This window comes from Hordeum vulgare, chromosome 4H, assembly GCF_904849725.1.
Source record: "Hordeum vulgare subsp. vulgare chromosome 4H, MorexV3_pseudomolecules_assembly, whole genome shotgun sequence".
NCBI lineage: Eukaryota > Viridiplantae > Streptophyta > Magnoliopsida > Poales > Poaceae > Hordeum > Hordeum vulgare.
In genome coordinates, this window is record NC_058521.1 from 345,080,035 (window position 1) to 345,152,123 (window position 72,089).

At 49.2% G+C, this 72,089-nt stretch overlaps 1 protein-coding gene across 1 annotated transcript; it reads right to left on the reverse strand.

Annotated features, from left to right (window-relative positions):
- Window positions 1-5,707: 5,707 nt before the first annotated feature.
- Window positions 5,708-48,096, reverse strand: LOC123448595 (receptor protein kinase TMK1-like). Its single transcript, XM_045125545.1, has 2 exons — window positions 45,770-48,096; window positions 5,708-6,817 (listed from the first exon to the last, which is right to left on the reverse strand). Exons 1-2 carry the CDS (start codon window positions 47,994-47,996, stop codon window positions 6,369-6,371), a joined length of 2,676 nt encoding a protein of 891 aa, XP_044981480.1. The 5' UTR covers window positions 47,997-48,096; the 3' UTR covers window positions 5,708-6,368.
- Between the last annotated feature and the right edge of the window lie 23,993 nt (window positions 48,097-72,089).

A 72,089-nucleotide genomic window follows, 5' to 3' on the forward strand; every position in this document is an offset into this window, starting at 1 on the left:
GTTATTTAATTTAACGCACCTATATACTTGGTAAAAGGTGGAAGGCTTGGCCTTCTAGCCTGGTGTTTTGTTCCACCTTTGTCGCCTTAGTTTCGGCTATCGGTGTTATGTTCCATAAATGGGCACTCCTAACATGCTTGGGGTTGTTATGGGGACCCCCTAGATTCTCGTTTTGGGATTAAGCTCATCTGTCAAGGCCCAACATTGGTACTATATTTGCCCAACATAATAATTCTGTTAATACTGAAAACATAGGGTGTCATGAACCCTAGGAGTAATTCGACATAATACAGGGGGGCGGTGCTGATTGTGTTGGTCCCAAACAGAGCAGCTTATTAACTCTACCCGGGGCAACTCGGTGTCTGGCGTGGTAACCATAGTTCATCTGGTGTACCCTGAGAACGAGATATGCGGATCCTATCGGGATTGTCGGCACGTCGGGCGGCCTTGCTGGACTTGTTTTACCTTTTTCGAGCGTCTTCTGAGAGGGATTCCGAGGATGCTTTGGGCTATCTCGAGGTTGAGGTTTTCCAACAGGAACCCGAGGAGATCACGGGTTTCCCTGATCGACGTTATTCCGTCACAGCGTGTGGTAGTTTGTGATGGACTAGTTGGAGCACCCCTGCAGGGTTAAATGTTTCGGAAAGTCGTGCCCGCGGTTATGTGGAAACTTTGTCGGAATGTGAGGATCCGCTCGACTACGTCGGTTCGTCTGCTTCATGGAGTCGTTCTTCTTCCAAGCGGGATCACAGGCAAGATGATCATTTCCCTAGATACCATTACTATCATTGTCATGCTAGTTGTTTCGTTTCTATCGTTATGTCTCGCTGCCTACCACCTTTAAATATCAGCCTCCCAACATTGCCATGAAAACCTTCAACCTTTCTACAACCTTGCAAACCACTGATTGGCTATGTTACTGCTTTGCTTAACCATGTGTTAAAGTTGCTAGTTGCAGGTGTAGTTGCCTCCATGTGTTAACATGGGTTCCTTTTTATATCACTTTATTAAATGCTACTTAATTTAATGCACATATATACTTGGTAAAAGGTGGAAGGCTTGGCCTTCTAGCCTGGTGTTTTGTTCCACCTTTGCCACCTTAGTTTCAGCTATCGGTGTTATGTTCCATAAATGAGCGCTCCTAACATGCTTGGAGTTATTATGGGGACCCCCTAGATTCTCGTTTTGGGATAAAGCTGGTCTGGCAAGGCCCAACATTGGTACTATATTTGCCGAACATAATAATTTTGTTAATACTGAAAACATAGGGCGTCATGAACCCGAGGAGTAATTCAACATAATACAGGGGGGCCAGTGCTAATGGTGTTGGTTCCAAACAGAGCAGCTTATTAACGCTACCCGGGGCAACTCGGCGTCTGGCGTGGTAACCATAGCTTATCTGGTGTGCCCTGAGAACGAGATACGCGGCTCCTATCGGGATTGTCGGCACGTCGGGTGGCCTTGCTGGACTTGTTTTACCTTTTTCGATCGTCTTGTGCGAGGGATTCCGAGGATGCTTTGGGATATCTCGAGGTTGATGTTTTCCAATAGGAACCTGAGGAGATCATGGGTTTCCCTGATCGAGGTTATTCCGTGCAGCGTGTGGTAGTTGTGATGGACTAGTTGGAGCACCCGTGCAGGGTTAAATCTTTCGGAAAGTCGTGCCCGCGATTATGTGGCAACTTGGAAACTTTGTTTAACATCCGGTTCTAGAAACCTTGAAGTAAACTTATTTAAAACTTGCCAACTGAGTGCGTACCGTGACTGTCTCTTTCATGAGCTCCTTCTCCGATCGAGGACACGGTGGGGTTATGTCTGATGTAAGTAGGTGTTCAGGATCATTCTTTTGATCATTATTAGTTCATGTCCGCTATGTGTAGATCATCCCCCTCTTTTATTCTTGTACTCGTAAGTTAGCCACCTCAAATAAATGCTTAGTCGCTTGTTGTAGCCTCACCACTTAACCATACCTCACCCATTAAGCTTTGCTAGTCTTGATACCTTTGGAAATGAGATTGTTGAGTCCCTGTGGCTAACAGATTATTACAACACGAGTTGCAGGTGCATCTAAAGAGTTACTTTGACGTGAGCGCGATGATTGTGCTTTTGGAGTTTCTTCTTCTTCATCGATCTAGGATGGGTTCCAGGCCGGCGGCCTGGGTTAGAAAGGATGGACGTCGTTCTTTTGTTGTTTGTTTTCGTTTGTAGTCGTACCTTGCTCTTCTTCATGATGATTGATTATGTTGTTGTATTGATGTGACTCTGATGTAGCTTGTGGCGAGTGTAAGCCAATTTCATATACTCATCTCTTCAGTACATGTACTTGTAATGATATCCATTCTTGCAAAACGACAAGATGCGCTTATATCCGTGTCGAGGCCCTCGTGCAAAAAATAAGAATAGGATCGCATCTTGGGCGTTACAGGATCCCTAATGAGGACCTAATCCTCCCTTTATATACCCACGAGAGGTGTAGGGCTTACAAATGGGGTAGGTAGGATCGATTTGGATGTCGCTCTTTGTCTTGGGGAACACGCTCATTGCCTTCGCCTCCGTAGGGTTCCCTGATATCCTTGAGCATGGTTGGCCCTAGTCAAGGTTGAGGCAGGTCTCCCTTATGTCAGGTGCCCTAGGTTTAGGACCACTTCGGGATGGGTTGTTTAAATAAAGAACGAGGACCTATTGAGGTCATGACTCATGATTAGACATGTACTATATTTTTCTCTCGTTGCAACGCACAGTCTTTTTTGCTAGTAGGTGTAAAAGAAGAATAAGAAAAATAAGGCAAAAGAAAGAGAGATGTCATTATCTTTTCTTTGTTGCACACTAAATTGCTTCAAAGTAACATTGATCTTCATGTTTTATTTAACATTGGGGACTCCATGGGCACGACATGATTTGGCCCCTAGGCGATCTAATGCCTAACAGCATCTCCAACCGTTTGGCTCCCAGGGTACCCCGGCGATAGCCTTTTTGGCGTTGCACCGGCGCTATTTTCGCCCTGGGGGCGAGCGAGTTTCCAGCCGCGCCCCCAGGTTTCGGCCCCTAGATGCCAATGTTTTCAAATTCTTCTTTCCTGCTGCCTAGGAGAGGCCACGAGTTCGGCAATCATCATGCCACAAGTCAGCGATCAGCATGCCATAGTTCGGCAACCAAACACACCAATAGTTTGGCGATCAAAAGGAAAGGATAAAAAGGATCAAACGGTCGGCTCGGCGTGGTGCGGCTCCTCTGCCGGGAGACTCGTCGGGCTCGTCGTCAACGTAGTCGGGCTCATCGTCGGAGTTGTCGGGTTGTTCGTCATTGGTGTAGTCAGGCTCGTGGTCGGCGTGGTTTCTGCGTTCGGGCTGGGCGCCGTTGTGGTCGCCGTCGGTGTTGGTACCTGGCTTAAGATGAGGTCGCACTGCACTATGTACCACGCCTTCACCTTCTCGTCCATCGTCGACGTGTCCCTCCCCATAAAGAACTCCAGGTCGGTGTTCCTCTTATTCGCAACGATGAAGAACTCCAGGTCGGTGTTCCTCTTCTTCGCAACGATGTTGATCATCAACGCCGACCACCACACGTCGGATTTCTCCTCTCTCCTGGTAGCGCTGATTTTGACGTCGGCGATGCATTGCTCGATCGAAGCCTGCAGCCATTGGGCAGCGGGCGCCACGTCCCTCATTGCCTTGGCTTTTTTGGTGCCATCTGGGCGCCCTTCTACCACAGTCACGGAAGGCGCGTCCGGGTTGTAGGTCTCCTTGGCCTTGTCGAGAGCGAGCCGAACTTCTCTCCACTTCTCGCACGAGTCGACCTGGAGAACGCGTGAAAGAAACTGCACTCTTTGTCCTCGTTATCGGTTCGATACATGGCGAACATCTGAATCATTTGCACAAAACCGCGGACAAAACATGTCAGCAAAGTACACGGCGACGTGACGAACTAGGGCCGATGAAATTTGGCCATACCTCACCCTCGACATTGGCACCGCTTTTCGGGCGAGTAGCGACCTCCTCAACGATGCCATGCCACTTGTTGTAGGCCGTTTGGATCGTCGACCAGGGGTTCACCGTGGCCTTCTCGCCGTTGTCCATGTGGATGTTGGCGAAGTCGGGGTCGACAAGCTTGCGTTCGTCGAACGACGTTTCGATTCTCCCCGAGTACGTGTCGGTGTTCTGATTCGCGCCAGTGATCGGGTCGATGCTCACGGTCTTCCACGCTTCCGCAAGGCACTCGTCTTGCTTTGATGTCTACTTGACGCGTGGTTCGGCTGGCTTGGCGTTTGCCGCCCGCTTTCTCTTCCTTCCCTTCTTCTGCGGCACTTGTTCCGTTCCACCTCCACCGCCTCTTCCTCCCCCTCCTCCTCCTCGGCGTCGTCGAGCTTATCGTCAATGTCGTCAGCGATGTCCATTATTTCATTGTGCACGCCGAACTCCGGGTGCGACGCGGCGGCGACGGAGCCACTCGTGATGATCTCGTCCATGCCGGCATCGGCGTAGTTAAACTGCAGCGACGAAGTGGGCACGAATGGAAGGACACCACGGCGCATGGACGGCGCAGGTGAGGCTGCTCACGAGTACGCCGACGGTGAGTAGCTATACTAGGTGTTGAGGCCGACGCTGAATGCGGGTGAGGGAGTGCGCGGGTCGTGGTCGAAACCGGTGGGTGAGGAACGTTGGGGCGTGCCATACGGGAAGGTGGTGTTGGGATTAAAGCCGCCATGCGCGTCGCCATCGTAGTAGCCAGGCGAGGGCACGTACCCCCAGGGCGGCATCGTCGGCGAGATGGTGGCCGAGGGAACACCCTGGCGACCCCTACATGCGGCCTGTGGGTTGCGGCCACGCATATTCATCATCCCCGCACGGGACACCTCTTCCTCATCAACCACGGCCGCCGCTGCCTCAGTCGCGTCCCTGGTCTTCTTGGCATCGAGCCTCCTCCGCCAGTCTGTTGTGACCGCCTCCCGGCGCTGGACATACGTCCCCCATTCGGCGTCCGAAACGCCCGTCGGCCTAGGCATCGGCTTCCTCGACTTCCTCTGCTTCGGCTGGCTGGAATCGACAACGTTGGCGGGGCGAGGGAAGGTGTACTTCTTTGGCGGCATGGCTGTCGAATGGCAGGAGGGGAGAAGAATGGCGGGAGGGGGCGGGGAAATGAAGGGAGAGGGAGGAGGAAGGGGGAGAAAACGACGGGAATGGCTCGGCCGCCGCTGACAGAGCGGGCCCGCCTGGCTTTTCGCTTCTACCGGCGCTCCCAGGCGCCCTCTAGGGGGGTGGGTTCGGCTCGGTTTCGCCGGCTGTTATTTTGACTCAAACCGACGCTAAACGAAGAGTTGAGAACACGAGTGGACCAATTTTGCACCGCCGCCGCTAAAAAAGGCGCCCCGAGAGGGCTGTTGGGGGGGGGGGGGGGGTGCTCTAACAAACAATATGATAGCCACCGACTCATCAAACCCAAGGCAGCGAGGGCAGGGTGCAAAAAAACTGCACGGGATGACGGAAGCACACAAATTTCAGCCGCGTACACACAATTACAAATGCCATGCAAGAGTAGTGCGTTTTGGAGGCCAAGCTCCATGAAGGTCTTAATTTAGAAAAAAATTCAAAATTTGAACTTTTCGGTTTCAAAAAACTCCGAGAAAAATACACATGTATAAAAGGATGTAATGTTATGTGTATAAAATTTCATGATAAAAAATACCTTGAATTCTAAGCTGCACAAAAAATAATAATGAACTTACATGTGCTAAAAAGGCACATAATTGGCTTTTTCTTTGTGTAGCTCTCATTTTAATGTATTTCATCTTGAAGACTAATACACATGTACATTTTGCCTCTAGGTATGTGCAATTTTTACAAAATCTGTGAAAAGAGTATTTTTAAAAATTAAGGCCTATATGTTGTTCGGCCTCCATTTTGCATTTTCGCACGCAAAAAGGATTCCTCGTGCTTGGTAGTTCACAAAACAACTGTTCTACATCCTAGAAAACGCCTCTGCCGTAAACTTATGCAAGCTTGCTTCATCTTTCTTCCCTTTTCCTTCTCTAGACAATCCAAGAACAAATGGATCGGCTGTTCAATGTTACTACACTACGCGCCATATAGAGTGAACAAGCTATAGACACATCAACAACTCGTAAAAGTACCAAACTTCAGAGCTATGCTTGGCTTTAGCGCTCACCAAAGCAGGCAGGGTGACACGCTGATATTCAAGCTACCGGGTTCTCAGTTGCTGCTCAATGGGCTAATTAGAGCATCTGGAATGTCGACCTCCGCTGCAGTCGGCGATTGCAAGAGCTAATGATAGCCCGTTTGATGCGGTAGTCTGTGTTTCCCCGTTTATACATGACATCATAGGGTAGGTTGCAAACTTTCAGTTTTACTTCCTTACATATTGAATGTGCTGAATGTATCTGAATCTGATATGGTAAAATCATCACACCTCCATTTCTCAAGTTGCTGGTTGAGATGCATCTCACTTGTCTCGCACTCGTCATCATCGTCAACTTCTGTAGGCTTCCACTCATCGAGCAAACTGGAAAGTCGGTTCACACAGTGACACATGTCGGGCCTCTGGTTTTGTTCTCGTGCTGTGCAATGCCGGGCAAGATCAGCTACCTCCAGCAGGCTCTTCCAAGCTTCAGCACCGAGTTCTAGTGTAGGGTCCACAAACTTTCTGAACTTTTCTTTGTCAAGCATATTTCTTCGGAAGATTGTTACAAGATGTGTTTCGTCATCAGGTAATGAGTCGTCAAGTACTTTCCTTCCAGTAATCATCTCCATTAGTATGACACCATATGCATAAACGTCAACTTTTGTAGTTACTTTCCCTGTAGCTGTAAACATATAAATTGCATGCTTATCACTACTACATCATGAAAACGGAAGACAAAATGTTATTGTTGTTATTATGGATACAACTTGTATATATTGCATAGACCAACGAGCGAATATATTCAACGGACTTACAAAGCAAAGAAATCTAGACCAGTAGGAACACACACCTCAAATGCAAAAGCTTATACAGTAGCATTGCATTTGAAGTATAACACTAAGGTTGAGAGTTGAGGATTTCATGATTGTGGAGGACATTAGACTGGGGCCTAAACAAAAATAGTGAAAATCCAAAATACACGTCCTCATAGTGTTGTCGTAGCATGAAGTCTTCAAAAACATGTTGAATCAAGCCAAAAGGGATATAAGAAGCATGTCTCAATGATCATTGCCCAAACTGGAAGCCAAAGTCGAGAGTTGAGGATTTCATGGTTGTGGGGGACATTAGATTGGGGCCTAAAACAAAAAATAGTGAAAATCCAAAATACACGTCTCGTATTGTAGCATGGAGTCTTCAGACTGACCACAGTGGGGTAACTTCAAAAGTAACATAGAGTCCAAGTCAGCAAATTTGCCTATGTGACAATGAGTTAATGAGAGGGGTACATTGAGTAACTTAGCTAGTTACTCATTCTATGAGTAACATCACACATACCAAGACAAAATGAGTCTATAACCTAAGAAATGAAGCTGTGCGTGACACTACACATATGTTCCTACCCACTATGGAGATAGTAACATAGTCTAGGATAACGTGTATGTTACTAGTATAAGTTACTCTCCATTGACTAGTCTCGGAAACATGTTGAATCAAGCCAAAAGGGATCTAAGAAACGTGTCTCAATGATCATTGCACAAGAAACCATGGCAAAAGAAGCTCAGCAGTCAGAAAACAAGTGTAGGTCCACAACAATGCAAAAGGAGGCCAAAGAAGCCATTTAGGACAGTAAAACTGAACCAAATTCCTGCCCTCTCACGACCTCACAGTTTTTGGCCGTCCATTGTTGTGATTGGGTCATTTAGGGTCGTCAAATCTTCTGTCCTAAAGAGCAGCTTCTCCACAGGAAAAATCTAAGCTCTCTCGTTAACTGGGCCTTTACACCCAGCCCAATAAAGTAGAAAGGCCGGGATCCGTCCGTCCTAAGAGACCACCGATCGATCGCTATTCCTCCAAAAGAAAAAAAATCACTCAGCGGCACGAGGAGTGGATCCGTCAATCGCTTCGAGAGAGCGGGTCGTCGCGGGAGAGATGGGATCTGGAAAGCCGATGCGGACTAGCCCTGCTAGAGAGAGAGGGAGAGAGGAGGGGATGCAGGGGCGGATCCACATGGGGTTATGGGTGTACAACTGTACACCCAAAACTTTTGGCAGGAAATTTTTATATATGATCTAGACTAAGTACATGTAAATAAAGTGGTGCACTTTGTGCAATAAACATAAAACATCATGTCCATTCATAAAATTGGTATCAAACCTTCCGTTCAACAACACAACCATTTTGTTTCGGCCATGACATATTTTATGATTGTGTAGAAAATAATTTTCACTTTTTGTTATTTTCTATAGGATACTGTCGCGGAAAAAATTTGAACACCCAAAATTCAAATCCTGGATCCGCCATTGAGGGGATGGATCCATCAGTGCACGAAGGGGAGAGGAGGGACCCAGTCGCTGCAGGCAATTCAGACCGAGGACATGGCTGCTCGTTCGAGTGAAACTGCTACGCTGAAATTTAATGGGCGCAATCATTCTTCATTTTCTCTGCGTAGATTCATGACGGGTGATGTTCCCATCGTTTCCGCTGCCTTAGGGTATTATAAGTAGTACCTCTATATATATGCTTCATCCCCTGTCACTCTTCGAGCCCCCGTGCGCTGTTCGCTGTTAATCGGTCGTCCCTGGAACCAGCTGCCGGTGAGCCACCCACTAATCTTGTGCATCATTTTTCGCCCCACATCCTCTTTTCTCTATGTTCATTTCCAGCTCTGATCATCTACAGGGACACGCCATCATCGTTCTCCGCCGTCCGCAGTCATGGTTTGTGGGTTCTATGTCATCTTGGATTCCATCTAACCATCCTGACTACCTAGGTGTGTGGTATAATCCCGCTACCCATGGCCTGATGGACATAAGGGCGCTGCAAGGTCGCGCTATTCATTCTGTTCGTTGGAGAAGTGGTCCTCCTCTGCTTGATAAGTTGTGGTGATTTTTCAGACAATTGGGTATGAAATGGTTATAGAAATGGGAGATGAAGTATTGGACATTTGCAGCAAGGAAGACACAAGGATGGAAAAGAAGTGGTCCACTTCTATCAGCTGAGAGTGGTAAAGTACAAGAATTCTCCACACTAATCTATTGAACTGTTTCTTTCTTAGAGACCATCGTTTGACAATATTGGTTGTAGCAGTTCTATTGTAGATGTTTGATTGGACAAGTACTCCTTCCAGGATACAGTAAACATTATTTGGGAGGCACTATACTATGATATAAAGAGAAGTCTGGCATTCCTTTTGTATTATGATTTGACTCAAATATGTTCGCAAAGGTGGCAGATGGTAGTTCTGTATTTTAGGCGACAATAGTTTCTCCATTTCATATAATAAGTTTTTTTAAATATTAATAGGAACCTATGAATTTTAATAGATGCTTTTATGTTATTCCTTCTGGAGTTAGAGATATGCATCTATCATGTTTATACCTGCAGATAAGAGAACTTGCTAAGTCTTTCATTGTTTTTCAGAAGTCCCTTTTACGAAATCTAACACAATGTCCTTCTGCTGTTTCCAGGATTAATATCATTACAACGCGGACTTGTTTTCCTTTCATTATGTTTGTTTGTGATGACTTTCAGGGATGTTATTTTGCATTCTACACACACCAGTTTGTTCAATCCAAATAAGCAGATAGTATAAACTGTTTGCCATATTTTGCAATTTTTTATGTGTTGTGGGCTTGTGGACTTCTTGATTCAGTTTAGCAACCGACATATTCGAATGCCATCCACATGTCCAACATTGAATTCGATGATTCTTGATCGCCGTCCAAATTATAATTGCCAATATAGTTCATGTCCGTGAATTTTGTCTACACGGAATATTCTCTGTACAGAGTGCTACCATCTATTTATTTTCAGAGGGATGCCAAGGTAGCAACTAAGTAGCCAATTCGTTCCAGCATAAGTACATGCCACATAAATATTTCATCTGACCTCTAAGTAGTATTTCCCATGTCCTTTCAATACTTGCCGTTTGCTCTTTTACTGTATTTTTCTTCCCCTCTACTACATATTAATTGACTAAAGGCGAACCAATGTCTATATACACAGGAGTCAGCAAAGTGTCAAAGTACAATATAATGGATACTGCCAACATCTTATTTATTTTTTTGCATTATATATTAGCATCCAGATTTTTTATTTTACTCATGTGAATTATCTCTCTGGATAATGTGGAGCAATTTCAGGTATTAATATTGTACTATTATACATAAAGTTAATACATTAGGTACTATATAATCAGCGTATATTTTTCTCAATGTGATGCCAAGCGAACTCGCAGCAATTGTGATTAAACCTGACAAGCTGTGAAACAACAAGACTACTGTCGAACAACCTAGATCGTGTGTATGACCAGATAAAGGAGCTCAAGTAAGCCCAAATGCATTTTAGGGGTACTGGTCCTTCCGTCAACAACATGGTAATGAGGCCAAACCAAGGTGAATTCCAGATGCGTGTCACATGAACAAGGCGGTGTCGGTGAAATTAGAAAAGCAATGACAGAGCTTCAGTTTTGTCAACAAAATACTCAATTTGTTGTAAACACGATGACAAGAGATGTATGCTCGGGTGTACTTCCTTTAAGATGGGATTGTAGAATCTTATCTGTTCAACATAAATGTAAGTTTTCTTGTGGGGCTTCAACAATCTTAGAAATACATAGAGATTGTTTAGATAATATGTTGTTCAATTTTTTTAGTATTTGTATGACCTATTTTTATTTTCCAAGTATTTCTATTGGTTTCATCATTATTTATATTTTTAGATGTCATGACACCAGCCTTTGTGAGAGAGGCAGGAGTCAAAAGACGATCAATTACAAAACATGCACCCATCAACCATCGTAATTCGAAACTCATTGTAAGAGCCAAAAATTAAGGAGACAAGCACAAGTTGCTAGAAGGCATGATACTTTAGAACATTGCAAACATTGAATTTAAATTACTTCACATCCTAAGAATTGTAAAAGTCAAAATAGACAGGCGCAGCAATGCACGCCATTAAAGATCTAGTATAGAATACAACCAGCACACACCAGACAATGTGAGAGTCTCTCCTCAAGAAACTCTTGGCTTGGGGTCAGTCGTTCTAACGCCCCGGCCAAGCCCACCGGTACATCCACCTGGTCGTTGCGCCTGGCTATCACCTAGGATCTAGAATGGCCCCACGAACCAACACCTAGTCTTTCATGCGCACTTTGTCCTCCGTGCACACCCGGCATCAACTTCCCAATTGGTCACCCATTCTCAAATTGCTCCAAGCCAAGCACGCTTAAATTTGAGGTTGCTTTCGGACGTGCTCTCAAAAAAGGAAGTGCACCATGTTGATATGAGTAGTCTATCATTCCTATTAAGTCGACATGTCATAGTGGTGGGAGGAGACAGAAGCCAAACTAGTAAGCTGGTTTGGAGTTCCAAACCCGACACACGGAACAAAGGAATCACGAGCTAGAGCTCTACAGGCGGGCAAGACAAGCAAGAAGCAGGCCAAGAAGGCATAGCCGGCACGTGGAGCAAGCTACCAAGAGAAGTGGGCATGCAAATGCAAGGGCCATCTTGTCTGCAGAGGAGGTTGTGGAGGAGTCCCTGTAGGTGAGAGCCGAGCAAGGAGCAATGACGGTGGAGAACAACCAGTGGAAAAGTAATAGTGCCTTTGTCTGGTCTGATGGAAGACAAAAATTGCAAGTCGATGTAGAGCGGACACCACCACCTGCGGAAGTCGTCGCAAGAGGCAATGGAGCAGACACGGAAGAACCAAGGGAAGACGCATGTGCAAGACAAAGTCGGTAGAGCTGATGACAACATTGTGCCTGTTTTATTTTTGTTCCTAACTGAACACGCGGCCAAAGAAGCAATTGCTGAGTATCATGATTAGTTAGGAAACAAGAGATAGACTAGGAATTATTCTGCTTGTCTCGTACTCCAAGTTAATCATGTACTCCTATATATCCCACGAGGCTCAATAAAAAAACAATCAATTACACCAATCCCTCTCTCTCCCTTCTAACATGGTATCAGAGGGAGGTCCCCGAGCATGCGCCCATCTTGGCCAAGCACGTCCCGAGCACGCGCCTATCTTGACCAAGCACGTCCCCGAGCACGCGCCTACCGTCGATCGAGCCACAGGATGTCGTCGCTTCCTCCCTTCAGACTTCTGCGTTGCCGCCCCAACCCACGCGCCGGTCCCGCTGACACCCCTTCGGGCCGTCGCGCTGCGGCACGCGGTCAACCCTGCCCGGAGATCCTCCCGACGGCTACCCACGTAGCCGTCGCGCCTTCGCGTCGCCCCTTCGGGTTGTCACGCGGTGACACACGGTCCATGTTGCCACCCGTTGGGTCGTTGCCTCTGGCCATTGGTTCTCCCCGCGGTTGCCCTGACCCACGAGCCACCGCTACACCGCCCCTTCGGGTTGTAGCGCCCGACACGCGGTCCACGTTGCCGCCTCGAGGTCTTCCCTGTGTCGCCCCTTCGGGCCGTAGCGCCGCGACCCACAGTCCACTATGCCATCTCCGTGCGTCAACTCCATGTGGTATGCATCGCGCTGCCTCCCTTGGCTCGGGAACGCCATCGTCCGCGCCGGTCTTCGTCACGCTGTTGGGTTCTCCACGCCTACTTCGAGCATCGTCGTTGCACTCCTAACCTAGGCGTCGGCGACGGCGTCAGGGCACCGCCACGGCTCTTTTTCGGTCGCCGCTGCCGCCCGTCCACCCCCTTCGTCTTCGTCCAGCACCTACCCGTCGCCATCATCTTCCCCGACCACTTTGTCTTCTCCGACCACCGTTGGCGACATCGGCCCCACACTGATTGGCGCCACAATCATCGTCGAGTCTCTTTCTCTGCTGGCCTCTAGGACTCCTCGACATGGCGCACAGCTTGTACAGGTCCCCCGTCTATGCATGCCCGGTGCTGGCAACACCACGCGTGCCTTCGTTCCCAATGTCTTCCCAGGCCTGGCAAGCCTTGAGCAGCGCATCGTCAACATCGACTTCGTCCGTCTACGCATGCCAGATGCTGGCAACACCGATGCGTGTCTTTGTCCATGATGTGTCCCGGAGCTTGGCAATCCCGGCGAGACGCATCGTCAACATCTTCCTCCCGGCTCAACACCATTGCGCCTATGACTAACTCGGCACCTCCTTGTGCCCGCGGCTTCACGGCGACTTCCTCGACACGGGCTACCCCGACTTGACATCGACCATGGCGTTCTTCGCACGGCTACCTCGACCATGGCTACACCACCCTACGCTCTCGGCTACCTCGACAATGGCACAAACGGCTACCGCCTTGCTTGAGCAACCTCGTCGGTTTCCATTCCAGCCACAACTTCGGCGATGCATCGACCGTTATGACTATGGGGAGATGTCCCTCGGCTTACCTTCGAATTCTTCTCTAGTCTCACCGTTTGCGTCGCTACCGTTGTGATTGTGGGGGGATGTTGAGTATCGTGATTTGTTAGGAAACAAAAGATAGACTACGAATTACTTTGGCTTGTCTTGTACTCCAAGTTGATCATATACTCCTATATATATGGCCACGAGGCTCAAGCAAAAAACAATCGATTCCACCAATCCCTCTCCCCCTTCTAATAGCAATGATGTCTCCGCTGTTTCAAGCGGCACACAAAGGGTGAGAGCCTGAAGCGCACAACCGGACAAGGGGAGTAGGAGGTAAGGCAGTGGCCTAGAGTCGGTTACGTGCCATATGAGGCAGCGGCAGCGGCCAGAGAGCAGTAGGTTAAGGGCGGAGCTCGGGCAGTAGGTGCAATGAGTGCTGGAGATCTGGTGCTTCAATATGGTTGAGAGTTTCGATTCGAAACAAAACCTGCACTTGCGTTGGCTGTGAGCAGATCAAAATTGTTCAGTGTGAGCAATTTCTAGGAGAACAGGAAGGAATAGCTCTAAGATCGAATTTGATGGAAAAGCAATGGGGTGGAGGCCCAGAGTGGGAGGAACTCAATTGGACGACATCGGAAAAATCTGATTAGGAAGAGACGAGTTGCAATGTCAAGAATCATTCGGGAGGATAATGATGAAAACCTAAGATAGGCTTTGATACCATATTATGGATACAACTTATCTGTATTGAATAGCCCACTAGGAGAATATATGTATTACAACAGACTTGGGAGTACTAGTAAGGAAATCTAGACCAATATGAATGCATGTAAGGAGACCTCGACAAATACTAAGACTCCTTCTAACACCTTTGATAGATAAAAACATAACTATATTTGAGATCAACAATATACAAAAATGGACGAAAACTTGACGTAAAAAAAAGAGAAATTAGGTCAACCCGATAACCACCTATAATTGTTCAGGAACCAGCTAGGGTCCAAAAGGAGTTCACAAAAAGTATAACAAATCTTCATTGAAGACCTTTGTCATTTGGTGGGAGATTCATGAAAGTTTGAAACTGTAGCATCATGAAGAAAAGCTTTTTTTAACCAAAAACTTTCAGAAAATTTTGTTTCTACCCTGAACTCCAAAACAGTCCAAGTTACAATCTCGGACTATTGAAATGAGTTATAGGATATTTGGGTCCTGAGCTGGTGGTTCAACTATGGACTTCGATTCTTTAGTTCCTTGGGAGCTGCTCAATTAAGCGTATGTACTATATGGTCAAAAGAAATTTTCATATTTAGGAGTGACTTGCGAAACATTTATTTGAATGGAACATTTCAATTAATCAACAATCTCTATGGATAAGCTCTTACAGCTTTGCTTTTATTTAACAACAAAAAGGTGTAGATGATCTCCAACAGGCATCTTGTCCAACAAATAGAAGACTAAAACAATGTAATATTGTTATGTTTATCACTCTTATGTTAAAACCAACTATATGTTCAGGTTATGAGCATGGGTCTTTTCTACGCCTCCACCTTCATGGTGGTAGGCGATGGTCACAAGGCGCTGTTCTGGAAAGACCGCTGGCTGCAGGGGCAGTCTATTCGCGAGCTAGCACCCCTGCTTTACCTTTGCATTCCCAAGAACAGGAGAAGAGCGCGGACGGTGGTGGAAGGCATCGCCGACAATGCCTGGGCACGAGACATTCGCGGTACAGTGGGGCTGCAAGAGATCGGCCAATACCTGACGACATGGCAGCTTGTGGCGCACACTATACTGTTCGCTGAGCCGGACAAGCTCGTCTGGAAATGGACGGCCAACGGTGTCTACTCGGCGAGGTCCTGCTACCAGGCTACCTTCCACGGATCTTTGACATGCCATTCTTGGCAGCTCATCTAGAAGGGATGGGCCCCGCCGAAGGTCAAGTTCTTTCACTGGCTTGCGAACCTGGACCGATGCTGGACCGCGGACAGACTCGCTCGCCGAGGCCTCCCCCATCACACTCGCTGCCTGCTTTGCGACCAAGAGTCGGAGACCATCCGACACCTGCTACTCACCTGCCCCTTCACGCGGCAAACCTGGCACGAGGCCCTTTCCTGGCTGCGCCTACCGGCCCCCACGCCGGAGCATGATGCCTCCATCCAGGACTGGTGGATGAGGGCGAGGGATGCCACACCACCATCGCTCCGCAAGGCGCTGAGGTCTGCCACGCTACTGGTGCCCTGGATGATCTGGAAACATAGAAATGTGTGTGTATTCGATCATATTACTCCGTCGCTCGCCGAGCTCTCGGATAGGATCAAAGATGAGATGAGGTGTTGGGCTAGAGCCAGGGACAAAGGGCTTAGGGTAGTCTTGCCCCCATCCTGGGATGTCCACTAAACCCCTAGTAACCTTGCTCTAATCGCCTCTTAGGAGGCTGTAATTCCCCTTCTTTTCAATACAAAGAAACCCAAGGCTCTTTGCGTTTTCTTCAAAAAAAAAAAAAAAAAGGGCTATCCCTGCTATCTTAGAGAGGCATTCATAGCCTCCAAAGTACACGATTAAAGTCCTTATAGCAAGCTTACAAAACAACCAAATCTTCTCCTGTTATGTGGGGAACCACGTATGGTTGGAGGGCCTCAGCCCTAGCCGCACCACCCCTGCTCCAGCCCAAAGTGGCTAGAATTCTTTACTGCTACAAGTTATTTATTAGGTTCAAATTAGTATTAGGTGCAGAGTCCAGATTGTATTTCCTTTGAGTCAGCTTGTCAGCCACGCTATTCTTCCTATATATTGAGCTTCTCCCACGATCAATATAGCATCAAAACTCAGAGTATTACTATCTATTAGGCCTAGAGTAATTAGAGTTTGTTCCATCTACGATGGCGGACAATGACAAAGTTGACGGCAGCAATATTAACCTCATGCTCAAGGAGTTAGCGACCCAGCAAAAGGAGGAGGTGGCGCAACGGACCACCGATCAAGCCTTCATGAAGGGCCTCGTCCTGCGCCTCGATACCCTGGAGCAGCGCCCCAGCGCTCCACCACCTCCCACCTTGGTCGACCCTCAGCATGGGCACTCAGCTCTACACACCCCCGCATGGTGTTTCAACCGGCAGCCAACGGCTCCTCCGTTGCAGCCTCCACGTTGGCCCATGCCTCCACGTCGGCCCATGCCTCCACCGCACTAGCCACTACCATCCCCACCCCCACCCTCGTGAGTGCAGGATCTAATTTGCACCTTCCCACTCCCACACCGCTGTCACTACCCCACTTTCCGACCTCCTAGTTCTCCCCAGAGCAAACTGGCCCTCCACCGCCCCATCATCAACCCCTTGTTTACCCTCCGTCCCAGCCTCATGTCCGCACGATCACAAGCGAGGACTCTAGCCCATTGGGTGACATGCTCGACAAGTTTGTGGACCCCTTCGCCACTCCGACCATGTTGCCTCCAGTGCACTCTCACGACCACCGCATTCGGCTTCTACTCGACACCGTGCTCGTTGCCATTCAGCCATACAGCTACAGGCAACTTCAGAAGGACAAGCTCGAGCCAGTCCACTGAGATGTTGGCCCAAGGCATCATTCTCCCAAGCAATTTGGCCTTCTCTCCGCCTGTCATCCTCGTCTGGATGTCTCATGGCGCCTATGTATCGAATACTGGATAGTGAACAACCATACCGTGAGGAACATGTTTCGCATTCCCGTCATCATGTTCTTCACGAAGCTTGACTTGCGGTCGAGCAATACAACCATCAAAGGTAGGAGTAGGGTCTTACCCAGGTTCGGGCCCTCTGAGAGGAGGTAAGACCCTACTCCTACCTTTGGTGGTTGTATTGCTCAAGTGCTCTGCTTCTTAGTTTACAAGCTCTCGGACTGACAGCAAAGACGGGGGGGTAGGTGGAAACCCTATCACTAAGATGATCTCCCCCCGCCGCCGTGAAGGTCCGTAGCTCGCCTTATATATGTGTTCGAGCTAGGGTTACATGGCTCGAGCCAGATTGATGATGAGCTCACGCCCTCAGTCCATTCGAGCCCCTGGGCACATTCCCAATGCCACTTCTTGTAAATATATGCCTCCCGGGCCTGACACTTCGGCTCGAGTGGTGGGTCGCGTCCCAAGTTCCCGTGGGAGGTGAGTGCCTTGTTTGCTCCTGGACCAGCATGTCATATCCTCGTCACTACCTCGGTCATGTCATCGACGTTGATGGGGTGGCCATGGATAAGGATAAGGTTTGCATCTAGACTAGCCTACTCCTCGTTCGGTCAGGGCCTTATGTGGCTTCTTGGGCTGGCCGGCTACTATCGCAAGTTTGCCAAGGACTTCAACATGCCCACTTTCATGCACGTACTCAGCGAGGGGTTTCTGTGGTGCATAGAAGCCGAGGATGTCTTCTAGGCGCTCAAGCATGCCCTCGGTCAAGGCTCGGGGCACCAGATGCCAAACTTCGACAACCACTCCATTCTTGAGTGTGATGGCACCAGCACTGGCTCTAACGCCGTTCTCCAGCAAGGTGTGGGCCTTTGGCCTTCTTCAGATGGCCCATGCTCCCCACCATGCCAATCTCGCTGCCTATGAGCAGGAACTCACCAGACTAGTTCAAGTTGTACATCACTACCAATCGTACCATTGGTGTCGTGCCTTCACTGCACGCACCAACCACCATATCTAAAGGTTCTCCTTGACCAGCGGCTATCAACAATCCCTCAACAATAATGGGTGAGTAGGTTGCTTGGGTTTGACTTCACAACATAGTTTCACTCATACCGCCTCAACGTCAACCTAATAATTGGATTCCTAATAATGGAATTAACTCTTTACTTACCACTTTGTGTACCTTTTAATTATTGATTGGTGCAGTTGCATCGCCACCGCCCTTTCCTGTCATGATGTTGATGCAGCAGCTACGCTTTGTGCTCTCTTAGTGACACTCTTCACCATCTTCGATGACCTATGGCGCGAGATCAATACTTCTCTTGAGTTGACCTCCATTTGTGACGGTGTTTATGTCGATGATAGCGGTCGCCTCTGGAGTTGTGTCGACAACTTGATTCTCCATGGCAGTCGGGAGCATGTGCTACCCACCTCTCCATCTGTACCAATGATTTTGCAACACGCTCATGCCGCTCACGAGGGCATTCAAAACACGTTATATTGACTCCGAACTGATTTCCATGTCCCTCGTGACCACCAATTGGTCTAGGACTTGGCACGTGGTTATTTACCGATTCCAACGTCCATGTGAAGTGATATCTCCATGGATTTCATCGAGGCCCTTCCAGGGATGCATGGAAAGCCTGGCGCTCTCTATCGTTGATCACTTCTCCAAATATGCGCATTTCATCCCATTGTCCCACCCATGCACGAATGGCAAAGGCGGTTTTGAGGGCACTCTAAGCCTCCATGGAGTTCCAAACGCATCGTCGGTGATCGCTATCCTATCTTCCACACAAATTTTGGCGCAAATTATTCAAGTTGTTCGGTGTTCAATTTCAAATAAGCTCAGCGTTTCACCCCCGGCTGATTGGCAGACTGAAGTCGATCGCCCCCGACGGGTGCTGGATTGAATGGTTGCCCTCGGCTGGGAACTGGTACAACATATCCCACCACTCCGATCTTTGTACCAATCCATTGGAGGTTGTTTCTAGTCGGCCACTACCACGCCTTCGCAACTATGTTCCCGGCGATGCCGGGATGGCAGCCATGGAGACCTTCCTCCAAGATCGCGTGATCCTTCGGGATTGGGTCCGACGCCATTCTTCACAAGGCATGTGCTCTTGGCCTTCTTCAGATGGCCCATCGCCCCTCGCCATGCCAAGCTCGCTGCCTACGAGCGGGAACTCATCAGACTAGTTCAAGTTGTACATCACTAGGGATCATATCTTCGATGGCATGCCTTCACTACACGCACCACTCATTATAGTCTAAAGTTTCACCATGACCAGCGGCTATTGGCAACCCCTCAGTAACAATGGGTGAGCAAGTTAAGGCTGTGTTTGGTTCAGCTTTTTTTACCAACCTCTCCTTTGAAAAGCTAAAAGATAACCAAAGGGGTAAATGTTCAAAGCAGCTTTTGAGAATCTGTAACTTTTTCCTAGTGTAAATTTCAAACCTGGGGTATCACAACTTTTCAGCTTCCAGCTTTTCCACAACAGCTTTTGTAGAATCTGCAGCTCAGCCAAACACAGTCGGGTTCAACTTCATAGCCGAGTTCCACCCATACCACCTACAGTGTTGACCTAATAACTGGATTCCTAATAATGGAATCAACTCTTTACTTACTAGTTTGTGTGTGTTCTAATTATTGCTTGGTGCAGGTGCAACGCTGACGCCATCTCCTATCATGATGCACCTCTGCTTTGTGCTCTCTCACTGACACTCTTCACCACCTTCGATGACCTACGGCGCGAGATCAATGCTTCTCCGGAGTTGACCTCCATTTTTGACGGTATTCGTACCAATGATTGCGCACCTCTAGAGCTGTGTCAATAACTTGATTCTCCACGGGTGTCGGGAGCATGTGTTACCCACCTTCCCATCTTTACCAATGATTTTGTAGCATGCTCATGCCGCTCGCGAGGGGGTCCAAAACGTGTTGCATGAACTCCGAGCTGATTTCCATGTCCCCGGCGAGAGCCAATGGGTTTCGGACTTCATACGTGGTTGTGTGGCCTGCCAGCGCAACAAGACAGAGACACTCTTGCCTGCCAAGTTACTTACGGTTCCCAACGTCTGTGCGAAGTGCTCCATGGATTTCATTGAGGCCCTGCCAAGGGTGCATGGAAAGTTTGTGATGCTTTCTATCGTTGATCACTTCTCCAAATATGTGCACTTCATTCCATTGTCCCACCCATACACAATTGCATGTATGGCAAAGACGTTTTTTGATGGCACTATACGCCTCCATGGAGTTCCGATCGCATCGTCAGGCATCACGATCCTATCTTCCCAACAATTTTTGGCGCGAATTATTCAAGTTTCTTGGCATTCAATTTCACACGAGCTCGGCATTTCAACCCCTGTCTGATGGGCAGACTAAAGTGGATTGCCCCCGGCGGGCTCTAGATTGAATGGTTGCCCTAGCAGAGAACTTGTAAAATGCATCATACCACTCCGCTCTTCAAGCCACTCCATTGGAGGTTCTTTCTGGTCAGCCATCACCACCTCTTTGCAACTATGTTTCGGGCGATGCCAGGATGTCAGCCATGGAGACGTCCCTTCAGGATCGTGCAATCTTCGTTTGTGAAGTTGGTGAGTGTGTCCATCAAGTGCAACACAAGGTAAAGCATTATTATGATGGCAAGCACCGTCAACGGATCATTTAACGTCGGAGATTGGGTGTGGCTTTGCCTTCACTATGGTGTGGCTGCATACCAAGCCACAAGCATGGCAAGTTGTATTTCGCTTCTATGGGCCTTTCCAAGTTACAGAACTCATTGGGTCTGTTGCACATAGACGCGTGTTGCCTCATGGTACTCGGCTCCATGATTTGTTCCATATCAGTCTCCTCAAAATGTTTCATAATGAGCCATCGGACACTCTTGCTATACTCCCCGCCATTGAGGATGGTGGTGTGGTGCCTACACCAATGAAGGTTCTTCGGTCCAGCCTTCGCCACCGAGTGAAGCATTTCCTTGTGCAGTGGGTTGGGGCTTCGGAAGATGATGCAACATGGGAGGCATTGGATGAGCTCATTGCTCGTTTTCCCTCGTTTCAGCTTGAGGAAGAGTTGTTTGTTCAGTGAGTAAGAGATGTTATGTTTTAGGAAATATGCAACTTGTATTCCCTGAGGGCCAATGGCCAATATATATACATGTACAGGTGGTAAATATGCAGGAAACCCCTCATACAACAGGGATAATATACAAGCTAGAATATAACTCTAACATCCCCCATCAAACTCATGGTGGATAAACAATACTGAGTTTGAAGAGATAGAAGCCATGTTGTGCTCTAGTCTGTTAGACCTTTCAGCCTGAGCATTGATAGTTGTGGATGACACTAGGAGAGTTGGGACAATTTTCGTTGGTTTACTTCTCACACAATGTCATGCCAACCTGAGGGGTTGGGGATACATATTTATAGGCTGCTAGCCAGTCAAGCATATGCTAAGATGCTAGTCTAAGATGCTAGTCTAAGATGCTGCTAAGATGCTAGTCTAAGATGCTATCCTAACTGCCAGTCCTTGATGGTCAAGGATTCTATCCTAACAGCCACAAGGACCATGTGTTGCAGCCCCACAAAGGACCATGTGCTGCAGCCCCGCAAAGACCCTAGTACATAGACTTATCCATCATTCTCCCCCTAAGTCTTGTACGTCGTCTTGTGGGAGAGTCGAATCATCCCGATCCTGGAGCAGAGTTCGAGGAACTTGATCCTCCCAAGAGGCTTGGTGAGCAGGTCTGCGAGCTGGTCCGTGGTGTTGATGCAGCTCGCCTCGATGCTCCCTTCTTCCAAACAGCTGCGGATGAAGTGATACCTCAGTCGGATGTGCTTGCTCCTTTCGTGAAAAACGGGGTTCTTTGCTAGGGCCAGGGCGGACTTGCTGTCCACTAGGAGCTGCACCGTTCTGGTGTCTCGGACGAGGAGATCACCAAGCAGTCGAGCGAGCCAGAGCGCCTGAGTGCAGGCGGTGGAGGCCGCTATGTACTCGGCCTCACAACTGGACAGGGCCACCACCTGCTGCTTGACCGATTGCCAGCTCACGAGACACTTGCCGAGGAAGAAGAGGATCCCGCTTGTGCTCTTGCTGGTGTCGATGTCGCCGGCGTGGTCGCTGTCGATGTACCCGACGAAGTGTGCCGCCCCCGGACACCTAGGGTAGTGGAGGCCGTGGTTGAGGGTCCCTGCCACGTAGCGGACGATCCTCTTCACTGCCTACTGGTGCTCCGACGTCGGCCGCTGCATGAACCGACTGACATAGCCGACGGAGAATGCCAAGTACGGCCGTGTGTGGGCGAGGTGGCGAAGGCTCCCCACAAGGCGTCGGTACTGCGTAGCGTCCACTTCCTCCGTCGTGCTGTCGCGGCTCAGTTTCAGCCTCTCCATCGGAGTGAGAGCTGGGTGGCAGTCGGTGAGCCCAGCTAGCTCAACGATGCGGTTGGCGTAAGCGGACTGTCGAAGCGCGATCCCGGAGTGATCCTGGTGCACCTCGATCCCTAGATAGAAGGAGAGGAGCCCTAGATCACTCATCTGGAAGGTGTCCTTCATGTCTTCCTTGAACGCTGCCACCTCTGCATCTTTGATGCCGGTGATCACCAAGTCGTCAACATAGACGCCCACCAGCAGGGCATTTCCTCCACTGCCCCGTCGGTAGACGGTCGCCTCATGCGGGCTTTGCTCGAAGCCCATCTTCTTTAGCGTGGAGTCCAGCCTGCCGTTCCACGCCCTAGGTGCCTGCCGTAGGCTGTAGAGAGCCTTACGCAGACGGAGTACCTTGCCCTCCTGGCCGGGGATCGCAAATCCCGGTGGCTGATGCACGTAGACTTCCTCCTTCAAGTCGCCGTTGAGGAATGCCGACTTGACATCCATGTGATGGACACGCCAGCCCTCCTGGGCAGCTAGCGCAAGGAGAAGTCGCACGGACTCCATTCGTGCCACGGGAGCGAAAGCGTCGTCGAAGTCGACTCCTTCCTGCTGCAAGAAGCCTCGGGCCACCAAGCGAGCCTTGTGCTTGATGATGGCGCTGGCTCCATCCCTCTTTAGCTTCAACACCCACTTAAGGTTGATTGCGCGGTGACCACGAGGGAGGTCAGCGAGCTCCCAGGTGCGGTTCTGCTCGACCGCATCCATATCCAACTGCATCGCGGCGCGCCATGCCGCGTCTCTCTCGGCCTATGCAAAGGACCAAGGTTCGCCGTCCTCACACGCGAGTTGTAGCTGCGCCTCCAGGTCGCATGGCACCAGCCCCGGCACCGGCTGGTCGCCGAGTAGATTATCCATCGTACGATACCGCAGCGGTTCGCCGCCATGATACGCGTCGATGCGCTCCTCGTCATGAGTGAGCGGGGAAGCGAACTTCATCGGGTTGTGCTCTGCGTGAGCTGGTGCTGATGAAGACGAGCCCGGAGTGATGACTGCCGGGCTGGAGTATGCGGTGTCGCTGGTTGTGGTGCCGTCGGCGTAGCAGACACCGGAGTCGATGTAGTTTCGGGGGTTGGGGTAGACGTGCTCGGCGAAGAGGAGCTGCTTGCTCCCCCAGCTTCCTTGAAGTGGACGTACTCGACAATGAAGTCGTCATACGTCGGCGTCGAGCCGTCGTCCACTGCCTTGTCCCATTTCCACCCTCGCCCTTCGTTGAACACGACGTCTCGCGTCGTGCGCACACGCTGTGTCTTTGGGTCGAGGATGCGGTAGGCCTTTGAGCCCTCCGCATAGCCGATGAAGACTCCCGGAGTACTCCTGTCGTCGAGCTTGCCGATGTGGCCGAGCTCTTTGGCGAACGCAAGGCAGCCAAAGACCCGCAAGTGGGAGACCGCCGGCTTCCGCCCATGCCAAGCCTCGTACGGCGTCCTGCCGTCGAGTGCCTTAGTAGGCGAGCGGTTGAGGATGTAGATGGCCGTTAGCACCGCCTCTCCCCAGAAAACAGCCGGCATCCCTCTCTGCTTGAGGAGAGCCCTAGCCATCCCCACAACCGTCTGGTTGCGCCGCTCGACGACGCCGTTTTGCTGCGGGCTGTACGGCGCGGAGTAGTGGCGCTGGATGCCCTCATCAGCGCAGTACGACGCGAATTCAGCCGCCGTGAATTCTCCGCCGTTGTCAGTGCGCAACACGCGCAGTTTGCGGCCGCTCTCCGCCTCTACAGCAACCTGCGCGCGCCTGATGGCGTCCGCCGCCTCTCACTCATTGCCGAGGACCATCACCCACATGTAGCGAGAGAGGTCGTCGACGAGCAGCAGGAAGTAGCGTCGACCTCCTGGTGTGGCTGGCGTCACCGGGCCGCACAGATCTCCGTGCACGAGCTCCAGCCTCTCCTTGGCCCGAAAACTCGCCTGCTGGGGAAAGGGGAGTCGTCAGCACACAGATGTCGCAGAACTACTCCACATGGTTGAGGCATGGCAGGCCTCGCACCATCTCCTTGGCACTTACACGCTTCAGGGCCTCAAAATGAAGGTGCCCAAAGCGCTCATGCCATTGCCACGCCTCGTCGTCCCGACGGACAGCGAGACAGACCGGTTGTGCCACCTACACATCAAGGACGTAGAGTCGATTTTCACCTCTGGGTACCTTGGCGAGAAGGCGACGCTGGCGACCCAGATGCGTAGGACCCCATGCTCAATCAGCACGCGTGGGTCGTTCTCATCCAGCTGTCCCAAGCTGATAATGGAGTTCCTTAGCGCTGGGATGTAGTAGACACCGGTGAGCAGCCGGTGCTCTCCCGTCTTGGTGGTGAAGATGACGGAGCGGACGCCCTTAATTTCCACAGCTGAGGCATCCCCAAACTTGGCGTAGCCTCGCGCGTCGGAGTCGAGCTCGGCGAAGAATTCCCTTCGACCGGTCATGTGGTGGGTGGCGCCGGTATCGAGGCACCACCCCGCAGTCTTGTCCTTCCCAGAGCCATCGCCGAGAAGAGCGTGTGCTTTTGGCTCGTCGAGGTGGAGGAGAGCCTTTGCGACTGGTGTCGCTGAAGGTAGCTCGATGCTTGCATGCGCCATGAACAGAGCCGTCTCCTCCTCCTCCGCCTGTGCGACGTGAGCCTGGCCCTGTCGTGGTTGTCGACACTCATTGGCCCAATGGCCAAGCCGGACACAGTTGTGGCAACTGTTGTCCTGTGCCGGCTTGGGCTTGCCAGCGGCGCCGTTCTTGGCGCCTCCGCGGGCGTCACCTTCGACACGTCCTTGTGCCTTGCCCGGGGGGCCTCTTCGCGCCTTGCGCTGCTTGCCGCGCTTGCGGTCGCCCGTCGTGGAAGAAGGCTCCCCCTTCTTCCTGTCACCAAGGCTGGCATCCCACTGCTCCCGAGTTAGGAGCAGCTTCCCGCCGGTGGTGATGGGCCCCGAGGGAGGTTGTGGCTCGTCGGTGTCGACGACCTTGAGGCGACATATCGCCTCCTCGATCGTCATCGTGGAGAGGTCCAGCAAAGACTCGATCGAGCGAGCCATCTGCTTGTACTTCTCGGGAATGCACCGGAAAAGCTTCTCGACAGCTCTCTCCTCGGTGTAGGTGGCATCGCCGAACTTCACCATCTTCTGCAGCAGAGTGTTGAGACGGAGAGCAAAGTCATCAACGTCCTCACCTGGCTTGAAGGCCAGGCTCTCCCACTCCTTACGAAGTGCCTGCAGTGTGGACTTGCGAGCACGGTCGCTGCCGATGCGTGCCGCGGCGATGGTGTCCCAAGCCTCCTTGGCAGTCCGCTTGTTGGAAAGCAAGAACTGCATCTCGGGCGGGACTGAGGCGATGAGGGCGTCCAGCACCAGTCGATCCTCTTGGTGGTCGACGTTGTTGTCCTGGACTGCCTCCCACAGCCGCCGCACCTGGAGCCTGATCTTCATGATCGCGGCCCACTCGACGTAGTTGGTTTTAGTGAGGGTAGGCCACCCAACACTGGAACCAACATCCCTGACCACAGTCCGGACCTCGTAGAGGCCGCGGTCCTGGTCGTTGTAGCCGCCGTCGCCGTGCGCACCTCCACCTGGAGCGCGGGCGTGCTCGGCTGCCCACTGCGCCGTCCGCTTTTGCGCCACTTTGGCGCGGTCTGCGTCGGCGCCGTCGTCCACAGGCGCGGAGCCGTTGGAGCTGCCGGAGCCGACGCGGAGTGCCTTGGCATCTGCCGTACCCTCACGTGTTGCCTCCGCTGCTGCTGCTGCTTCTACCTCCGCCCTGGCTGCTTCTACCTCAGCTCTGGCTGTTGCCAGCTCCGCTGCAGCCAGCCTCAACACCCTTGCTGCCGCAGCAGCTGCTGCTACAGCTGCTCGCTCACGCTCCTCTGCCACGGCGCGCCCGGCCTCCTGCCGGCGCCGTATGCTCGAGGTAGCCGTGTGCTGAGAGCGACCTGCAGACATGGCCCGCTGCAGGGGGGCTGTTGCGTGAAGAGGAGGTTGTTGCTGACGAGCTGCTGCTCGACAGTCCGGAGGGAGGGAGGTAACCAGGGGCAGTCGGAGCAGCTGCTGCTACCGGCTTAGGCTGCTCAGCTCCCGGTGAGAGAGGTGAGCAGGAAATGCTCAGGGTACAAGATAACGAGGCTCTGATACCACTTGTTAGACCTTTCAGCCTGAGCATTGATAGTTGTGGATGACATTAGAGAGTTGGGACAATTTTCGTTGGTTTACTTCTCACACAATGCCATGCCAACCTGAGGGGTTGGGGATACATATTTATAGGCTGCTAGCCAGCCAAGCATATGCTAAGATGCTAGTCTAAGATGCTGCTAAGATGCTAGTCTAAGATGCTATCCTAACTGCCAGTCCTTGATGTTCAAGGATTCTATCCTAACAGCCACAAGGACCATGTGCTGCAGCCCCACAAAGGACCATGTGTTGCAGCCCCACAAAGACCCTAGTACATAGACTTATCCATCATAGTCTGGGCCTTCGTAAAGAAATCCGCCAACTGTAACTCGGAAGGCACATCTCGAAGAGCAATAACCTGATCCTGCACACCAACGCGCACATAGAAAGCATCAACACCAATATGCTTGGTGAGCTCATGCTTCACAGGGTCGCGCACAATGCTAATAGCACATGTACTGTCATACGATAGCAGAGTAGGTGTAGTAACGGAAACGTCAAAGTCCTAAAGTAACCACCGTAACCAAGTCACTCTGCCGTCAACAGAGCCATAGCTCGCAACTCAGCCTCTGCACTCGAACGAGAAACTGCAGTCTGCTTCTTCGTCTTCCAGGCAATGAGAGAACCACTAAGAAAAACACACTAAGCAGAAAGTGAACGGCGATCCGAGGGATCACTAGCCCACGTAGCATCCAAATAGGCCTGAAGTTGTAATGAACTAGAGCGAGGAAAGAACAAGCGGCGAGAGATCGTACCCCAAAGATATCGAAGAAAACGAAGGAGGTGACTATAGTGGGAGCGGAGACAAACTCACTCGGAATATGGACCGGATAGGAGATATCCGGACAAGTCACAGCCAAATAGACAAGACTCCCAACAAGATGACAATAATGCGTCGGATCAGGCAAAGGGGTCACCATCAGTATCATGGAGGTGAACATTGAGCTCCATGGGAGTCTCAAGAGTGCGCTCATCAGTAAGAGCAACACGAACAAGAAGATCCTGGATATACTTTTCCTGGGAAATATAAAGCCATCAGAGGTAGAAGACACCTCAATCCCAAGAAAGTAGCAAAGAGGGCCAAGATCAAACATAAGAAACTGCTCACTAAGACGAGCCTTCACGAAGGCAATATACCCGGGGTCGTCACTAGTGATAATCATGGCATTAACGTATAGAAGAAGAGTCCGACCACGAGCAGAAAGGTGGACAAACAACGCTGGATCATGAGCACTCGCTGAAAAACCAGCGGCAATAACCACGAAGGCAAAACGCTCAAACCAGGCGCGAAGGGCTTGCTTAAAGACATACAGAGAGCGACGCAGACGGCAGACCATGCCATCAGGAACAAAATACCCAGGTGGGGGCTGCATGTAAACCTCCTCACGCAGATCACCATTAAGAAAGATATTCTTAACATCAAGCTGAGACACAGACGAGTGGTGAACAAATGCCACGGCAAGAAGTGTACGAACAATGGTCATATGGGCCACAGGAGCAAAAGTCTCATCATAATCACGACCATGCTCCTGCTGAAAGCCACGAACCACAAGACGAGCTTTGTAACGCTCAAGAGAACCATCAGAGTGAGTCTTAACCTTGTAGACCCACTTACAAGTGATGGAACGAACATCAGGAGGAAGAGAAACAAGATCCCCACGTGTCGATGCGTTCAAGAGCTGCAAGCTCCTCGGCCATCGCAAACTACCATTCGGGATGAACAACAGCTTGACGTCGGCTCAAGAACGACAGCACCAGCGCTTGGAAAACCAAGGCGGTCAACGGGCGGAAGCGGACGAGGACGCAAACCATAAGTAGGCTGAGACGAGGAAGATGGCACATCAGTAGACGCATCCACTACACGTGGACGACGAGTATAATACCAAGGAAAAGACAGAAGAATACGAGAAGGAATCTTCGGAATAGGTGAGGGTGAGGGAGACCACACCGGGGATGAAGGTGCGGAATCATGTGACAAGTGAGGTGAGGAAACCATGGGAGATGATGGCATCGAATCGGCAACAGTGGGAGAAGCAAGGGGCAATAGGACGGACAGGCAAGGGCTCAATGGGAGTGATAGGTGTGTCAGGAAAAGTGAGGAAAGATATATCCTCCACTGCAAAGGCTGAGGAAGATGGACGCGGTAGAAGGGACGAGACTCGTCAAAAGTCACATCCCTGGAAATATGCATCCGACGACTGACAGGATCCCAACAACGATAGCCCTTATGCTCATCGCTATAACCTAAGAAGACATACTCAATTGACTAAGCGGATAGTTTGGTGCGTACACGAGGGGCAGGAAGAACATAGCAAACAGAACCAAACAAACGAAGCGTCGAGTAATATGGAGAACGATCAAAGAGACGCTCAAAGGGAAGGCCACCCTGCAAAGCAGTGGACGGCTGAAGGTTGATGAGAGAGGTGGAAGTGGAGACAGCCTCAGCCCAAAAGTGAGGCGGAAGAGAGGCGGCGATCACCATCGCACGAGCCGTCTTAAGACGGTGACGATGCTTACGCTCAACCACGCCATTCTGAGCATGAGCACCAGGACAAAAGAACTAAGCAAGAGTACCCTGCTCAGCAAGAAATCCATGCAACATCTTGGAGATATACTCTCCAGCAGAGTCAACACGAAACACATGAATAGGCGTAGAGAACTAATTGTGAACCATGTCAGCAAAACGCTTATAGATAGATAAGACCTCTCTACGAGTAGACATGAAATATATCCATGTGTGTCGAGAGAAAACATCTACAAAGATAATATAGTAGCGATGGCCTCCCTTCGAGGCAAAGGGAGCTGGACCCCAGACATCAAAGTGAACAAGGTCAAAAGGAGGCTGAGACACAGTCTCGCTGTGAGGATAAGGTAATTGAACCTGTTTACCAAGCCGGCAACCCTGATAGTCTAAAGACACACCGCCAGAGACGGATCCAAGAAGACCACGTCGAACTAAGGATGAGAGACGAGAGCCACATAAGTGACCAAGGCCATGATGCCACTTCTGAAGATAACTGGTAGACAAGGCAACAGAGGTTGAGAGACTGCCTGCGGTGGTAGCGGATGGAAGGTGAAGCTAGTCAAGCTCCCAGAGACCTTGGGAGTCACGGTGCCGGGGGCCAGTACCAAGAAGAGCACCAGTGTGATGGCCCAGAACGAAACATGAGTCGAAGTCAAGAATGACCCTGCAACCAGAGTCAACAATCTGACCACCAGAAATGAGCTGCATGGTAAGCCGAGGAACATGAGCAACATCGGGAACATGAAAAGATGAAGTGCTAAGAGTGCCTCGGCCAGTAACCAGGAGAGAGGTACCAACAGCAGTAAGAACATGAACAGGAGAATCGAGAGGTCGAGTAGATGACAGAGTGGATGAATCATGAGTCATATGAAAAGATGCTCCAATATCAAGAATCCATGGAGATGTACCTGCTTGTGTAGAAGGTGGTCTCACAATGCCAGAAGAGTCCGTAGCAGAACCAGCAGAACCTGTTGATGAAGAGCCAGAAGATGGAGCTAGCAGGCACCGAAATCGCACAATCTCGTGCTTAGTCAGGGGCGCAACTGAAGATGTTGATGTAGATGCACCCGACAATAGAGTCGGAGGCAAGCAGCAGGGCGCAAAGTCGCGCAATCTCCTCCTAGGTGAAGTACACAGCTAAAGTAGGCAACATGGGGGCACCGGGAGAGAAGCGGCCACCACCGTGGAAGCTGCTAAATGTGGCGGTGTAGCATGACCAGTATCGTTCGCAAAGGCCGGTGGAGAAGACGAGACCGTATGTAGACAAGCACCAAGCGCCAAGGGAAGACATGTGTGCGAAGCGGCGGTAGATGGAGTCATATGCACTAGTACAACCGGTGAAAGTCACGAGAGGTGTTGGGGAAGAGCGACATGCACCGGTGAAAGTCACGAGAGGTGTTGGGGAAGAGCGACATGCACCGGTGAAAGTAGCGAGAGAAGTCGGTGTAGAGCGACAATCATCAGATATGGAGCGCGCAGGAGGAGTGGCAGAAGAGCTACCAGCACAGCCTGCGAAAGACGCCGTTACAGACGAACGAACATCAATCGCTGAGAAACGTCCCATATGCGAGACGGAAGTAGGGAAGAAAACACCGTCGGGAGTCAGCGGGCAACAAGGGACATGCGGACCCATCAAAAACATCTCTCCTTTTTTTAATCAACAGGCATCAACAGGGAGCAGAACCGCACGGGTATCAGGCAGCAATCGCATGCATCGGCAGGGAGGGCCGGCAGTTGGCAGCAGGGAGGGCCGGCAGTGGCGGAATCCGGCGAGATCCAACGCTGGCAACGGGATCCGGCAAGGATAGTGACTGGTGTCAAGGACGGCGATAGGATCCGGCAAGGACGGCTGTTGTGAGGATGGCGGCGGGATCCGGGCAGCAGGGTCGTGACTTCGGGATGGGCAGAGCCTTAGCTACGGCGAGGTTGTATGAGTTCATGCCCCTCTGCGGTGGAGGTAATAGTCCTACGTCTCAGTGCTCAGGGAGCTTGTTGTCGAGTGGAAATATGGAATACAATGAGTTGCTAACCCCTGCACCAGCGGGGGAGGGTGGCTTATATAGAGTGCGCTGCCCTCCACAACGGTTCCGGTACAGGGGTGGAGTAGTGGCGATTGAATGCGTACGTTACAGGTAACGTACGTCCTAAATGCTAATAAATGCACCGGGAAACGTACGACTGTTTCCCTCCAGGGGGGTTACGATGTTCCGAGTGGCATCCAGTCGGTTAGTTGGATGTTCTCCGAATGCTAGTCTTCGACTGGATGGTCGAGGACCTGTTACCGACTGGACGATGGGGACTCCTTAATTCAGTCGGAACAGACTAAGGGCCTTGTCCCTTATGAGGGTAGTCCTTGGGTAGGACTTACAGGGCAGGCCTATGACCCTACCCTAGGACTATAACCCCATCATTAGTCCCCGAATGGACTGGGGTTGGAACGACGAAGCGATGCTTGAAGTTTGGATCCGACTGGAACGGATGTGACTTTGGCGTTGCTTGCCTCGATCCATTTTATCTTCTCTGACCAACGATCCGAGTGGAAATCTTTGTGGAACAAACTGTTGGAAACCGAGTGCTTCCAGGGTATCTCTTGACGTGACCAGTCAACTGACAGCGGCAGATTTTCCGGGATCCTCAAATTTCGGTTTCCGCGCGCTCAGCGGGGATGACGCCAGCGCGCTCGAGTAGCGCCTGACGCCCCGATTCTCGCGCCTTCAACTTCTCCACTGATATCGCCGCGGTCGGTCGGGGGATAAGGTTTCGGGGCCACCTGCCAGCGACCCAGTCGGAACCTTACTTAAATCCCAGCGGCAAGGGTTTTTCGTTACGCCCGCCGGATCTTTTGCCTTTGCTTCGTCCTCCTCGCCGCCTCCAGCGCACCTAACCTCTCCACTCCTCCTTCCCCTCCGCGGATTCACAGCTTCCGCCATGACCAAGGGTCAGACCAGCAAGATGGAGGCGAGGAAGAAGAAGGGGAAGGCGGCGGCTCCTGCTCAGCGGCGGCAACGGCCGTTGCCGGTGGGGTGGATACAAGGCGACTTCCTCCCCTCCACGGTGACGGAGGGGGATCTGCTGCAGCTGGTGGAGCACGGGATGATCGTGCACAAGTCTTGGAGGCTGCCGGCGGAGAATGAGGTCGAGCCGGCGCCCCAGGAAGGGGAGCGCGTCCTGCTGCTCAGCCATGTCTATCGAGGTTTCTCTCTGCCCCCGCATCCTTTCTTCAAGGGCATTATGAACCACTTCGGGGCACAGCTTCACCACTTTCCCCCGAATGCTATTGCCCATCTCTCTGCTTTCATAGTTATGTGCGAGTGCTTCATCGGCTGCCCTCCCCATTGGGGGTTGTTCAAACATATATTCTCTGCTAGATCTCAAACTATCAAACGACTCAGCCAGTCGGATGATAAAACGCATCTTCTCCAACTCTGCGGAGGCTTAGGTTTCCAGAAAAAGAGTCGGAGTAGTTATCCTGCTCTTCAGCTGAGTGAGTCGGTTAGGAACTGGCAGTTGACGTGGTTCTACTGCCAAGACGTTGCCTGCCCGAATGCCTCAAAAGGGTTGCCTCCTTTTAGCTTAGATCGTCCCGCTCCACCTAAGCAGCTCGCGCTCACGAAGGCGGAGAAGATCGACATCCAGCCCCTGGTCGACGCACTCGTAGACGTCGTCAGAAGGGGAGTCACCGGCATGGATTTGCTGGAGACTTTCCTTGGTCGGCGCATACAACCACTGCAGGCTCGCGACCATGCCATGTGGCACTACACAGGGCCCGAAGACTCCACTCGGACCAACGTCTTGAGCGTGACCGAGGAGAAGGTGGCGTCGTGGGTGCTCCAGATCACAGGCGCCTGTGAGAACCCCAGAGGGTCTCGGCGAGTGAGGGCTTTCAGCGCGGACAATCCTCCTCCGAACCAGGTGAGTACCATTTGTCGAGTGCACGTATCTGTTTTAGTTTTACCGCTTTCTTGAATCTCTGCCTGTCGTTTGATGTCGCCGACTGTATTTCACACAGAAGTGGACCAACTGGTTTTCTCCTGTCTCGAACGGGAACCCGGACGAGGAGGAGGAAGAAGGCAGCCAGGAGGGCAGTGTGGAGAGCGGGAGTATGTCTCCGACTGTGGGGAGACGGAGGAGGAGTCTGGTGAAGAAGAGGAGGATGACGAAGAGCAGGACTCGCCGCCTCCGCTGCCAGAGCACCGGACCAAGCGCCGACATGAACCTGCGGTTCCCTCGGCTCCTCCGGCATCCTCGAGTGCTCCGCCTGCTGCTCCCGTGGTTCCGAGTGCTCGGAGCACCAAGAGGGCCAGGGACGTTACTGTCGAGTCCGTGGGTCAGCCTTCCAAGGTGGCCAAACCGAGTCGGTCTAAACCTCGGAAGGCTTTGCCGCGGATAAGGGTCGTCGTTCCCGTCACCTCGACGTAAGTGTACTGTTCCTCTAACTTCCTCTGATATCCGATTAGACTGCTGTTTTATTGGTCGAATGAATTTCACTCGACAGGGTTGCCACCTCTGCCACCTCTCCGGCGCGCCAGGAGGATGATCCCATGGACGCGGACAACGTCGTCTCGTCCCAGCCAGGTGCGTTGTAGCGATTCCGAGAGTTTTATATTATCGCATCACGGATTCTGTCTTTGGTCTTGCCCCTTTCTTTTTCTGAGATCCCGCGTCGTTCGGTCCGGCAGGGGCGATTTATGTGGATGAGGGTGACCAGGGGAGACCTGAGCAAGCTGCGGAGCCTGTCCTTGAAGCTAACCCGCCAGTTACTGCTCTCGCCGCGGTCATGCCGCCGACTGAGGCGATGCCGCCGACTGAGGAGGCGCTGGTGGCTGCTGAACCGACTGGAACGGGCCTTGGGATGCCCAAGGAGCCTCCAACGATGCCAGGCCCGTCAAATGTCGAGTTCAACATCGAACACCTCCCAGAGGATCAGGTGGGAGCGGCCAAGGGAGCCATGGTGCAGGCAGAGCTGATGGCGGGAGAAGCCAAGAAGGCGTACGACTCCATCGCCTCTCTGTACCAGCGCAGCTTGGAGCTGCGGGACGATATCCGAGTAAGTATTTGCTTTTCTCTTGTTTCTCTTGTAACCCACTGGGTGTGCTCGGATACCGTATGATGTTTGCAATGGGTTCACTCTGAGTGAACCCAGTGGGTGTAGTCCCCGAGACTTCTGTCGAGTGCTTGCACCGGCAGTTGTCTTTATGCATATTGTCTCTGACTTAGTCATATTCGTAACTAATATGGTCGACTGCTAACAGTTGGAGCACTCGGCGTGCACCTACTGTAAGAGTCTCCGAGAGTAATTTTACTCAGGTCGGGTGGTATTAGCCTTGTAGGCATAGGTGTTGTCATGAATTTCAATAGGGCGGACCTGTTTGAGTTGCATGCCAGTGGGGTCACTCTTAGTGAACCCACTGGGTGTAGTCCCCGAGACCGCTGTCGGCTGCTTGCGTCGGCAGGGGTCTGAAGAACTTAGACTTGGTATTGTTGGATTTGTCTGATCGTCTCTTGGCGCTGACTGGCAGAAAACTTGCGAGATGGGGACAGCATATGAGACTCTCAGGGCAGAAAAGGTGCAATTTGCTGGTGAGCTGGATGCGGCACTGATTGCAATGGCTGGAATGAAGGAAGTGCTGGCGAAACGTGAGAAGTCGTTGGAGCAAGCTCGTGAAGTGAACAAAGCGCTGACTGCTGAAGTTGAGAAGATGGGGAAGCAAAGGTCCACGCTGATGGGACAAATGGATGTGCTGAACAAACGGTGTATAGCGCAGGAGAAATACGTCAGTGACTGGGCTCGGCAGATGATGACGCGTCTGGGTGGTAAGTCTTGTGGTACGTGCGTTACACTCGGCGTTGATTGTTTGCTTGCCCTGTGTTTGCAGATTTTTGCGTGGACGCTGAAGCTGAAGCAGCTGACGTGGAGCGGTCGATTCGTGAGAACATTCCACTCGGCGAGGACGCCAATCGAGACCTGCTCGCAGCGCACATTCGCGTGGGCAAAGTTGGTCCTTTCATCGATCGACTGAGAGAAGTCGTCGGCCGGATCGACAAGGAGCTTTGGCCGGAAGATGAGTCGCGACAGGAGATGGAAAACTTGATGAGTCGACAGGAGGAGGTCCCCAACCGAGTGCAGTCATGAAAGAAATCTGCGGCTCGCTGTGGTGCATATGTTGCTCTGTCCTTGGTCCGAGTGCATTGCAAGGAGGTGCGCGAGGAGAAGCTGAAAGCGTTGAAGGTCGGCAACACGAAGAAACTTTGATTCGAAGACTTCATGGAAACCTTCCTTGAAAGTGCCACCCGCATCGCCGACGGATCGACCTGGACACCTTCGTGGAGCCCTCCAGTCCTGGCGCCAATCCAGACGACGCGTAAGAAAACTTTATCCTCGGTATGCCGAGTGTTGATTTGTAAGAAACTTTGGCCACTGCTGTTGGCCGTCACATTCTTGTTTCGGTGTGGGTAAGCTTGATCCACACCGAGCCACTATCTTTGTGTGGACTTTGAATCGAATCCTTTGCTCTTCTGTTGCAATTTTGACTCGAGTTTTTGTTTGGCGTTTCTTGGTGAAGCCAAAGGTAAACATTCGGAACATGTCAGTTGTCTTGACATCTGCATGAGCCTCATTGAGGGTCCGTGGAATTTCCGATTGGATCTGTATTATCACCGAGTGGATCGGTAGGACGTACTCGGAGGTCAAAGAGTACTTGGGCGATCCGGGATCGCAGCTAGGTTGTCAAGTGCGACTATCAGGTCGCACTCGGGGCGAGTTGGTACTGATGTAGTTGTCAGTTGTTTTGACATCCACATGAGCCTTAATGGGGGTCGGCAACTCATGTAGTTGTCAGTTGTTTTGACATCCACATGAGCCTCAATGAGGGTCTGCAACTCATGTAGTTGTCAGTTGTTTTGACATCCACATGAGCCTCAATGAGGGTCTGCAACTCATGTAGTTGTTAGTTGTTTTGACATCTATATGAGCCTCAATGAGGGTCTGCAACTCATGTAGTTGTCAGTTGTTTTGACATCCACATGAGCCTCAATGAGGGTCTGCAACTCATGTAGTTGTCAGTTGTTTTGACATCCACATGAGCCTCAATGAGGGTCTGTTGAGTTCCCGAGTGTACCTGTAGGATACAGTCGAAGGCATGTGGGTGCTTAGGCGATTCTGCATCGCATCTAAGTCCCCGAGTGTGGCGTTAAGTGCACACTCGAAGAAAGTTAATACTTAGGCAATTCGTGATCGCAGCTAAGTCCCCGAGTGTGACGTTGCGTGCACACTCAGAGAAAGTTAATACTTAGGCGATTCGGGATCGCATCTAAGTCCTCGAGTGTGACGTTAAGTGCACATTCGGAGAAAGTTAATACTTAGGCGATTCTGGATCGCAGCTAAGTCCCCGAGTGTGACGTTAAGTGCACACTCGGAGAAAGTTAATACTTAGGCGATTCTGGATCGCAGCTAAGTCCCCGAGTGTGACGTTAACTGCACACTCGGGGAAAGTTAATACTTAGACGATTCTGGATCGCAGCTAAGTCCCCGAGTATGACGTTAAGTGCACACTTGGAGAATGTTAATACTTAGGCGATTCTGGATCGCAGCTAAGCCCCCGAGTGTGACGTTAAGTGCACACTCGGAGAAAGTTAATACTTAGGCGATTCTGGATCGCAGCTAAGTCCCCGAGTGTGACGTTAAGTGCACACTCGGAGAAAGTTAATACTTAGGCGATTCTGGATCGCACGTAAGTCCCCGAGTGTGACGTTAAGTGCACACTCGGAGAAAGTTAATATTTAGGCGATTCTGGATCGCAGCTAAGCCCCCGAGTGTGACGTTAAGTGCACACTCGGAGAAAGTTAATACTTAGGCGATTCTGGATCGCAGCTAAGCTCCCGAGTGTGACGTTAAGTGCACACTCGGAGAAAGTTAATACTTAGGCGATTCTGGATCGCAGCTAAGCCCCCGAGTGTGACGTTAAGTGCACACTCGGAGAAAGTTAATACTTAGGCGATTCTGGATCGCAGCTAAGTCCCCGAGTGTGACGTTAAGTGCACACTCGGAGAAAGTTAATACTTAGGCGATTCTGGATCGCAGCTAAGTCCCCGAGTGTGACGTTAAGTGCACACTCGGAGAAAGTTACTACTTAGGCGATTCTGGATCGCAGCTAAGTTTTTTTTTTTTTTGAGACCGGAGTCTGCGACCGCGGAAGAACTTTGAACCTGCAAAAAACTCAATCTGCTTTATATTATTTCACCAATACTTGTTCTTTACATTGCTTCAGTCGACGGTTACGTGTAGAAGCGCTTCAGGAGATCTCCGTTCCATGCTCGCGGCTCGTCTGTCTCCCTGTCGACGTTGTAGAGTCTGTATGCTCCATTGTTCAGCACCTTGGAGATGATGAAGGGTCCTTCCGAGGCAGGAGCCAACTTGTGAGGTCTTTGCTGATCCACTCGGAGCACCAGGTCGCCTGCTTGAAACGTACGACTCCTGACGTGTCGCGCGTGAAAACGCCGCAGATCTTGTTGATAAATGGTTGAGCGAGTCAGTGCCATCTCGCGCTCCTCCTCTAGAAGGTCCACTCCGTCTTGCCTTGCTTGTTCTGCTTCAGCTTTGGAGAAGAGTTCGACTCGTGGAGCATTGTGAAGTAAGTCACTCGGAAGGACTGCTTCTGCTCCGTAGACGAGGAAGAACTGTGATCGCCCTGTAGATCTGTTCGGGGTTGTGCGAAGACCCCAAAGCACTGAAGGTAGCTCGGTGACCCATGCGCCAGCGGCATGTCCCACCTCTCGCAGGAGTCGGGCTTCAAACCTTGCAGAATAAGTCCGTTCGCCCGCTCTGCTTGTCCATTGGATTGAAGATGCGCCACGGAAGCAAAATCCACTCGGATACCTTGGCTTGTACAGAAACCTTTGAATCTGTCCGAGTCAAAGTTTGTCCCGTTGTCCGTGATTATGCTGTGAGGTACACCGAATCTGGAGATGATGTCCCTGACAAACTTGACGGTTGTTGAGGCGTCGAGCTTCTTGATGGGCTTGGCTTCGATCCATTTCGTGAACTTGTCGACTGCCACCAACAGATGTGTGTATCCCCCTTGGCCTGTCCTAAATGGACCGACTGTATCTAATCCCCACACTGCGAATGGCTAGACAAGAGGGATTGTCTTCAACGCAGATGTTGGCTTGTGTGACTTGTTGGAGTAGAACTGACAACCCTCACATCGGTCGACCATATCTTTAGCCATCTCGTTTGCCTGCAGCCAGAAGAAACCAGCCCTGAATGCCTTGGCGAGGATTGCTCTCGAAGAGGCGTGATGACCGCAGTTTCCTGAGATGCATCGTTGAAGAACGTCTGAAACGCTTTCCTTATACAATTGGCCATCAATGACAGTGAATGACTTCGACCTGCGGACTATCTGCCTGGCCTGGACTTCGTCTTCTGGTAGTTCCTGCCTCAGGATATATGCAATGATCGGCACAGTCCAATCGGGGATGACAGCAAGAATCTCCATGAACAGATCAACCACAGCAGGTACATCGACTTCAGTCGGATCTGTTGAACTCTTTGGTTGTACTGGTTCCTCTGTAAAAGGATCTTCTTTGACTGAGGGAAGGTGGAGGTGCTCGAGGCAGACGTCACTCGGGACTGGTCTCCGAGTGGATCCGAGTTTTGCCAACTCATCAGCTGCTTGGTTCTTCAGTCTCGGAACATGGTGAAGTTCTAGACCTTCAAACTTCTTCTCAAGTTTCCTCACTGCATTGCAGTATGTGGTCATGGTGGGGTTCCTGACGTCCCACTCTTTCATCACTTGATTGACCACCAAATCCGAATCGTTGTAGACCATCAGGCGACGGACGCCGAGTGAGATGGCCATGCGCAATCCGTAGAGGAGAGCTTCATACTCTTCCTCGTTGTTGGAGGAATCGAAGTGTATCTGTAGCACGTACTTGAGTTTGTCGCCTTTGACGATATGATCACAACGCCCGCGCCGGAGCCATTCAACATCTTGGACCCATCGAAGAACATTGTCCAATGGGCCGAGTAGATGTGGGTCGGTTGCTGTTGTTCTACCCATTCTGCTATGAAGTCAGCCAGAGCTTGAGACTTAATAGCTTTCTTGGCCTCGAACTTGATATCACAGTACAGCATCTCCATTGCCCACTTCGCCACTCGGCCTGACGCATCCCGATTATGGAGAATTTCCGACAATGGAGCATCAGAAACGACAGACACCGAATGGTCTTGGAAATAATGAGCCACCTTCTTCGCAGTCATGTAAATCTCGTAGATAAGTTTTTGATAGTAGGGATACCTCTGCTTGGAAGGAGTTAGGACCTCGGAGACGTAATACACTGGCCGCTGAACTTTATATGCTTTGCCTTCTTCTTCTCGTTCGACTGTAAGAACAGTACTGACGACTTGATTTGTAGCCGCGATATACAGAAGAAGGGGCTCTTTACTGAGCGGAGCAGTAAGAACCGGCTGGGTGGAAAGTAGGACTTTGAGGTCGTCGAATGCGACTTGGGCTTCGTCTGTCCACTCGAAAGTATCTGATTTCTTCATGAGTCGGTACAGAGGAAGTGCTTTCTCGCCGAGTCGACTGATGAACCTGCTCAAAGCCGCTAGGCAACCTGTGAGCCGTTGAACATCGTGTATTCTGACCGGCCTCTCCATTCGAACGATGGTCCCGGTCTTTTCGGGGTTGACATCGATCCCTCGTTCGGAAACGAAGAAACCGAGTAACTTTCCGCTGGGAACGCCGAATGAACATTTGGCGGGGTTGAGCTTGATATCGTACCTACGAAGGTTGGCGAATGTTTCTGTCAAGTCAGTCAGCAGGTCGGAACCTTTGCGTGACTTGACTACGATATCATCCATATATGCCTCCACATTCCGACCGATCTGGTCGAGAAGGCATTTTTGGATCATGCGCATAAAGGTAGCTCCTGCATTCTTCAAACCAAATGGCATAGTGATGTAGCAGAAGCACCCGAATGGGGTGATAAAGGTTGTCTTTAATTCATCGGGGCCATACAGACGGATATGATGATAGCCCGAGTAGGCATCAAGAAATGACAAACGCTCGCACCCCGCAGTCGAATCGACAAATTGATCTATGCGGGGGAGCGGAAAATGGTCCTTCGGGCAGACCTTATTGAGATGCTTGAAGTCGATGCACATTCGGAACGACTTGTCCTTCTTGGGCACCATGACAACATTGGCGAGCCACTCGGAGTGGTGAACCTCGCGAATGAAGTTGGCTGCCAGCAGCTTGGCCATCTCCTCCCCGATTGCTTTCCTCTTGTGCGCGGCGGACCGGCGCAAGCGCTCTCGGACGGGCCGAGCGACGGGGTCCACATGCAGTCGGTGCTCAGCCAACTCCCTGGGTACACCTGGCATGTCAGAGGGTTTCCATGCGAAGATGTCCCAGTTCTCACGGAGGAATTGGGTGAGCTCGGCTTCCTATTTAGGATCGAGGGTGGTGGAGATGTTCGTCGGGGCAGCAGTGTCGTCCGTCGGGTGAATGCTGACCTTCTTCGTCTCTCCTGCCGACTGGAATGCGGATTCAGAAGCTGGCTTCTTTGAGCGCATCAGGTCGGCGGGGTCGACTGTTTTCTTGTACTCGTCGAGCTCGAGGACGGCCATCTGCTGGTCGGCGATTCTTGATCCCTGCTGCAGGCACTCTTCGGCTCGCTGTCGATTGCCCGTGATGGTAATCACGCCTTTCGGGCCTGGCATCTTCAGCTTCAAGTATACATAACATGGACGGGCCATGAAACTCACATACGCTGGGCGGCCCAGAATTACGTGGTAAGCGCTCTGGAAATCCACCACCTCAAACGTGAGCTTTTTCTTGCGAAAGTTCTTGTCGGAGCCGAAAACGACGTCCAACGCGATCTGGCCGAGTGACTTGGCCTTCCGTCCAGGGACGACTCCATGGAACTGCATGCTGCTCTCGCTGAGTTTGGACATCGGAATGCCCATTCCCTTGAGAGTGTCGGCGTACATAATGTTCAAACCGCTGCCGCCGTCCATGAGGACTTTGCGCAGTCGGACTCCTTCTACCACCGGGTCGACGACCAGAGCTTGTCTTCCTGGGGTGGGTACATGTGCTGGATGATCCGACTGGTCAAAGGTGATCGCAGTCTGAGACCATTTGAGGAACTTGGGGCTGGCAGGGGTGGCCATGTTCACCTCCCTGTTCACCAGCTTCAGTCGACTCTTGCTCTCGACGTCAGCAAAAATCATGAGTGTCGCATGGACTTGGGGGAACGGATCCTCCTCTTCTTCGCCATTTGCGTAGCGAGCTGCTATCTCCATCATCTTGCTCATGGAGATGTCCCCTGTTCGGCCAAACTTTAGGTACAAACCCTGTACCGCACGCCTGCCTTGAAGGCGCAGACTGCTTGATGCTCGGTGACGTTCTACACCGTGTGGTAGAGAGTTGTCCAACGCTGAATGAAGTCACGCAAGGGCTCATTCTGCTTCTGGACGCAATGCTGGAGCTCCACGAGGCCTGCAGGGCGCTTGCACGTCCCTTCGAAGGTCTTGATGAACACTCGGGCCAGATCTGCCCAACTATAGATGCTTGAGGGGGCCAACTGATTCAGCCACGCTCGCACCGAGCCGTCGAGCATCAGAGGGAGGTGCTTCATGGCGACATGGTCGTCCCCTCCTCCGATCTGGACCGCCACTCGGTAGTCATCTAGCCATGTTTCCGGCTTGGACTCTCCTGTAAACTTGTTGATTCCCGTCGCCAATCGGAAGTTGGGCGGGATGTCAGCCGAGCGGATGGTTCGACTAAAACACTCGGGACCAGACACGACGGTCCTGCTTCCACTTGGACAGTCCATATCGTGACCATCGCGGTGGGCTCGGCCCCTGTCGACCCTTCGTTGGGCGATACGCCCTCTTGCGTCGGGCCTTGGGTCGTAAGTGTCGCCGACTGAACGCCGATCGTCATGATGTCGGGACCCATAGGGCCCACCCCGCGGAGGGGTGCGTGAACGGCGGCGATCTTCGTGATTCATGGAACGGCTGCCTCCCCTGTGCCGCTGATGGGAACCAGGGCTGTGAACCGACCGATGCGTATTCGCATGAACAGAACTATTATGGATCATGTTGTGCGACTGGGAGACCGTCGAATTCTGCTGCTGCGTCGTGTGCAACAGGGCTCGGATCTGCTCGATCCCTCTACCAGCCTCTGAATCAGTCGGCTGGAGGGAATCGGCTATCTTGACAGCCGCAGCCAAGTTGAGGAGGGGTGTGCGGAACAACTCCACGTTGCTCCGCCGAGTGTGCCGACTGACAGAACGGCGAGGTGGACGGCGCGCGCCGGACGTTTCGCCGACCTCGCGCCCGCTCCGGCCAGCTTGACGAGGATCTTCATGGGAGTTGGCCATGTGTACTTCTGCTGCGGGCCCGCGACCCGCATACTCGGAAGGAAACTCAGTCGGAACCGAGTCCGAGTGCTGGGACAGCGGGGCAACCACAACGGACTCTAGAACCGCCACTTGTGAAGACGCGTTCTGGCGCGCCTGGGCGTGTTGCACCCAACGCTGGAGCCGTGGACGGCGAGACCGCTTGCTGCGGCGCGTGACGGCGGTGCAGGTCGACACCGGAGCCGACTATTGGAGAAGAAGAATGTCGCGGACGCCGGCACGGAAGTGCGTAGCCCCACGACGAGGAAGCGCCTCGACGTCGAGAGGAGCATCCCGAAGCCACGCCGAATCGTCGATGATGAAGGAGAAAGCGCAGAAGAAGATCTGGTGACCCATGCTCGAACCTCCACCGGACGACATGACGAAAGGAAGTAGTCGCAAACTCGTCGGAAGTCGCTTAGACGCTTGCCCCACGGTGGGCGCCAACTGTCGTGGGTATAAGCCTGACAGTAGATGTGTAGGGTACGAAAAGGATGGACAGAACCTTAGCTACGGCGAGGTTGTATGAGTTCAGGCCCCTCTGCGGTGGAGGTAATAGCCCTACGTCTCAGTGCTCAGGGAGCTTGTTGTCGAGTGGAAATATGGAATACAATGAGTTGCTAACCCCTGCACCAGCGGGGGAGGGTGGCTTATATAGAGTGCGCTGCCCTCCACAACGGTTCCGGTACAGGGGTGGAGTAGTGGCGATTGAATGCGTACGTTACAGGTAACTTACGTCCTAAATGCTAATAAATGCACCGGGAAACGTACGACTGTTTCCCTCCAGTGGGGTTACGATGTTCCGAGTGGCATCCGGTCGGTTAGTTGGATGTTCTCCGAATGCTAGTCTCCAACTGGATGGTCAAGGACCTGTTACCGACTGGACGATGGGGACTCCTTAATTCAGTCGGAACTGAATAAGGGCCTTGTCCCTTATGAGGGGTAGTCCTTGGGTAGGACTTACAGGGCAGGCCTATGACCCTACCCTAGGACTATAACCCCATCAAATACTATGTTAGGAAATATGCAACTTGTATTCCCTGAGGGCCAATGGCTAATGTATATACATGTACATGTAGTAAATATGCAAGAAACCCCTCATATAACGGGGAAAATATACAGGCTAGAATATAACTCTAACATTATGCAGGGAACCACATATGGTTGCAAGGCCCCAGGCCGCACCACCCCCTGGTCCAGCCCAAAGTGACTAGGATTCCTTTACTGCTACAAGTTGTTAATTAGGTTCAGATTCGTATTCTATACAGAGTCCAGGTTGTATTTCCTTTGAGTCGGCTTGTCAACGAGGCTATTCTTCCTATATATTGGGCTTCTCCCACGATCAATGTAGCATCAAAATTCAGAGTATTACTATCTATTAGGCCTAGAGTAATTAGAGTTTGTTCTATCTCCCTGACAATAGTGAAAACTTATGTCCCGAACAACCTAATTGTTAGGAAAACAACTTATCTCTATTGAAGGCCCAAGGGGCATATATATATTACACAAGACTTGAGGTGCAAGGAAAGTAAACATAGACTAATAGGACTCGTAGACTAATACTAATACTTCCTAACCCCCCCCCCCTCAAATGCAAAGCGTTTGCAATAGCATTGCATTTGAAGTGTAATACCAAAAAAAATGATAATCCAAATCCGCATCTTGGGAGTGTCGTCGTAGCATGAAGAGTCTTTAAAACCTGTCGAGTCAAGCCAAAGGGGATAACGAAGAGATGGCACATCAGAGGTAGACACCACATCACTTGAAGATACAAGATAAATATCAAGAGAAGATGGGTTGCTAAAAGAAGATGGCACATCAAGAGAATAAAGCATTGCGCAGAAAATCATAGTCCACGACAACCGTTGGCGAAAGAAGCTCAGCGAATAAGGCACAATGGACGTAGATCGACAATGCAAAAGAAGTCCAGAAAATCCTATAGAAAACAACAAGGGCAAGTAGGCCACAAAAGTTGCATAGAAAGGATCAGGACAGGAGAAAGGCCGGCGGACAATGGTATGTGGACTCGCATGGCATGAGAAACACATAATATTGACGGATTTGATGGACGCAACGAAAATTATAGAAAACTTAGAATCTAAAAAGTACACATGAACTAGATGACTGACGGGAAAAACTATCAACGGTGACAACGGAGGTAGCTACGGGAAAGAGCTAACACATGAAGCAGCAAGCATGTAGGCAAGCAACACGTGGTAACAACAGGAGAGTAAAACGCCAATCACCACGCAGCTATGCAAGCAATGTGGAACATGAAAACAAGCAGGGGAGCAACATGCAGGAAATCATCAGACCAAGCCCACGGCGGCCTACCAGCAGCGACCAGGCAAGTAGCTTTGCACGGGCGGCGGCTGGATCCCACGAGCGGACGTACATGCACTGGCTTGGAGGCGCGCTGCGACATGACGACACGTCCGCGTAGATCGATTTGAGCGGCGGCCGGGAGGGAGTTGACCTGCAGCAAGATGAGAGCCAGGCCCACAGCAGAGGAGAGCGTCGGCCAGGAGGGTGACGAGACAGCCCAGCAGGACGATGCCACAGATGTGTGGGATGTCCAGCAGCGAGGTAGAAGGGGTAGCAACGGCTCGGAAAGAGCAACGTGGTAGGAAAGATAACGGCCAGCGAGAGAAGGCAACAGCGACAGAATAGAAGATTGGATCGGGAGGGCGAGTTGCGGCGCCCGAAAAAAATAACCTAAGCTCTAATACCATGTTAGGATAGCAACTTATCTCTATTGAAGGCCCAGGGGGCATATATATATTACACAAGACTTGAGGTGCAAGGAAAGTAAACATAGACTAATAGGACTCCTAGACTAATACTAATACTTCCTAACACTAACCTCATCTAATTTGGAAGATAAGGAAATAGCCCTACTTCTGACATATCCACTTCCAACTTGAGTTTGGTATTTAACTCAAAGAAAAAGCACATATCTGACTATTAAGACACCTATATTACAGTTCTAAGTGGTAAGGCACCTAGTAGGAAGTGCCAAGCATTTGTGTCTAATGCAAAGTAACAATCCTAATTCCATAATAACATGGTGCTGACTAGCAAAGAGAACAGAATGTTATTCGAACAAAAAAATTGAAGAGTGATGATACAAGAAACTTGTGCAAGACAAATACAGATTGGTACTTGAGAATGAAAGATAAGCAATGAGAAATGCACATACTAGCGTATTCAGGCGCAAGGTATCCAAATGTCCCTGCCACCCTTGTCATCATTGATTTGTCTGTGTCATTAGCAAGCTTGACCAACCCAAAGTCTGATACCTTGGCTCTTAAATCCTGGTCCAGCAGTATATTGGAAGGCTTCAGATCCCTATGGATGAAAGTCTCTTGTGCCAAGCCATGCAAATATTCTATCCCCCTCGCAACATCCAAAGCTATTGTCATTCTCTGTGTCCATGTAAGAGGAGTATAACCACTCCGCTGAAGATCACACAGGTGCTCACGCAATGTTCCACCAGACATATACTCGTAGACCAGGAGCCTCTCGTAGCCATGGGTACAGTACCCAAGTAGTCCAACCAAGTGTCGATGCCTTACTTTCGTAAGCACATCAATCTCAGCCATGAACTCTTGCTGCCCTTTAGTCCCCATAGTGCCACTGTCACACCTCTTCACAGCAACCAACCTCCCATTGAGCTTCCCCTTGAAGACCACCCCAAACCCCCCTTTACCTAAAATACAGTCCTCATTAAAGTTATCTGTGGCCTTTAGCAGCACTTCAATAGGCAATTGCATTCCTTGGGGCTCAAACAGATGAGTAATGTTTGCGCTACCAGCACTCACCTGGCTGTAATCAGCTGGAACTGCAGTATTCCCATTGACAATCCAATTTGTTCCAACCACCTGAATTTTCGTCATGTCAGATTCATCAGCAGACCCCTTTGATGTGACTGGCCTGAACTTCTCTGCATTCTTCTTCCTCCGATGATGTACCAAAAGCCCAACAATGATAACAAGGAGAACCACAGCTACAAGAATTCCAATAATCATGCCAGCATCCGGCTTCCATTTCAGTGCACCTGCAGAAACACTCTGGGAACCACTATCTGATTTCCCAAACTGGTTTCCGTCAGCCAGTACCTTGACTGAAGACTTAAACTTCGGCAGTTCACCATCGAGGCTATTATTTGAGACAATGAAAACTTTCAGGTTTGACATTGTCGTCAGAGTATCCGGTATCACCCCGGTGAGGTGATTATTTGAGAGATCTACCTTTCCAACACTAGTCAGGTTTGCAATAGCCGGCGATATCGTCCCTGAGAAACCACGATTGTGCAAATCAAAAATGCTAACATCCCCATTTGAGCATACAATACCAATCCAATTACCACATGGTGTGTTCCCATTCCACGTTTCCGCAAGTTCAGCTGGGTATCCAAACCCTGCGGCCACCGCAAGCAGAGTTGTAACCAGAGGATCACATGGCCCAGGCCTTGACTGACAGAACCTGCTCACCGTGTCAGCAGCGAGGTCTACATTTACACCACGAAAATCAGGCATCGGCCCCTGAAAAAGATTATTAGTCAGTGACACATTACGCAATGTCTTGATCTCATAGAGTGAGGCTGGCACCACACCAGTGAGCCTATTGTCCCTGACATTGAACGCCTCTAGCTGTGAGTTGCTAAAATCCGGGATTGGGCCCGTGAATTTGTTAGACTGGATCCACAGCAGCCTTAGGTTCTTCATTGCAGCAACAACATCAATAGACCCTGACAGCTTCCCATCCGACATCTGGTTGTTCAGCTGCAGACTCTCTAGGGCAATCAGCTCCGCCAGCCCGGCAGGGAGTCCACCAGTGAGGTTATTATATGACAGCCGTAGAGACCTTAATGACGACAGGTTGGCGAGAACCGTCGGGAAGGCACCCGCAATGGAGGCATTGGAGGCGGAGAAGGTTTCGAGGAAGGAGGAGCCGACAATGGCGTCAGGGACGGACCACGGCTTGAGTGGCAGGTCCTCCAGGCTGAGGTATTGCAGGGAGGGCAGGTCTTTGAGGAAGTCACTTGGGAGGGAGGTAAACCCATTGCCGTCGAGCACAAGGCGGGTGAGGTCGGTGCAGCCGGCGAGCGACGAGAAGTCGCCGTGTAGTGCGTTGCCCTGGAGATGCAACTCCTTGAGCGCAGTAAGGGAGGACAGGGAGGTGGGCAGGGTTCCGGTGAGGCCCATGTCCCCGAGGTCGATGGAGGTGACCCGGCCCGAGCCGCCGCGCTCGCAGGTGATGCCGTCGAAGACGCAGACGTCGCCGCTGGCACCCCAGGACGAGGGTGGGTTGGACAACAACTTGGCAAGGCCAAAGATGACGTCCTCATCGGCAGATTTTGCGGCGGCGACGAGGGAGGAGACGAGGAGGACGGCGAGAAGGATGAGGTGCAAATCCCTCCCCATGGCGGGTGGATTTTGTGGGGGGTGGGGGTGCTTTTTGGTTATGGTATTTTTGGCGACGAGGTGCTCCGTCCGCGTGCTTCTGTTTTCCTCTTCCCTCTTCCCTTCCTCTCTCGCCCTCTACCTTAGATCTCTCTATTTGTTTTGTTTTTCTGTGGCCGGCTCGACCGTCGTTGGATCCGTCCGCTGTTCACTGTTCGTTGGATCCATGTATTTTCTGCTCCTGAAGTATAATCTTCCTCCGTTCTTAAATATAAATATTTTTAAAATTTTATTTTTAAATATAAATATTGTTAAAGATTTCACTAAAAAAATATGTATTTTAAAATATGTCTACATACATCCTATGTAATTTGCTAGTGAAATTTTTAAAAAACTTATAATTAGAAGCGACGGAAGTAGAAGGACATGTGTGATGTTTATTCTCTGTCCTTTGTTTAGAGTAGAAATCAAACATCACATGAATAGAGCTTATGTATTTTCTCTAACACCTTCTAGAAAAAAGAATAATGGACCTTTTCATAATATCCTTCATTACTCATCATTTGCATATGAGATGAACAGATATTAACTATATTTGACATAAATGAAATAAAAGAAAATCTGCATGTGTGTAGTACGCATTGTGCATCCATAATAATTAAGGATGAATCCTTGCAAAAAAATATCAAAGATGAAGATATAACATCCATAAAAATGGCAAAAAGTTGTCGGCCTCGAACCCAACCTAGATCGATGAAGAAGAAGAAAAAGCACAATCATCGCGCTCACATCAAAGTTACTCTTTACCTGTATCTGCAACTGGTGTTGTAGTAATCTGCGAGCTACATGGACTTAGCGATCTCATTTTCAAAGGTATCAAGACTAGCAAAACTTAATGGGTGAGGTGTGGTTAAGTGGTGAGGCTGCAGCAAGCGACTAAGCATTTATTTGAAGTGGTTAACTTACGAGTACAAGAATAAGAGGGGGATGATCTACGCATAACGGACGTGAACTACTAATGATCAAATGAATGATCCTGACCACCTACTTACGTCAGACATAACCCACCGTGTCCTCAGTCGAAGAAAGGAACTCACGAGAGAGATAGTCACAGTTACACACACAATTGGCACATTTTAATTAAGTTTACTTCGGGTTTTCTAGAACCGGATGTTAAACAAAGTTTTCAAGTTTGCCACATAACCGCGGGCACGGCTTTCGAAAGATTTAACCCCGCAGGGGTGCTCCAACTAGTCCATCACAAATTACCACAAGCCGCATAGAAAGCCTCGATCACGAAACTCATGATCTCCTCGGATTCCTTAGTGGAAAACCTCAACTCTCAGATAGCCCAAAGCATCACCGGAATCCCGATGCACAAGATATTTCGTAAAAGGTAAAACAAGTCTAGCAAGGCCGCCCACGTGTTGACGAATCCGATAGGAGCCGCGTATCTCGTTGTGAGGACATGACCGGATGGGACTAGCTACAAGTAAAACAAAACCTCGAGTTTCCTCGTGGTGGCCCCGCGGGCAGCCCGTTTTGGACCAACACTCATGAGGAGCACTCGCCTTGGGGTCGATTAATTATCCACGGAGTGATCAAACCCTGTGCGGTTTGTTAGTTAATTAGGCAAATTTAGTACGTGTCGGATTTCGGGCTCCGCAAAACCCTAAAGATTCGAACTCAGGGATGTGTACGAAGATCTTTCACGGGCTCGCCTCACCTAACTCGCTGCTCGCTGGGATGGAAGAGAACTCACTCGATGGTGAGGAAGACACAGAACACAACAGTCTACCCAGGTTCGGGCCGCTGAGAAGCGTAATACCCTACTCCTGCTTTGGTGGATTGCCTCTCGTGGAGGTTGGTGGATGAACTAGTACAGTGTTCGAGGGCCTCCGGAGGCTAGGTGGCCTTTGTGTGGTGCCAGTGGGCGAATGAGTGGATCGGATCCCCCTATGAAGTAACCTACTCTCTCCATATATAGCGGCGGCCACGGTCCTCTTCCCTTATCGTTTTGGCGGGAAGGGGTCCCACAATGGCCAATTTTCAAGGGGGACATGGGGAACATGCTTCATTGTCCAAAAGTAGTATTCGCATGCAAAGTGGCTGTCGACGCAGCAGGGACGGGTCCAGGATGACGTTTGTCATGATGGCGGGCGGTGGTGGCCTTTTTGCACCAGAATGGAAACCTTTGGGAGATGCCTTGGAGACCTGCGTGCATCCTCGCCCCCTTTGCACTAAAGGAGGAACTGCACCGTCCTGCTTTCTGCTGCTCGCATGTCCTTCCCCCGCGTCATCCTGGACTCCTGAGGTCGGGCCTCGCCTCGGAATATCCGCCGCTCCGGAGGAGTCCTCGGGAGCCCCCCTGCAGGTCTTGATGTTCCTCCTCCTCGCGATGGCCTTGCCTTGAGTAGTGTCGGGCTTGTTGGTCTTTGGTTGATGAAGTGGGCCAACCCTGGGCCGGAGGAAGGCAGGTCTGGGTACCCCCATTCCCAGAATGCCGACAGTAGCCCCCGGGCCCAAGGCGCGCCTGGGCTGGCTTCTCGGCGAAGCCTTGAGGGAGGCATGAAGCGCCGCGGCCCCAAATGCATGCGGGCCAGGCGGCACACATGTCCAGCCGCCATGCGGCGACGCTCTCGCTCCCCGGGGCGTCCAGGGCGCACCAGACCACGAAAGCACGATCTCCAAGAAACGCGTCGGGCATCATTGTTACTCATTGAATGGCATCGGCGCGGCCGGCCTACGCCCAACGGCCCTCATGGACATGACTGATCGGTTGTCAGGTGAGGGGACGTGGGCGGCAATGCGCCTGCTGGCCCATCTTACGGCACCAGAGGGGCACGCAACGCTCGCGCTCCCAGGGCGCTTGGTGGTCGTGGTTTGCCTATAAATATGCCTGCCCATGGCAAGGGGGATGCACTGCGATCTTGAGCTTCCTCTTTGCTTCCTTTGCTTTGCCGAAAAGAACCTCTTATCCCCTTCATTTCTTCCTCTTCCATGGCATCTCCAGGAGGCGATCTTGGCAGGGGGAAACGCGCGGCTCCGTCCGCGCCCTCGTCCGCCCCGGGAGCAGCAGCGGAGGGCCCTCGGGGTCGTCGCGCGCCCCCCGCCGTTGGGCTCTGATTGATGAGTAAGTCCCTCATCTACACCCCCTTTCCTTGTTGCCCATCCGCTGCTTGGTGGTTGATCTTCCCTTTTCTCCAGAGCACCCGCAGCCAAGAAGCTCAAGCTCGGCGAGCTTCAGGAGGAGGCGGAGGGGCTGCGGGCTTAGCTCGAGAGTGCCGAGGCCGCCCTCCATGCCGCCCGCCAGGGAGAAGCGGAGTCCAAGGCGGAGTTGGTGTCGCTGTAGAGACAGGTCCAGGAGGCGGCCGACGCCGTTCAGGACACCCAGGACGAGGCGGCGTACGCCCGGATGATGGAGTCCCAGCGTGCCAAGCAGTTCGAGAGCATCGTGGGTCGGGCGGCACGCGTGACGCGTCGATTCGTGGGGAAATAAACTAAGTGGGTACTTGTCAAGACAGGTGAAAAGACCTCGATGACGCCTAGAGGGGGATGAATAGGCTATTTAAAAACTTCTTCAGATTTGGCTTGAACCTGATGCGAAAATAAACTAAGAGGGTACTTGTCAAGCACAAATCCTAAATGCACTAGGCACTGCAACATGTATCAACAACACGATCTACTAAGATGGACACGATGCAATTACTAACAAGCACAAGTAAGTTACACAAACTTACTTGAGCTATATCACACGACAAGTAGGTGAACAACACAAGATACTAGATCACACTATATCACACGATATATCAAGGGCTGCAAGTATGTACGTGTGAATATAGAGGGTATGCTTGAATGATTAATCTTGTACAAGAAATGGCCGACACAATATAATGAGCACAAGCAATATGCAATGTATGTATGCTCAAATAACACAAGTAAACCACAAGTAAGGAGTTAGGGTTAAGGATAACCAAGGTCACTGAGACGAAGATGTATCCCGATGTTCACTTCCTTGGAGGGAAGCTAGTCACCGTTAGAGAGGTGGATGTTACCACGAAGGCACACCAACGCCACGAAGGCTCACCCTATTCTCCCTTTGAGATAACACCACGAAGGCGTTTCTCAACCACTAGTGGTAAGCCTTTGAGGTGGCTTCCAAACCCTCACAAACTTTTCTGGGGGAAATCACACGGATTGATTCCTCTCCGAAGAACTCCTACCGCCTAGGAGTCTCCAACCTCCAAGAGTAACAAGATCACGGGGAATGCTCAAAACTTGCTCAAATCACAAATAGCTTGGGTTGAGAGAAGGAGAAGGAGAAGATCTATCTTTTGATTGGAACAACTCTCAAAGGGGCTCACAAATGCTCTTGGGATCTAAGATTTGGAGTGAGCAAATGTGTGTGAGGTGGAAATGTGTTCTTATGAGGATAAGGCTATGTTAGACCAACACTCTCACGAAGTGGGAGGGGGGTATTTATAGAGCGGAGAGAAAAAGAGTCGTTGGGGACACTTTAAGTCACACAGGGTCCGGACGTCCGACAGTTGTCGGAAGTCCGGGCGATCGCGAGGGGTCGGACGTCCGACAGGGGTCGGTCGTCCGGGGCCTGTAGATACGACTGAAACTATTTTGAATTAAACAGCGACCGGACGTCCGACAGGGGTCGGTCGTCCGAGGCCTGTAGGTGTGCCTGAACATATTTGAATTCATCAGTATACGGACGTCCGGAGTGGCCCGGAAGTCCGTGTTATACAACACAAGTTCTACTAGTGGTGGCTTCTGGATTTCCGATGAGTGTCGGACATCCGGTGGTCGGGCATCCGGAGGAAGCCGGATTTCCGAGATATAGTGCACACATTCTACTGGTGTTGAGTTCCGGATTTCCGGAGCCTGGCCGGACGTCCGGCCCTCGGGCGTCCGGAGGGAGTCGGATTACCGAGATATAGAACTCAACTTCTACTGGTGCAGGCTTCCGGATTTCCGGGACTTGGCCAGACATCCGGTCCTCGGACGTCCGGAGGGAGCCGGAAGTCCGAGTTAAATGGCTCTGATTTCTATGGTATAGGATTCCGGATTTCCGAGGTAGTCGGTCGTCCGGCCCTTGGACGTCCGGAGGAAGCCGGATGTCCGAGGCACTGGTTCTGTTTACAGATAACAGCAAAGCAGTGGAGATGTGGTCTGAGCAGAAAGTGATGATGTAATTTGAGCAAGTTCATCGCAAAACCTGTGATCCCCTCTTAATAGTGCGGGATCCCTAAGGACTCAAGAATCATAAAAGAGTACTGATGATCCATACTTGAGTGTATACTTTTATTCGCTCATCATCACTCCGTACAACTAACGTCAAAGGAACTGATACCTTTGAGTTAGCCCTTTCACCTGAGCTTGATGTTGTTGTTCCTTCTTGGCTCAAGTTGAAAGCAAGACATGATGAAGTCTTCAAGTAGCTTTCCCATACACAATGCGGAAAGCCTAGCTTATGTATTTATCTTCATCTGTCCACCATGTGTGAACATCCACAAGAATCAAGCATGTAGTGCTCAAGAATGCTTATCTTGATCTTGTCCTATCCACCATGTGAACATCCACAAGAATCAAGCATGTAGTGCTCAGGAATGCTTATCTTGATCTTGTCCTTGTTAGAACATGAGATTGTCCTTATCAACACATGATCATTGACAATAGTTTCAATGACATATTCGTGCTGATCCACTTGAACTTGCACACCACAATCTTGATGACGATCACCACTTGACGTCATCCTTCATGGGTTGTATGAGATCTTCCTTTTGACGCAAGCCCAATGGAAACACACCTAACCCCCACATAGGAGTCTCACAAAGACCATGGGTTAGTACACAAACACGTAATGGACAATGCTTACCATACCATGGGATCACTTGATCCCTCTCGGTACATCTTATACGCTTTGTGTGTTGATCATCTTGATTTACTCTTTGTCTGAGATCTTGATCAACCTAGTGTTTCTATGACCATTCTTTGGATAATAACTTGAATAACATCCTGGTCAACATATAAACTCCTTGAACCCAACAGATGGACTTCAAGAAGTGCCTATGGACAAGTCCTATAAATATAACTTAAAGCAACCATTAGTCCATAGGAGTTGTCATCAATTACCAAAACCACATATGGAGATATATGCTCTAACAATCTCCCCCATTTTGGTAACTGAAGACAACCACTTCAAGAGAGTTTATGTAAAGAAATAAGCATAACCAAGCGCACACATACAAGGTAATAATGCATGTGTGCAAGATGTAAATGCTTACGCAATAAAAGCAAAACCCTCTAAACATATCCAAAGTAAACTCTCTAAACTTCTCCCCCATTGGCATCGATTGCCAAAATGGACGACAAGTTTAGAAAGCCAAAATAGTAGGTGGTCCTCCAAAAAGTGTGTACTTCTCAGCAAATGAGTGCAGAAAAATACACAAATACAATGATAAGTTGTTGGAGGAAAACAAACTATATTGAGGACCCAAAGATTGCAAATAAAAGGATCGTATGCCACAAAGACATACAAAGATGGAGGCAAGCAATCAAAGAATTCCAGATGGAACAAACAATCATATGGTCCTTCGAACCACATGAATAAAAGATATTATGATAGAGGCAACATAGTGCTTTATCAAAAACTAGAGAAGCTCCCCATGATTTGTGCACTAATATGAGATTTTTGTATTTGACACAGGTGCACAAAATAGGATCGTTGCTCCCCCAGAATTAATAGACACACACAACGAGTGCAAGAAGATAGATGAGACAATAGGCATATCAATTGCACAAAACTAATGGTTGAGCAATATGTAAAGGAAGCAACTTAAGAATAAGCTCAACCAAAGTAATGTGTGTGAGTCATGGCAAAGCACTTGAGAAGACTTAAGATAAGGATGAGCATTGCTCATCAACATAGTCTTGATGAATATGAGATAAAAAGTGCAAGGCATATCATTCCCACACACACATACTAGAAAATGGGTTCACAAGCTTACTAATAAACAAAATAAGAACCAACGCTTGTGACAACCCATTGTGAAGATAGGAAGTAAGAATCTTGTCAAGAGGAGGGATACTAATTGAAAATGGCAAAACCCTCATCAAGAAAAGCATGAGGAAAAATAATCTTCACGGCCAAAGAGTGCACCAAGATGTAGGAAAATAAGATACGCACTCAAAACAAATCCTTTCACGTTGCCACCAAAACCGAAAAAGGAAATGCAGCGGTGGACGTGAAAGAAAAGAGGATATCAATTAGAGATGTAACTTCTCTCATGTGACCAAGATTCTAAGTAGAAGACAATCATGATGATATATATATCCACAAAGAAGGATGTACACACGAAATGGTTACAAGAAGGAAGAACACTAGATATCCAAAAGGGGAAGTCATAAATATATCAATGAGATCTTTTGCTTGGAAGCATAACACATGGCCTAATATTTTCTTATTGTATAATATGAACTTCCAACATACGAACATCAAAGACATCCCAACTAGCAGTAAGACATCATCGTTTGGATGCTTTGAGAAAGCAAACAAGTACTACGAGAACAAATCAAGAGATTCATGCCATGATGCAACCTGGAAAAGAAAAGACAGGTTGGGTCCTTTGCAAGAAAAGAATGCATGAAGTGGATACTTGTTACCGAGACAACATTGGGTTGATGTAGTAGATAGTTGTTCTTTGATCATCCTAACTTGGCTCCAATAATCACATGGTCTCAGCATCTTCCTTATAGGTGAGCCGAGCATCCAATGCATATCCAGTTGTTCCTGGAACAACAAAACAAACAAAATGGTACCCAAACTCATTGGGACCAAAGAGTTAGAAAACCAGCAATACATAGGACAAACTCCACACACATATGTGCATCTAGATATGAATTTCAATTTCATGCACACTTTAGCCAATTTATGACAGGGTGGAGTTTCCCTTGTATATTGGGTCAAAGGAGGAAAGCAAGCAAAAGAAGTTGTATATAGTAGCTAGATATGCATGCTCAAGACTCTCAAGAATCAACTCAACACAAAGTTGATAAGTCATCAAAATACAAGATATCAAGTGACAATAAGATCCTAAAACAAAAGAACTATCACTTGAAAGATATCAATTAAAAGATACATCAAGGAATGAGATATCCATTGACACATGTCAAATAGAAGGCAACAAGAAACCATTTGAAGGAAAACAAACAGAGGTATCTAGTTTCTAAGAGAGAGCTAGATTCCAACAAACAAAGCCCTCTACAAATTTTCATGATGGCACAAAGCATCATAAAGAGCAAGACTTGCCTCCCATCAACACACACTTGATGGCGATCAAATGATTTTATGATGGGTGAATAAAGAGAGTGTTTTTAAAGGGAATAGGATAGCTCCCCCAAGAGACGTGAATTATATAGAATTTGCATTTGAATACAAAACGCACACGATGGGATCATCACTTTCTCTATATCTATAACCACACTAGACATGTTAAAAATAGATTCATAAGAGGCAAGAAAGACAAATGAAACACAAAATCCAATGTAAAGATGATTATCAATTCCAATCATATGATGGGAATACCAATTGTCAAGGACAAGAAGTATTTTTTAAATGATACTCATTGGTAGATCACAAATATATCCAAGATCATCTTTATCCATAAAACGCAAGCAAATGACACTTGTAGAGCTAGCATGCCACCTAGGAACAAGATAGTTTACAATATCAACGCTAAGTGGCAATACGTCAAATGTACACATTTTCTAGGTTTGTAATATGCACATAGCATATTACTCCCCCATAATGTGATAAACCAATAACATTAACAAGTGGCAAATTAAAACCAACAAGAGATACTTAATGGACCATATAGAATTTGAATTTCTCATGAGTAAGACATACCACATAGACACTAGATAATCTTGAAGCATCAAAACTAAGTGGTATTCCCCATGTATACACATTTATAGGATTGTGAGGTGTGCAAAGCACATCACTCCCCCACAATGGGATAATCCATTAATCTCTCACAAGAGCCAACAAAAATACAGACAAGATGCAAATAGGCTCAATACAGGACTCACATGTACATGATGTGCAAAACAACATACACATCCTCGATTACTCAAGATAAGCAAGTTTGAAAGCACAACATATACAAACGCATGCAAGGTACAAAACCACAACATGCAAAGGGGCAAGCACCTAACAATGTAAACATTTTAAGTATAAGTTACCGTAAGGAGGCACATTGGATATAAGATAGGAACTCGATAATCCAAATGACTTGGCTTGAGATAATATGAATGATGAAGACCCCTTAATTCTTCATTATGTATCCAAGTCTGTAATGTCCTCCAAGGTCACCTATTGATCAAGTTTGAGCTTGTTGGTCCCCAACTACGTTGGGTCCTAAGAGGTTAATCACAATAGGCTTGGCAACCCAAATGGTTCTTTTCTTGACACCATTTTGAGTACCAACAAACTTGGCAAACACATTGCCAACCTTATCCTTCCCAAGGGAATATGTATCATCAATAGTGATTGGGTTGGATAAGTTACCTTTAGTGCAAGACGAAGCGACGTGACCCTTCTCACGACATAAGTAGCAACATCTACCCTTTGTTTTCTTCCCAGTTGATTTCTCACCTTGGGGAGTGTTGGCTTGGGTCTTATTGGGAAGAGGCCTTCCTTCAACTTGTAGTTGAATATGTGATTGAGTTTGTGGCCGCTTCCCTTGTTGCTTGTGACTTTGAGACTTCGTCTTCAGAGGGCAAGATCTAACATGGTGCCCTTTAACTTTGCACTTGAAGCAAATGATTTTGGCCGAATTCTTGACTTGTTCTAGGCCCCTCTTGTTCTTGTTTGAGTTTACTCCAAACTCATTTTTGTCATTCGGAGATGTTTGCTCACACATGACGTTGTTGAGTGTGGGCATCCCTTCATGACACTGTTCCAAGTCTTTCTTCAAAGAAGTGACTTGGGCCTTGAGCTCTTTGATTTCCTCTGCACGGTTAGTATCAATGCAAGTACTAGAGGAAGTGTAAGTTTCAATGTTAGAGCAACAAGGCAAGGAAAGTAATTCATCACAGGAGGTAGCAACATTATGAGTAGACGAATTACGAGGACTAGGACATGGAAATATAGTACTTTGACTAGAAGTAGTGCCATTGTCCACATGAGGCTCGCTTGATGTTACCTTGGTGATGATAGCCTCATAAGCTAACTTTTGCACATTATGGGATGTTAGAAGATCGGCATGAGAGCTTGTGAGCATTACATGGTTTTCTTCCAACTTCCCATAATTGCTAGTTAGTAAATAAAGTTGAGCACGTAGCTCAACATTCTCCTTCAATGTTGATACTTCAAATGAGGTAGAGTTAGATGTACAAGTATCATCAACAATATGAGAGGAGTAAGTAGCAAATAGAGACTTCTCATGAGTAGATTGAAGCTCCTCATAGATCTTAGAGGTATTGATGAGCTCTCCCTTGACATTATTGCATTCAAGGAGAAGGACCTCAAAATCCTTTTTAAGTTTATCATGAGCAACTTCAATCTCTCCTTTTGAAGATCTTAAGTCTCTACATGCTTGATGACTCTTCTCAAGTTCATGTTCAAGTTGTTCACTTTTAGCTTGTTCATGATTAAGTGAATCATTACAATTTTCAAAGTAAGCAAGAACAACTTGGAATCTTTGAAGAGCGTTATTTTTAGCTTTATGAAGAATTTTAATGATCACATAGATATTTTCAGTCAGCTCATCGCCATCATCCTCATCGCAAATATCATCGTTATTGCACAGCGAAGATGATACCTCATTATTACCTCTTGCCATGAGGCACATGTGAACTGGAGGAGTTGATGATGATTCTTTTGGTGAATCAGATTCTTCATTAGTCAAAAGTACTTCATATTTCTTGATATCCCCTAAATGATTAGTCATAGAGCAACTAGGGAGAAGCAAGATATTTTGATCAAGAGGACACGAGGAAGCAGGCATATCACCACAGACATTTGTCAAGGAATATTTAGGTGAAATGCATGACCTATCAGCACAATAATTTACACTATGTGTGGTGCTAGATATGCTCGTGTCCATAGAGGCTATGACATTTTCATCAACATATATTTCTTCACTCACCATGTCATTACCTAGTGAGATTGAAGATTCTGAGGTGTGCAAGCAATCGGATATGGAAGTAGTGGTGGACTCTTTAAGATCGAGAAGAGTGAAGAGTTCATGAACCAACTCCTTCATCATAATACCGTCTTCATCAAGATTGGACCCACCATATATATCTTCAAGTTTAGTCCAAACTTCATGAGCTGACTTGCAAGTCGAGATAGACTTAAACACTTCAGGACTTATGGTTCGATGAATGGCAAGAAAGGCCTCACAATCAAGATACATTTCATTAGTAGATGAAGATGCATCATCCTTTTTGTCGGCAATCCCTACAAGAACAATTCGTAAAGTATTTGGGCCCATGGCCCGAAAGTGATGAAGCATACGAATTCTCCATAGGGTATAATTTGTGCCATCAAAGTCAAAGATGCCATTGTGCACTAATCCAATAGTCGACATCGATACTCTCTAGGTCGTGAAACCTAATTAAAGAGAGACCTAGCTCTGATACCAATTGAAAAGACCTGATGATGCCTAGAGGGGGGGGTGAATAGGCTATTTAAAAACTTCTTCAGATTTGGCTTGAACCTGATGTGGAAATAAACTAAGAGGGTACTTGTCAAGCACAAATCCTAAATGCACTAGGCACTGCAACGTGTATCAACAACACGATCTACTAAGATGGACACAATGCAGTTACTAACAAGCACAAGTAAGTTACACAAACTTACTTGAGCTATATCACACGACAAGTAGGTGAACAACACAAGATACTAGATCACACTATATCACACGATATATCAAGGGCTGCAAGTATGTACGTGTGAATATAGAGGGTATGCTTGAATGATTAATCTTGTACAAGAAATGGCCAACACAATATAATGAGCACAAGCAATATGCAATGTATGTATGCTCAAATAACACAAGTAAACCACAAGTAAGGAGTTAGGGTTAAGGATAACCAAGGTCACTGAGACGAAGATGTATCCCTATGTTCACTTCCTTGGAGGGAAGCTAGTCACCGTTAGAGAGGTGGATGTTACCACGAAGGCACACCAACGCCACGAAGGCTCACCCTATTCTCCCTTTGAGACAACACCACGAAGGCGTTTCTCAACCACTAGTGGTAAGCCTTTGAGGTGGCTTCCAAACCCTCACAAACTTTTCGAGGGGAAATCACACGGATTGATTCCTCTCCGAAGAACTCCTACCGCCTAGGAGTCTCCAACCTCCAAGAGTAACAAGATCATGGGGAATGCTCAAAACTTGCTCAAATCACAAATAGCTTGGGTTGAGAGAAGGAGAGGGAGAAGATCTATCTTTTGATTGGAACAACTCTCAAAGGGGCTCACAAATGCTCTTGGGATCTAAGATTTGGAGTGAGCAAATGTGTGTGAGGTGGAAATGTGTTCTTATGAGGATAAGGCTGTGTTAGGCCAACACTCTCACGAAGTGGGAGGGGGTATTTATAGAGTGGAGAGAAAAAGAGCCGTTGGGGACACTTTAAGTCACACAGGGTCCGGATGTCCGACAGTTGTCGGAAGTCCGGGCGACCGCGAGGGGTCGGACGTCCGACAGGGGTCGGTCGTCCGGGGCCAGTAGATACGGCTGAAACTATTTTGAATTAAACAGCGACCGGACGTCCGACAGGGGTCGGTCGTCTGAGGCCTGTAGGTGTGCGTGAACATATTTGAATTCATCAGTCTACGGACGTCCGGGGTGGCCCTGGAGTCCGTGTTATACAGCACAAGTTCTACTGGTGGTGGCTTCCGGATTTCTGATGAGTGTCGGACATCCGGTGGTCGGGCATCCGGAGGAAGCCGGATTTCCGAGATATAGTGCACACATTCTACTGGTGTTGACCTCCGGATTTCCGGAGCCTGGCCGGACGTCCGGCCCTCGGGCGTCCGGAGGGAGTCGGATTACCGAGATATAGAACTCAACTTCTACTGGTGCAGGCTTCTGGATTTCCGGGACTTGGCCGGACATCCGGTCCTCGGACGTCCGGAGGGAGCCGAAAGTCCGAGTTAAATGGCTCTGATTTCTCTCGTATAGGATTCCGGATTTCCGAGGTAGTCGGTCGTCCGGCCCTCGGACGTCCGGAGGAAGCCGGATGTCCGAGGCACTGGTTCTGTTTACAGATAACAGCAAAGCAGTGGAGATGTGGTCTGAGCAGAAAGTGATGATGTAATTTGAGCAAGTTCATCGCAAAACCTGTGATCCCCTCTTAATAGTGCGGGATCCCTAAGGACTCAAGAATCATAAAAGAGTACTGATGATCCATACTTGAGTGTATACTTTTATTCGCTCATCATCACTCCGTACAACTAACGTCAAAGGAACTGATACCTTTGAGTTAGCCCTTTCACCTGAGCTTGATGTTGTTGTTCCTTCTTGGCTCAAGTTGAAAGCAAGACATGATGAAGTCTTCAAGTAGCTTTCCCATACACAATGCGGAAAGCCTAGCTTATGTATTTATCTTCATTTGTCCACCATGTGTGAACATCCACAAGAATCAAGCATGTAGTGCTCAAGAATGCTTATCTTGATCTTGTCCTATCCACCATGTGAACATCCACAAGAATCAAGCATGTAGTGCTCAGGAATGCTTATCTTGATCTTGTCCTTGTTAGAACATGAGATTGTCCTTATCAACACATGATCATTGACAATAGTTTCAATGACATATTCGTGCTGATCCACTTGAACTTGCACACCACAATCTTGATGACGATCACCACTTGACGTCATCCTTCATGGGTTGTATGAGATCTTCCTTTTGACGCAAGCCCAATGGAAACACACCTAACCCCCACATAGGAGTCTCACAAAGACCATGGGTTAGTACACAAACACGTAATGGACAATGCTTACCATACCATGGGATCACTTGATCCCTCTCGGTACATCTTATACGCTTTGTGTGTTGATCATCTTGATTTACTCTTTGTCTGAGATCTTGATCAACCTAGTGTTTCTATGACCATTCTTTGGATAATAACTTGAATAACATCCTGGTCAACATATAAACTCCTTGAACCCAACAGATGGACTTCAAGAAGTGCCTATGGACAAGTCCTATAAATATAACTTAAAGCAACCATTAGTCCATAGGAGTTGTCATCAATTACAAAAACCACATATGGAGATATATGCTCTAACAACAGGCCCCCGGTCCCACACATTGTTGGAATTATGCCCTAGAGGCAATAATAAATGTATAGTTATTATTATAATTCCTGTATCAAGATAATAGTTTATTATCCATGCTATAATTGTATTGAATGAAGACTCATTTACATGTGTGGATACATAGACAAAACACCGTCCCTAGCATGCCTCTAGTTGGCTAGCCCGTTGATCGATGATAATCAGTGTCTTCTGATTATGAACAAGGTGTTGTTGCTTGATAACTGGATCACGTCATTAGGAGAATCACGTGATGGACTAGACCCAAACTAATAGACGTAGCATGTTGATCGTGTCATTTTGTTGCTACTGTTTTCTGCGTGTCAAGTATTTATTCCTATGACCATGAGATCATATAACTCACTGACACCGGAGGAATGCTTTGTGTGTATCAAACGTCGCAACGTAACTGGGTGACTACAAAGATGCTCTACAGGTATCTCCGAAGGTGTTAGTTGAGTTAGTATGGATCAAGACTGGGATTTGTCACTCCGTGTGACGGAGAGGTATCTCGGGGCCCACTCGGTAATACAACATCACACACAAGCCTTGCAAGCAATGTAACTTAGTGTAAGTTACGGGATCTTGTATTACGGAACGAGTAAAGAGACTTGCCGGTAAACGAGGTTGAAATAGGTATACGGATACTGACGATCGAATCTCGGGCAAGTAACATACCCAAGGACAAAGGGAATGACATACGGGATTATACGAATCCTTGGCACTGAGGTTCAAAACGATAAGATCTTCGTAGAATATGTAGGATCCAATATGGGCATCCAGGTCCCGCTATTGGATATTGACCGAGAAGTCTCTCGGGTCATGTCTGCATAGTTCTCGAACCCGCAGGGTCTGCACACTTAAGGTTCGACGTTGTTTTATGCGTATTTGAGTTATATGGTTGGTTACCGAATGTTGTTCGGAGTCCCGGATGAGATCACGGACATCACGAGGGTTTCCGGAATAGTCCGGAAACGAAGATTGATATATAGGATGACCTCATTTGATTACCGGAAGGTTTTCGGAGTTACCGGGAATGTACCGGGAATGACAAATGGGTTCCGGGAGTTCACCGGAGGGGGGCAACCCACTCCGGGGAAGCCCATAGGCATTTGGGGGGGTCACACCAGCCCTTAGTGGGCTGGTGGGACAGCCCACCAATCCCCTATGCGCCAAGGGAGAAAAAATCAAAGGAAAGAAAAAAAAAGAGGAAGAAGTGGGAAAGGGGAAGGACTCCCTCCCACCAAACCAAGTAGGACTCGGTTTGGGGGGGGAGAGTCCTCCCCCCTGGCTCGGCCGACCCCTTGGGGATCCCTTGGACCCCAAGGCAAGGTCCCCCTCCCTCCTCCTATATATATGGGGCTTTTAGGGCAGATTTGAGACGACTTTCTCACGGCTGCCCGACCACATACCTCCATAGTTTTTCCTCTAGATCACGTTTCTGCGAAGCTCGGGCGGAGCCCTGCTGAGACAAGATCATCACCAACCTCCGGAGCGCCGTCACGCTGCCAGAGAACTCTTCTACCTCTCCGTCTCTCTTGCTGGATCAAGAAGGCCGAGATCATCGTCGAGCTGTACGTGTGCTGAACGCGGAGGTGCCGTCCGTTCGGTACTAGATCGTGGGACTGATCGCGGGATTGTTCGCGGGGCGGATCGAGGGACGTGAGGACGTTCCACTACATCAACCGCGTTCTCTAACGCTTCTGCTGTACGATCTACAAGGGTACGTAGATCACTCATCCCCTCTCGTAGATGGACATCACCATGATAGGTTTTCGTGCGCGTAGGAAATTTTTTGTTTCCCATGCGACGTTCCCCAACAGTGGCATCATGAGCTAGGTTCATGCGTAGATGTCTTCTCGAGTAGAACACAAAAGGTTTTGTGGGCGATGATGTGCGTTTTGCTGCCCTCCTTAGTCTTTTCTTGATTCCGCGGTATTGTTGGATTGAAGCGGCTTGGACCGACATTACTCGTACGCTTACGAGAGACTGGTTTCATCGTTACGAGTAAACCCCTTTGCTCAAAGATGACTGGCAAGTGACGGTTTCTCCAACTTTAGTTGAATCGGATTTGACCGAGGAGGTCCTTGGATGAGGTTAAATAGCAACTCATATATCTCCGTTGTGGTGTTTGCGTAAGTAAGATGCGATCCTACTAGATACCCTTGGTCACCACGTAAAACTTGCAACAACAAAATTAGAGGACGTCTAACTTGTTTTTGCAGGGTATGATTGTGATGTGATATGGCCAATGATGTGATGTGATATATTGGATGTATGAGATGATCATGTTGTAATAGAAATATCGACTTGCACGTCGATGGTACGGCAACCGGCAGGAGCCATAGGGTTGTCTTTATACTAACATATTTGTGCTTGCAGATGCGTTTACTATTTTGCTAGGATGTAGCTTTAGTAGTAATAGCATAAGTAGCACGACAACCCCGATGGCAACACGTTGATGGATGATCATGGTGTGGCGCCGGTGACAACAAGATCGTGCCGGTGCTTTGGTGATGGAGATCAAGAAGCACGTGATGATGGCCATATCATGTCACTTATGAATTGCATGTGATGTTAATCCTTTTATGCACCTTATTTTGCTTAGAACGACGGTAGCATTATGAGGTGATCTCTCACTAAAATTTCAAGACGAAATTGTGTTCTCCCCGACTGTGCACCGTTGCTACAGTTCGTCGTTTCGAGACACCACGTGATGATCGGGTGTGATAGACTCAACGTTCACATACAACGGGTGCAAAAATGTTGCGCACGCGGAACACTCGGGTTAAGCTTGACGAGCCTAGCATGTGCAGACATGGCCTCGGAACACATGAGACCGAAAGGTCGATCATGAATCATATAGATGATGTGATTAGCATAGGGATGCTTACCACTGAAACTACTCCCGACTCACGTGATGATCGGACTTGGGATAGTGTAGGTGGATCATGAACCACTCAAATGACTAGAGAGATGTACTTTTTGAGTGGGAGTTTAGCATGTAATTTGATTAAGTTGAACTCTAATTATCTTGAACATAGTCTAAGTCCACTTTGAATATATTTGTGTTGTAGATCATGGCTCACGCAAGTGTCATCCTCAATTTTAATACGTTCCTAGAGAAAGCTAAGTTGAAAGATGATGGAAGCAACTTTGTAGACTGGGCTCGTAATCTTAAGCTAATCTTACAAGCTGGAAAGAAGGATTATGTCCTTAATGCTGCGCTAGGAGATGAACCACCCGCTACGGCTGATCAGAATGTTAAGAACGCTTGGTTAGCACGTAAGGAGGACTACTCAATAGTTCAATGTGCAGTCTTGTATGGCTTAGAACCGGGACTTCAACGTCGCTTTGAGCGTCATGGAGCATTTGAGATGTTCCAGGAGTTGAAGTTCATCTTTCAGAAGAACGCCCGGATCGAGAGGTATGAGACCTCCGATAAATTCTATGCTTGCAAGATGGAGGAAAACTCGTCTGTCAGTGAACATGTGCTCAAAATGTCTGGGTACTCAAACCGTCTAGCTGAACTAGGGATTGAACTCCCGCAAGAAGCTATCACTGACAGAATCCTTCAATCCCTGCCGCCAAGCTATAAAGGCTTTGTGTTGAACTACAACATGCAAGGGATGAACAAGTCTCCCGGCGAGTTGTTTGCGATGCTGAAAGTCGCAGAGTCTGAACTCCGTAAAGAGCATCAAGTGTTGATGGTGAGCAAGACCACTAGTTTCAAGAGAAACGGCAAAGGCAAGAAGGGCAATTCGAAGAAGAGCGGCAAGCCCGTTGCCAATCCGCCGAAGAAACCCAAGGCTGGACCTAAGCCTGAAACAGAGTGCTTCTATTGCAAGGGTATGGGTCACTGGAAGCGCAATTGCCCCAAGTATCTGGCAGATAAGAAGGCGGGCAAAGAAAAATCAGGTATATTTGATATACATGTTATTGATGTGTACTTAACCGGCTCTCGTAGTAGTGCCTGGGTATTCGATACCGGTTCTGTTGCTCACATTTGCAACTCGAAGCAGGAACTGCGGAATAGACGAAGGCTGGCGAAAGACGAAGTGACGATGCGTGTAGGAAACGGTTCCAAGGTTGATGCAATCGCCGTCGGCACAGTGTCACTTCAACTACCATCGGGATTAGTGATGAACTTAAATCATTGTTATTTAGTGCCTGCGTTGAGCATGAACATTATATCTGGATCTTGTTTATTGCGAGACGGTTACTCTTTTAAGTCTGAGAATAATGGTTGTTCTATTTCTATGAGTAACATCTTTTATGGTCATGCACCGAATGTGAGAGGATTGTTCATATTGAATCTTGATAGAGATACGCATATACATAACATTGAGACCAAAAGAGTTAGAGTAAACAATGATAGCACCATATTTTTGTGGCACTGCCGCTTGGGTCATATTGGTGTAAAGCGCATGAAGAAACTCCATGCTGATGGACTTTTGGAGTCACTTGACTTTGATTCACTTGACACGTGCGAACCATGCCTCATGGGCAAGATGACTAAGACTCCGTTCTCCGAAACAATGGAGCGTGCAAGTGACTTGATGGAAATCATACATACCGATGTGTGTGGTCCAATGAGCGTGGAGGCACGCGGCGGATATCGTTATTTTCTCACCTTCACTGACGATTTAAGTAGATATGGTTATGTCTACTTGATGAAGCACAAGTCTGAAACATTTGAAAAGTTCAAGCAATTTCAGAGTGAAGTGGAAAATCATCGTAACAAGAAGATCAAGTTCCTACGGTCTGATCGTGGGGGTGAATATCTGAGTTTCGAGTTTGGTACTCACTTAAAACAAAGTGGAATTGTTTCGCAGTTAACACCGCCTGGAACACCACAGCGTAATGGTGTGTCCGAACGTCGTAATCGTACTTTGTTAGAAATGGTGCGATCTATGATGTCTCTTACTGATTTGCCGTTATCGTTTTGGGGTTATGCATTAGAAACAGCTGCATTCACTTTAAATAGGGCACCATCGAAATCCGTTGAAACGACACCATACGAACTGTGGTATGGCAAAAGGCCAAAGTTGTCGTTTCTTAAAGTTTGGGGATGTGATGCTTATGTCAAAAGCTTCAGCCTGAAAAGCTGGAACCCAAAGCGGAAAAGTGCGTCTTCATAGGTTACCCAAAAGAGACAGTTGGGTACACCTTCTATCTCAAATCCGAGGGCAAAGTGTTTGTTGCTAAGAACGGAACTTTTCTCGAGAAGGAGTTTCTCTCAAGAGAATTGAGTGGGAGGAAGATAGAACTTGACGAGGTTGTCGAACCTCTCATCCCTCTGGATGGTGGCGCAGGGCAAGGGGAAACCTCTGTCATTGCAACGCCGGTTGAGGAGGAAGTTAATGATGATGATCATGAAACTCCAGTTCAAGTTTCTGTTGAACCACGCAGGTCGACGAGATCACGCGCTGCTCCAGAGTGGTACGGTAATCCCGTCTTATCAATTATGTTGTTAGACAACAATGAACCTGCAAATTATGAAGAAGCAATGGTGGGCCCAGATTCCAACAAATGGCTAGAAGCCATGAAATCCGAGATAGGATCCATGTATGAGAACAAAGTATGGACTTTGGAGATGCTGCCTGAGGGCCGCAAGGCCATTCAGAACAAATGGATCTTTAAGAAGAAGACGGACGCTGACGGTAATGTGACCGTTTATAAAGCTCGACTTGTGGCAAAGGGTTTTTTCACAAGTTCCAGGAATTGACTACGATGAGACTTTCTCTCCCGTAGCAATGCTTAAGTCCGTCAGAATCATGTTAGCAATAGCTGCATTTTTCGATTATGAAATCTGGCAGATGGATGTCAAAACGGCGTTCCTTAACGGTTTCCTTAAGGAAGAGTTGTATATGATGCAACCCGAAGGTTTTGTCGATCCTAAAAATGCTGACAAGGTGTGCAAGCTCCAGCGATCCATTTATGGACTGGTGCAAGCATCTCGGAGTTGGAACAAACGCTTTGATGAGGTGATCAAAGCATTTGGGTTTATACAAGTGGTTGGAGAATCTTGTATTTACAAGAAAGTGAGTGGGAGCTCTGTGGCGTTTCTAATATTATATGTGGATGACATATTACTGATTGGAAACAGCGTAGAGCTTTTGGAGAGCATAAAAGGTTACTTGAATAAAAGTTTCTCTATGAAGGACCTAGGAGAAGCTGCTTACATTCTGGGCATTAAGATCTATAGGGATAGATCAAAACGCCTGATAGGACTTTCACAAAGCACATACCTTGATAAAGTTTTGAAGAGGTTCAAAATGGAACAGTCCAAGAAAGGGTTCTTGCCAGTGTTACAAGGTACGAGATTGAGTAAGACTCAGTGCCCAGCAACTGATGAAGATAGAGAGCATATGCGCTCCGTCCCCTATGCTTCAGCCATAGGCTCTATCATGTATGCAATGCTGTGCACTAGACCGGATGTTAGCCTGGCCATAAGTATGGCAGGAAGGTTCCAGAGTAATCCAGGAATGGATCACTGGACGGCGGTCAAGAATATCCTGAAGTACCTGAAAAGGACTAAGGAGATGTTTCTCGTGTATGGAGGTGACGAAGAGCTCGCCGTAAAAGGTTACGTCGATGCAAGCTTTGACACAGATCTGGACGACTCTAAGTCGCAAACCGGATACGTATTTATTCTTAATGGGGGTGCAGTAAGCTGGTGCAGTTCCAAGCAAAGCGTCGTAGCAGATTCTACATGTGAAGCGGAGTACATGGCTGCCTCGGAGGCGGCTAAGGAGGGTGTCTGGATGAAGCAGTTCATGACGGATCTTGGAGTGGTGCCAAGTGCACTGGATCCAATAACCTTGTTCTGTGACAACACTGGTGCCATTGCCTTAGCAAAGGAACCAAGGTTTCACAAGAAGACCAGACACATCAAACGACGCTTCAACCTCATCCGCGACTACGTCGAGGAGGAGGACGTAAATATATGCAAAGTGCACACAGATCTGAATGTAGCAGACCCGCTGACTAAACCTCTTCCACGGCCAAAACATGATCGACACCAGAACTGTATGGGTGTTAGATTTATTACAATGTAATTCACATGGTGTGTGAGGGCTAGATTATTGACTCTAGTGCAAGTGGGAGACTGTTGGAATTATGCCCTAGAGGCAATAATAAATGTATAGTTATTATTATAATTCCTGTATCAAGATAATAGTTTATTATCCATGCTATAATTGTATTGAATGAAGACTCATTTACATGTGTGGATACATAGACAAAACACCGTCCCTAGCATGCCTCTAGTTGGCTAGCCCGTTGATCGATGATAATCAGTGTCTTATGATTATGAACAAGGTGTTGTTGCTTGATAACTGGATCACGTCATTAGAAGAATCACGTGATGGACTAGACCCAAACTAATAGACGTAGCATGTTGATCGTGTCATTTTGTTGCTACTGTTTTCTGCGTGTCAAGTATTTATTCCTATGACCATGAGATCATATAACTCACTGACACCGGAGGAATGCTTTGTGTGTATCAAACGTCGCAACGTAACTGGGTGACTACAAAGATGCTCTACAGGTATCTTCGAAGGTGTTAGTTGAGTTAGTATGGATCAAGACTGGGATTTGTCACTCCGTGTGACGGAGAGGTATCTCGGGGCCCACTCGGTAATACAACATCACACACAAGCCTTGCAAGCAATGTAACTTAGTGTAAGTTACGGGATCTTGTATTACGGAACGAGTAAAGAGACTTGCCGGTAAACGAGGTTGAAATAGGTATACGGATACTAACGATCGAATCTCGGGCAAGTAACATACCGAAGGACAAAGGGAATGACATACGGGATTATACGAATCCTTGGCACTGAGGTTCAAAACGATAAGATCTTCGTAGAATATGTAGGATCCAATATGGGGGGTCACACCAGCCCTTAGTGGGCTGGTGGGACAGCCCACCAATCCCCTATGCGCCAAGGGAGAAAAAATCAAAGGAAAAAAAGAGAGGAAGAAGTGGGAAAGGGGAAGGACTCCCTCCCACCAAACCAAGTAGGACTCGGTTTGGGGGGGGAGAGTCCTCCCCCCTGGCTCGGCCGACCCCTTGGGGATCCCTTGGACCCCAAGGCAAGGTCCCCCTCCCTCCTCCTATATATATGGGGCTTTTAGGGCAGATTTGAGACGACTTTCTCACGGCTGCCCGACCACATACCTCCATAGTTTTTCCTCTAGATCACGTTTCTGCGGAGCTCGGGCGGAGCCCTGCTGAGACAAGATCATCACCAACCTCCGGAGCGCCGTCACGCTGCCGGAGAACTCTTCTACCTCTCCGTCTCTCTTGCTGGATCAAGAAGGCCGAGATCATCGTCGAGCTGTACGTGTGCTGAACGCGGAGGTGCCGTCCGTTCGGTACTAGATCGTGGGACTGATCACGGGATTGTTCGCGAGGCGGATCGAGGGACGTGAGGACGTTCCACTACATCAACCGCGTTCTCTAACGCTTCTGCTGTACGATCTACAAGGGTACGTAGATCACTCATCCCCTCTCGTAGATGGACATCACCATGATAGGTTTTCGTGCGCGTAGGAAAATTTTTGTTTCCCATGCGACGTTCCCCAACACACATTCCCTCCCCCCCCCCGCCGTTAGGTTCTACGTGCTTCATGGGGCGGCGCCCCATCGCCCTCGACACCGGCTGGAGCTCCAAGATGACACCAGGGGTGGCGAGTGGCCTTATGACCGATAAGGCTCATGAAGTGGTGTCCAGGATCCCCCTTTGGCGCTCGAGCGATTCCCCATTCCATCCCTTTGGTCATCGCCCCAAGGCGCCCTAAGGCCTCCTGGGGCTCTTTGTGGTGATATCGCGCTTCCGTCCGGGCCCCCGAACGATGGTCGACCGCTGAAAATGTTTGCCCCTCGGACAGCAAGTCCTTGCTTTCATGCTCCTTGACACCTAGGGGTGGTGTGGAGCGTTCAGCTCCTCAGAAAATGTCATCCAGAAAAGGAGGCTTCAAAGTCGGTGAAACGAGAAAGCGCAAGATAGAACTCCCCCTTTTTGTTTTTCAAACAACAACTTTTGAAATCAGCAAATTTAAGTCCAACAGAGGATAATTCAAGCTCCACGAAGAAGCAAGCAAACGCCATGTCCGACACCTAGGCTAATCTCCGCCGCCATCTCCCCCCAGCGCGGAGTATAGGGCGTCCAATAGGCGTGGGAGGGACCCCTCCGCGTCCTCGGGGGGCCCCGGGAGTATGCAACCACAGCTTGTTATTACATGAGAGTGTCAAGGGGGTGTATCTGGGAGGTCGCGAGGACGCTTTGGCCTCGCGAGTGTTCCTACCCCTAAGGCATAGGCACCTGATTCCTTTTGGCTGATCTGCGGGCATAGTCATTGGTGGACTGTGTTGATTTCCTTGCCAGCTGCAGGCATAGTCATTTGCGGACTGAGTTGATTGCCCCCGTCTTCTCCCCAGCGCGGAGCGTAGGGCTGCCACTAGGCGTGGGAGGGACCCGCCCGCGTCCTCGGGGGGCCTGCTGCTAGCAGTCCCTGGCAACGACACTAGAAGAATGTTGTTGACGTGTTCCTGACTTGATGCCTCCGCGGCAACAGATCCAGAACTGCTCCTAGTTGCTCAACAATTAGCAATTGTCTTGCAATGGCCCACCAGCATGTGGGATCGCGACAGTTTTTGAGGGTAGAGTATTCAACCCAAATTTGTTGGTTCGCCCGTCAGGAAGTGAAAGGATACTCTCAAGTATTAGCAACTGAATGTGTCGGATTCAACCGCACCTGAAAGATTAGTATC

Excerpts from the sequence above, each read along its gene's own strand:
- LOC123448595 (XM_045125545.1), bottom strand. The coding sequence starts at position 47,996 with ATGGGGAGGGATTTGCACCTCATCCTTCTCGCCGTCCTCCTCGTCTCC. Across the intron at positions 6,818-45,769 it reads CCTTGCGCCTGAATACGCTA|CTACAGGGAAAGTAACTACA; the intron begins GTATGTGCATTT and ends ATATGTTTACAG.